Raw genomic sequence first — 72,089 nt, 5'->3', positions numbered from 1 at the left:
AGGTATCCGTCGCGTAGTGCTGTCTTCGGCATTGCAAGGCGGGTTCCTCCTTCTGAACTCCCGAATAGTCTCCAGATGAATTGATCATGTCCGGACCTGTAACACACCCCGCACACAACCACAGAGAGAATATAATAACACATGAGCCCAATCTGCTGACAACCTTAGTAATGTGATGTCACGCCTGCCTGGTCATAATTTTGAACCATTTTCACCCCACATTTTGAGACGCGGTTGTCATTGGCACTTCTTGTCAAAGCAGAGATCGTGTCCCCCTATTACGGGATTTTCATCAATACGACCGTGGGTAACCCAACCGTCCTGCGAGAAAGATTCCTTAGGAATAGGCAGGTTCTTAGGCTTAGGAGGAGACGTTCAATACCGGAGGTGTATATAAAGGAACCAAGGGCCGTCTTTTTATGCCAAACCTCTCTTGATCCTCCCAAACCTCGAGTTCCAGCACCCAAGGTTCGACTCCATTGCTTTCAGCCTTCCCATCATGTCCGGATCCAGCTCCCAAGGCTGATGGGTGGCTTTCCTCCGTTACAGAGGAGGATATCACAAAGCTTCGGGCGGCCTGATATGTGACCACAGAGATCCACCACCGTCTTCCTGCTCAAGGACAAGTTATCCCGACCCCCAGATCCAGCGAGAGGGTGGTATTCGTCTCCCACTTCCTCCGGGGGTTAGGGTTTGCTCTTCACCCCGTTGTCTGAGGGCTAATGTTTTATTACGGACTAGATTTTCACGATCTTGCCCCGGACTCTATCCTCCATGTCTCGGCGTTTATCATTACATGCGAGGCCTTCCTTCAAATCCCCCACACTTCGGCTTATGCCTCAAAACCTTTAGTGTGAAGCCGAAGGTAGTTGACAGGGAACATGCGGAGTGCGGCGGTGCTACAATCAGCCAACTCGCCAACATTCCATGGACAAAAGGTTCTCTTTCCAAGGCTTCCACTTACTGGCAGCGGGAGTGGTTTTATATTATAGAGCCCCGCAGTGCTAAATGGGTAGCTGCCCCCACCTTCCGTCCCGGCCCACCGTTACGGCTCGCATAATGGGTCAACAAGGGGCTAGACTGGGGATTAGTGGATGAAGTGCAGACCTTACAAAGCCGCATCCGAACCCTCCTCGAGAGAGATATCGATCTCGTCAGTGTGATCCAAGTGATGTTAGTTCGCCGAATCCTGCCCTGCCAACGCAGGCCTCGCCGCATGTGGGAGTTTAATCTAGAAGGACCACAAACCCTCCAACACTTCTTCGGCGCCACACGAGAAAGGATGTGGAAGTTATTTTTCGGGAAGCGGAACCATTGGCCGGATACTGCTGAGGACACTAGCATTAACTCTAATCATCCGGATAACCCGGTAAGCACTTGGCTTTCGAATACTTTGTGGTCATGCATATAGTAATATGGTACTGAGCAAGCTATCTTTTTCCAGGGCTGGATAAAGAAGGTGGAACTGATTATGTGTTTGGCCCCTCTGCCCGAGGGTCCAGCGAATCGTGTCCTAACAAGGATGCTGGCACCAGCACCATACCAGATGCCAGAGAAGGCGGACGAGGCAGAGGGCAAGAGGACCAACGATGGCCTCTATTCCCAGGGAACCTCGGACTTTGCGTCCAGAGGAATAAAAATCCCCTCATCCGAAGACAAAAGTGAACGGGGGCCACTATCTCCTTCTCTCCCAGGAAGAAGAGGGCCACCTCCGAAGATCGGGAGAAGCAGGCTCCTATGAGAGGCAAGATGCCTCTGGGGGGCGACCCGGGCCTGGAGGACGTCGAAGCGCAGTCTCATGACGAGGACAAACCTTCGGCCAAATCGTAAGTGAACAAGGCTGTTTTAAACCTATCCCGTTCTTTTTCTTATGATCCCTGGAATTTTTTTGCAGCACCACGCGCAGTCCCCTTCAAAAATCCTCTTCCTCAGGGGACCTTCTCCCGGAGATGATGGAAAGCGAGACACCCCCCAAAGGCTTCTCTGTACAATAAGGCAGACGACCTTGAGGTGTCGTCGCGGAGGGTCTCCCCCGACCAACAAGTGGTGCCAGGGATGACGAAGACGCTACACGAAGGTGATACTTCGGCGGCCCAGAGTCCAGGGAACAACAATGAAGACCCCGAACAATCCGGAATGTAGCCGTATACAAATAAACAGATCCCTTCAAAGGGTGCCCATACTCCTGCGGCTTCCTCGGGAGACCTAGAGGCGCTGAATATCTTGACGAACATGCTGCGGCAGGCGTCCGTTTCAGAGGAACATCGTACCTTGATGGGTACGGTGGTAAAAAAAGGTCATATCCGCAAAGAGCGGATTGAATGAGGCCTTTGCGAGTCTGATGAGTGGCTTCGAGGTTTGTACTGTAATATGTGAAATTGTGTTTTATTCAGAAAATACACATGTGTATAGACAGTAGCCCATGAGACTCAGGTTGGCTTCCCATAGGAAGCGAATGGAAGATCAAAAGAAATAGCCGAGGACTAATCTGATTAACTTTGAACACAGGCTGCTTCCCCCCTTGCTACTTCCTAGACTGTGGATATTGTCGAGCTGTAGCAGAAGCTTGATGTAGCCGGGGATGACATTACGTTAATCAATATGCGTCTTGACGAGTCGCAAGGTATGTATTCGGAGCAATCCCTACACATACATTTTTGTTATATAAGCATGACGCTGGAAGTTGTGCCTGGCTATAGATGGGGCTGCCGCCGTTGAAATTCTTCGGGTGGAGCTAGCCCAGGCCAAGGAGCAGGCCCGGTGTAGTAATGCGGCTGCCGAGAAGGCATCGGCTGAGTTAAAAGCCGAATGAGCTGTTTAGTGTCAAGACGAGGAGAAGATATCCACGATGGCGCTCGAGCTAAAAAGTGCTACTAGCCGGTGTGAACTCCTTGAGAAGGAGAATCAAGCCAAGACGGCTGAAATTGCCAAGGCCCTACGAGAGGCGAGAGAAGCGCGGTCTAAATCCAGAGCAGCCCATGAGGAGATCCGGCAAGCTGGGGAGATTGCAGCTGGTAAGCCATTTTTGCTACAGGCTAAGTTCGGCGATCCAAACTATGCTCAGCTTAATCAATTGTGGAGTTCAAACGACGAGTTAATAGACATGCCGAAGAGTTCTTCCAATGCGGCGCAGTATTATCAGGCGTGGGACAGGTACGCAACGGAGAAGCTTTTCTGGTCACAATTCAGCGCCTCAAAGCGCCCCCTGTTGCTGAATGAGTAGATGTCCCAGTGGGCCGAGCTTCATTGGATATCTGGTGCTGCCATGAAGAACGTCATAATCCGGTTATGGCCAACTGAGCCTGTTCTGAACAGTTACTTCGGCTTGGTGCAGCAGCTTGTTGACGCAGTGCCGTGATACATCTCCAACGTATCTATTATTTTTTATTGTTCCATGCTACTATATTCTTTTTGGACATTATTGGGCTTTATTACACACTTTTGTATTATTTTTGGGACTAACCTATTAAACGGAGGCCCAGCCCAGAATTGTTGTTTTTTGCCTATTTTAGGGTTTCGCAGAAAAAGAATATCAAACAGAGTCCAAACGGAATGAAACCTTCGGGAACGCGTTTTTCGGAACGAACATGATCCAGAGGACCTGGACCCTACGTCAAGACATCAACCAAGAGGCCACGAGGTAGGGGGCGCGCCTACCCCCCTGTGCTCGCCCTCCACCCTCGTGGGCCCCCTATTGCTCCACCGACATACTCCTTCCTCCTATATATACCTACGTACCCCCAAACTACTTGATACGGAGCCAAACCCCTAATTCCACCGTTGTAACTTTCTGTATCCACGTGATCCCATCTTGGGGCCTGTTCCGGAGCTCCGCTGGAGGGGGCATCAATCACGGAGGGCTTCTACATCAACACCATAGCCCTTCTGATGAAGTGTGAGTAGTTTACCTCAGACCTACGGGTCCATAGTTATTAGCTAGATGGCTTCTTCTCTCTTTTCGGATCTCAATACAAAGTTCTCCCCCTTTCTTGTGGAGATATATTCGATGTAATCTTCTTTTGCAGTGTGTTCGTTGAGACCGATGAATTGTGGGTTTATGATCAAGTTTATCTATGAACAATATTTGAATCTTCTCTGAATTCTTTTATGTATGATTGGTTATCTTTGCAAGTCTCTTCGAATTATCAGTTTGGTTTGGCCTACTAGATTGATCTTTCTTGCAATGGGAGAAGTGCTTAGCTTTGGGTTCAATCTAGCGGTGTCCTTTCCTAGTGACAATAGGGGCAGCAAGGCACATATTGTATTGTTGCCATCGAGGATAACAAGATGGAGTTTATTTCATATTGCATGAGTTTATCCCTCTACATCATGTCATCTTGCTTAAAGCGTTACTCTGTTCTCTTGAACTTAATACTCTAGATGCATGCTGGATAGCGGTCGATGTGTAGAGTAATAGTAGTAGATGCAGGCAGGAGTCGGTCTACTTGTCTCGGACGTGATGCCTATATACATGATCATACCTAGATATTCTCATAATTATGCTCAATTCTGTCAATTCCTCAACAGTAATTTGTTTACCCGCCATGAATACTTATGCTCTCGAGAGAAGCCACTAGTGAAACCTATGGCCCCCGGGTCTATCTTCCATCATATTAACCTTCCAATACTTAGTTATTTTTATTGACTTTTATTTTACTTTGCATCTTTATCATAAAAATACCAAAAATATTATCTTATCATATCTATCAGATCTCACTCTCGTAAGTGACCATGTAGGGATTGACAACCCCTTATCGCGTTGGTTGCGAGGATTTATTTGTTTGTGTAGGTATGAGGGACTCGTGTGTGGCCTCCTACTGGATTGATACCTTGGTTCTCAAAAACTGAGGGAAATACTTACGCTACTTTGCCACACCACCCTTTCCTCTTCAAGGGAAAACCAACGCAATTGCTCAAGAGGTAGCAAGAAGGATTTCTGGCGCCGTTGTCGGGGAAGTCTACACAAAAGTCAACATACCAAGTACCCATCACAATCCTTATCTCCCGCATTACATTATTTGCCATTTGCCTCTCGTTTTCCTCTCCCCCACTTCACCCATGCCGTTTTATTCGCCTTCTTTCTCTCTATCCTCCCTCTCTTTCTCTATTTGCCTCTTTTTGCCCGTTCCTCGATTGCTTGTGTGTTGGATTGCTTGCTTGTCCCGATGTCTCAAGATAACACTAAATTGTGTGACTTTACCAATACTCCTGAGGTGGCGCTGGCTCCGCGGGCTGAGGTGCTACTGAAGGCTTGAAAAGTTGTTCCTCGAAGACGCCAGGCACTTGGGGCAGCCGCTTGGATGCTCTTCTGGCGATGTCATCGGCCTCTTGGTTGGTGCCACATGTCACATGCTGTAGCTCCAGGCCGAGGAACTGCTTCTCCATTTTGCGTACCTCCGTGAGATATGCCTCCATGTGCTCGTCCTTTGGATCGTACACCTTGTTGGAGAAGTTGACGTGGAGCTGCGAGTCTCCCTTGACGGTGAGGCGCTTCACTCCCAGGGTTGCTGCCGCCTTGAGGCCAGCGATGAGGCCCTCATACTCTGCGATGTTGTTGGAGACCTTCTCGCCCCACTAGAAGCAGAGCTGCACGGCGTAGTAAAGCTTGTCCTGATTGGGCGAGATGAGTACGGCTCCAGCCCCCACGCCCTGGCACGCGAACGCTCCATCGAACTACATGACCCAGCCATCTGGCGCTTCATTCCTTGGTGAGAGGGATTGGTTTTCGCCTGCTTCGAGCTCCGGTGTATCGGTCCATTCTGCCACAAAATCGGTGAGCGCAGCCCCCTTGATGACCCTGGTTGTGCTGAACTCCAAGTCAAACGCTTGCAGCTCGATGTTCCACTCGGTGACTCTCCCCACGTCATTGGGACTCCTGAGCACTCTCTCAAACGGGTAGGCTGAGACGACCTTCATGGGGTGACCCTGGAAGTAGTGGCACAGCCTACGCGAGGCCACCAGGAGCACGAGCAAGAGCTTCTGAGGCATGGGGTATCGCGCCCTTGCATCTCACAGCATTGTGCTGACGAAGTATACTGGGTTCTCGACATGGGTGGGAGAGCTGATGGAGTTTTTGGCTCCCGAGGACTGAGGTGTTTCCCTTGGATCTCCAGCTCCTGTGGTTGGACAACTAGCCGGTCCAGCCGCCGCCTCAGGAACATCGTCTTAGCGTTGTGCAGCCTTATCCGTCTTGGCAGCTTCGTTTGGCGAGCCCTTGACTTGGGGCTCCTGTCTGAGGGCCACCAGCGCTGCACTAGCGGAATGGGGTGTGGCAGACAGGTAGAGTACCAAGGGCTCGCTAGGATGAGGCGCCACCATCACCGACGGGCTGGTCAAGTATCTCTTGAGGTCTTGAAATGCTAGGTCGGCCTCGGGGGTCCACTCGAATGGACCCTTCTTCTTCATCAGCTTGAAGAACGGCAGGGCGCGCTGCCCCAACTTGGAGATGAAGCGCCCTAGCGAAGTCACGCAGCATGCAAGCTTTTGCATCTCCCTGAGGTTTTGTGGTGGAATCATGCCTTCGATTGCCTTGACCTTCTCCGGGTTGGCCTCGATCCCTCTGTGGGATACGAGGAAGCCCAGCAACTTGCCGGAAGGGACACCAAACACGCACTTCTCCGGATTGAGTCGCAATTCCACCTGGCGCAGGCTCGCTAAGGTCTCCTCTAGGTCCTGAGTCAAAGTTCTTACTTCCCGAGACTTCACCATGATGTCGTCGATGTAGGCCTCAGCGTTCCTCCCGAGCTGCGCCCCAAGGCGATGTGCATCAGCCGCTGGAAGGTTGCTCCTGCGTTGTGCAGTCCGAGAAGCATGCAAGTGTAGCAGTATACCCCGCATGGGGTTAAGAAAGTTGTCTTTTCCACATCTTCCACTGCCATGTTGATTTGGTGGTATCCTGAGAACGCATCCAGGAAGCACAATAGGTCACACTGCACGGTGGAGTCAACAATCTTGTCGATGCGCAACAGCAGAAACGGGTCCTGAGGGCAGGCCTTGTTGAGGTTGGTGAAGTCGACACACATGCGTTCCTTTCCACCTTTCTTCGGCACAACGGCTGGATTTGCCAGCCACTCCGGGTACCGGACCTCGCGAATGACACCTGCTGCCTCCAGCTTACGGGTTTCCTAAACGATGAAAGACTGCTTCTCCGTGGATTGTCGCCTCTCCTTATGGTTCACAGGGCGCACATTGGGGCACACCCTCAGATGATGTTCGATTACTCCTCTTGGGACCCCAACTAGCTGCTTGGGCTCCCAAGCGAATACTTCCTTTTTCGCTCGCAGGAAGTCCACCAACTCCTTCTCTTGAGCTGGGGCAAGGTCGGCGCCTATGATAAAGGTAGCGCTAGAGGCCCGTCCATGTCGACTGGTATTTGCTTCATCTTGGCTTGACCTTGAGGGAACAACTGCTTCTTCTTGGTCGGCGTAGCCCCCTTGGCCTTGGGCATGGCCTTGTCGACCGGGCAAGCTGCCGTCGTGGCCCTGAAGGCTAGCTTGAGGGCCGCAACAGCTTCCTTGGTGTCCCCGGCCACGGTAAGGACACCATTGCTTCCTGGCACCTTCATGAGGTTGTAGGCGGGGTGGCTCGCCGCCATGAACTAGGCCATCACCGGGTACCCGAGGATGGCATTATACGGCAAACCGATGCGGTCGATTAGCTAGGTGCGGTAATTGTCGCACATGCCGAAAGTCACGGGGAGGCGGATCTGCCCCAAAGGGTTTGAGCCGCTGCTGACTCCGGAGAAGGACCGGCTGGGACGAAGCCGCTCGAGCGGTACATGAAGGAGACTAAAGGCCTCCACAGAGAGCACGTTGAGGACGGCGCCACCGCTGATGAGGGTCTTGGTGACGGCTACACTACATATGGTCGGCGTGCAAAGCATCGGAAGCACACCCGAACCGACGGTGTTGACTGGGTGATCTCCTAAGTCGAAGATCAGGTCAGCATTGGGCGCCGCCCACCCTGGTGGAGCCCCCTGCCACGTGGAGGCGGCGCTGATCTGGCAAATAATGGCTTGATGTGACGGTCCGAGGGTGGCGTCCGCGAGCCACCGAGGAGAACCGCGACGACCAGGGGTGCTGGTCCACCGAAGCGCGTGATGAAGAGGTTGCGCAGCTCCTCCCAAGAGGCCACAGACGATTCTGGCAGATGGAGTAGCCAGGCGCGCGGCATGCCAGCGAGGGCCATCAAGAACTAGTTGACCATGATCTTGTCGTCGCCTCCGGCCTCCAGGACAGCCTCTTCGTACGCCAGCAAAAAGGCCGCCGGACCCGCCACACCATCGTAATGGGGCAACATCTCCGGCTTGAATTTGTGCAGCCACTACACCCGTCGCAAGGCGGGGGTGAACGCCGGGAGCCCACCGGCGCTGCGAAGGACACATGTCGACCCAGTCGGGGAAGAGGTGGCGTCCATGAGAGTTGGTCGGAGAGGCGAGGCCGTCGAGGGAAGAAGCTTCGCCGCACCCCTACTTGGTACGCAAAATGTCGGATTTCGGGTGTCCGCGTTCTAGGAACGGGGATGGCCAGACTTGCCTACCTGCAGCCCGTGGCGTGGCCAAGCAGCAGGCCATACAGACCATCTTCACCAACAAGGCACCCAAGACCCTCGTGAGGGGCCAAGGCTCACGAGGCGGATAATGCAAGACCTCCTCTAGAGTGGCCTAGCTAGGCAGGCTCACGAGGAGCGAAGATATCAAGGCAGGGCAAACCTCACGAGGCTCTTGTGACGTAAGCCATGACGATCGACACCAGGCAGGCGCCAGGCGGGCGCCAGCGCGCGCAGCGTCCTTGTTTCCCCTTTGGTGCAAGGGAGGCAAGCGCAGGCGAGGAGTACAAAGGCCCCAGGCAAAGGTTGCCGTTTCGGTGCAGCGATACCAAGACCAGAAGGATGGCAAGACGAAGGTCATCGTGGAGCCAAAGACGATGTCACCACCAGAGCCTTTCACATGCGAAGACCGCTTTTGTCAGGATAGCTTGTACTAGTTGTCCCCCTTCAAATTAGCCCGCCATTGTTGGCTTCCTTCCTGCTCAACATTTGGGAAGAGGACCAGGGCCTCTATAAATAGGACTAGCCACCATAGTAGGGGCATATCATCTTAGCTTGAGGGAATATACACACCACAAGTTCATACGCACAAGAACACCTCAACCTCAGGAGGCTGTTCTTCCCCTTGTACTGTTCATCATCAGCCCGTGAGGCAATCCACCACCACCACACTGGAGTAGGGTATTACACCACAACGGTGGCTCGAACCAGTATAAACCCCGTGTCTTTCTGTTTTGCGAGTTCGTCGAGTTCGTCCGCGAGATCTTAGTGAGCTAGAGCATAGATCGGTAGGAGGGAAAGACTTCGTGTGCACCCCAGTGTTCGAACCTTAAGGGTTAGGCGGAACCCCACATCCGACATTTGGTGCGCCAGGTAGGGGTGCACCGGAGCTCCTCTCCACCAACCTGCGCCCCACGCCGCCACACTTCTCTCCCATGGAAGGTGCCCTGCCACCCACCTCTGCGGCCGACACCCGCAACAGGAAGTCTGGGTACCGAGCCCTGGCCCCCGCCCTGCGGCAAGTGCAGTGGCTTACCAAGTTCAAGCCGGAGATGCCGCCATGTTACGACGGCGCGGAAGACCCAGTGCCGTTCCTGCTGGCGTATGAGGAGGCCGTCCTCGAAGCCGGGGGCGACGACAAGATCATGGCCAACTGGTTCCCCATGGCCCTCACCGGCGAGCCGCGCGCCTGGCTGCTCAACCTCCCGGGATCCACGATGGCATCCTGGGGGGAACTAGGCGACCTCTTCACCGTGCGCTATGCGGTGCCGGTGCACCACGCAGTCGCGGCACTGCTGGTTGGCTCTCAAGCACCACCTTCAAATTGCCACATCAAACCTTTCTTCCATCAGATTAGGGCAGCCACCAGGCGCCCGGGGGCTCTGCTGGGTTGGGCCGCGCCGGAGGCCGGCCTCACCTTCAGCTTGGAAGACCACCCCGACTCCACCGCCGGCTCCGGGGTGCTCCCGATGCTCTGCACAACCACCATCTGCAGCGTGGCCGTTACCAAGACCCTCATCGACGGCAGCGCCGGCCTCAACTTGCTCTCCGTAGAAGCCTTCAGCCTTCTTCATGTGCCGCTTGAGCGGCTCGGCATCAGCAAGCCCTTCGTGGGCATGGGTGGTGGAGCTGCCCACTCTCTGGGGCAGATCCGCCTCCATGTTACCTTTGGCACGCGAGACAACTATCGCACTGAGCTGGTGGACTTTGACATTGCCCGCATCGGTCTCCCGTACCATGCCATCCTCGGGTACGCGACTCTTGCTCAGTTCATGGCGGCGACTCACCCGGCCTACAACCTCATGAAGATGCCAGGGAGCAAGGGCGTCCTCACCATCAAGGCGGACAATAAGGAGGCCGTGACGGCGCTCAGGCTCGCCTTCAAGACCGCGGCAGCGGTGCAGCCAGCCGGAGCTGGTGCGCCCGAGGCCTAGGAGACCGCGCCCACCAAGAAGAAGAAGTTGTTCACCCAAGACAAGGTGGAGACGAAGCAAGTGCCGGTCAATGAGGACGGGTCTTCAGGAGCCACCTTCACCATAGGAACCGGCCTTGACCCGGGACAAGAAGAAGCTTTGGTGAGGTTTTTGCGCGCGAACAAGGAGATATTCGCGTGGGAGCCCAATCAGCTGGTGGGGTCCCGAGAGAGGTAATCCAGCATCATCTAAGGCTGTGTCCCAACGTAAGCCCCGTGAAGCAGCAAGCAAGACGGCAGTCCACTTAGAAGCAGGCCTTCATCATCCAAGAGACACGCAAGCTGGAGGCAGCAGGTACCATCCGAGAAGTTCGATACCCCGAATGGCTGGCGAACCCCGTCATTGTACTGAAGAAAGGTAGGAAGGAATGGATGTGCGTCGACTTCACCAACCTCAACAAAGCCTGCCCCCCAAGATCCGTTCCCCCTTCCGCGCATCGATCAAATCGTTGACTCCACCGCCGAGTGCGATTTGTTATGTTTCCTGGATGCGTTCTCTGGATACCATCAGATCAAGATGGCGGTGGAGGATGTGGAGAAGATGTCGTTCTTGACACCATGTGGGTGTACTGCTACACCTACATGCCTTTTGTCCTTCGCAACGCGGGTGCAACCTTTTAGCGGCTGATGCACATCACCTTGGGGAGGCAGCTCGGCAGGAACACAGAGGCCTACGATGATGATATAGTGGTCAAATATCACGAGGCGAGGATGTTGATCCAAGACTTGGAGGAGACCTTTGAGAGTTTGCGCCGGGTGAACTTGAGGCTTAACCCGGAGAAGTGCGTATTTGGCGTCCCCTCTAGCAAGCTGCTGGGGTTTCTCGTATCCCATAGAGGGATCGAGGCAAACCCAGAGAAGATCAAGGCCATCGAAGACATGAGCCCACCATAGACCCTCAAGGAGATGCAAAAGCTGGCAAGACGGGTGACCGCGTTAGGGCATTTCATCTCTAAGCTAGGCGAGCGCGCCTTACCCTTCTTTAAGCTCATGAAGAAGAAAGGCCCCTTTGAGTGGACCCCGGACGCCGACCGGGCCTTCCAAGACCTCAAGAAATACCTCACCAACCCCCCGGGGATGGTGGCGCCACGACCTCTCAAGCCTCTGGTACTCTACCTCGGCGCCACCCCGTACTCCGCTAGTGCGGAGCCAGTGGCAGTTCAGGAGGAGCGCAAAGACAAGGGTGTGTCATGCCAAGCCAGAGCTGATGCAGCGCAGGGTCAGGAAGGCACACCAGAGCCATCAGTGGCGGAAGATCAAGCTCGGCAGGGCAACGTCGCGGAAACTCCTGAGGACGGCCAAGTCTCAGGAAACCCTCCACCTCAGGATATGCCACAATCTCTGCAAGAACCGAGCCTCAACAGTGTGCCAGCCCTCGCCGAGCACCCGGTGTACTTCGACAGCACCATACTGCGGGACGCAAGGGCATGCTACCCCATGCCGCAAAAGCTCCTGCTCGCACTCTTGGTAGCCTCGCACAAGCTGCGGCACTTCTTCCAGGGGCACCCAATCAAGGTCGTCTCATCTTACCCATTGGAGAGGGTACTCAGGAGCCCAAACTCAGCTGGAAGGTTCGCTGAATGGAACATCGAGCTGCAAGCATTCCAGCTGGAGTTCAGCACCCCCGGGGCACCAACAAGGAAGCCGACGACATCGCCAAGAGAGCATCCAAGCGACAACTGCAAGAGCCCGGCGTCTTCGAAAAGCGGCTCTTCAAGCCGTCAGGTACGCCACCTCATTCAAGCACGACTCAACCTCGGGAGGAGCTCCCGCAGCCCTGGGCCATGGGAGCCCCAGCTTGCGGCCCAACCTCAGGAGCTCGGCTACTCTTGGCACTCGAGCCCCAGGAGGGGTGCTGGACCAAGGAGTTCAAGGAGTACCTGATGCACGGGCACTGCAGGAGAAGGAAGAAGACGCGGAGCGTGGGGCCCGACAGGCCACGACATACTGCATTCGAGAGGACAAGTTGTATAGGAAACGGTCGAACGATGTCACGCTGATTGACATACACGGCGGGGACTGTGGACATCACTCATCAGCACGGACCCTCGTTAGCAAGGCCTTCCGCAGCGGATTCTATTGGCCCACAGCACTCAAAGATCCAACCGAGCTGGTGAAGTCCTGCGAAGCTTGCCAATTCCATGCCAAGCAAATCCGTCAGCCTGCTCAGGGCCTCCAAACCATCCCGCTCACATGGCCGTTCATGGTCTGGGGGGTAGACATCCTAGGGACGTTCCCATGAGTCCCAGGGGCTACCATTATCTCTACGTCGCCATTGACAAATTCACTAAGTGGGCGGAAGTGGAAGCCGTCCGAACAATTCCAGCCGGCTCTGCTTTGAAGTTCATCAAAGGCCTCGTGAGCCGCTTCGGGGTCCCCAACCGCATCATCACAGATAATGGCTCATAGTTTACTAGTAACCTCTTTAAAACCTACTGTGCTAACCTTGGAACGCAGATCTGCTACGCTTCGGTGGCCCACCCCAGGAGCAATGGTTAGGCTGAGCGCGCCAATGCTGAGGTCCTGAGGGGACTCAAGACCAGGACCTTCAAGAAGAAGCTGGAGGCCTGCGGCAGGGGCTGGCAGGACGAGCTCCAGCCCGTGCTGTGGTCCATCTGCACCACCGCTACCAAGCCAATGGGCGAGACTCCGTTCTTCCTCCTCTACGGAGCTGAAGCAGTCCTCCCTCACGAGGTCAAGCATCGCTCCATGCAGGTTCTGGCGTTCGAGGAAATGCAGCAGGACGCCATGCAGGGGATGGATCTCGTGCTGGGGGAGGAACGTCATCGCGAAGCTGCATTAAGGGCGGCAAGGTACCAGCAAGCGCTGCAGTGTTACCACTGCCGCAACATTCGCTCCAAGACGCTCGAGACGGGTGACCTGGTCCTGAGGCGGGTCCTCTCTAGGGAAGGGTTGCACAAGCTTTCACCCATGTGGGAGGGACCGTTCAGGGTTGTCCACATCTCCAGTCCTGGCGCCGTGCGCCTGGAGACGCAAGAAGGGACACCTATCCAAAATGCCTGGAACATCTAGCACCTCTGGAAGTTCTAGCCATGAAGCAAGGCCCAGAGCCTGTGAAGAAAGGCCCGGAGCCTATGAAGCAAGGCCAAGAGCCTGTGAAGCAAGGCCCAAAGCCTGTGAAGAAAGGCCCAGAGCCTGTGAAGCAAGGCCCAGAGCCTGTGAAGAAAGGCCCAGAGCATGTGAAGAAGGCCCGGTGCCTGTGAAGAATCACCGCCCGTGCCACTCTCACGTAATAATGAGTTGGGGCTGTACACGCCCCAGAGTCTCAGGAGTGCCGGCCTCAGGCCATGGGGCTCCCTCCCACGCCTAGTGGACAGCACTTAGCTCCGCGCTGGTTAGAAGACTTGAAGACTAGATTAGGTACCGGACGTGACTTTTCATTTGCTTTCCGAAGTTGTCTCGCTTCTCCTTAATCAAGTTTGCCTTTGGCGTTCCTTGCTGATTTGGTTCATTTGCCTTTTACTACGTTTTTCAGCTCTGGTTTGCTCATGATCTCTCTCTCGCATACCTCGCGAGGGGGCTAGGCAGGTGCCCTCGCGAGCATTTTTCTTCTCTCTGCCTTCTCGCGAGTCACCCTCGTTCGAGCCTGAAAGCTGGCACATCTCTCCTAATCCGTGCCCCTCGGGTACCACGATACAAAGCGCCAAGTCAAGGTTTGGGTGAACGGCAAATCCTCTAGTGCACACCCTAACAAATTTTTTGCAGTTTCTCAGCAAATGTAGACATCTCGTGAAGGAAAGGGTGTCCCAAACGCGCCAGGTTAAGTTATCTTTGCGCAAAATAACAACACGGCATGGGAATAACATGCACGTTGCATTAACCAAGAACCACAGTTCGATAGACGCCCCTCTGGGCCCATGCTGGTTTCATTTTCTGATGCAGGAAAAAAGGAAAAAGCTAAACAATGTGGCGTTTCAGCAATCCACGGAGGCAGGCCCATAGCGACGCCCTGAGCCTAGCCAGACTCCTCCTCACGCTTCACGGAGGCACGGTGACGAGATGACCCGCTGCCTCCTTTGAAGTGGGCATGGCAGCGCGGTGGTTGGTCGTAGCCACCGCTGCTGGAGCTGTCACCGGAGGAAGAGCCGCCGTAGCTGGAAGAGACGCGGTCGCCGCTGAGGGCAGGCTCGCCCTCATCCTCGTCGCGACCGTCACCAGGGACGAGCACCTCCTCACCGTTGTTCATCTCAGGGCAGCACCCGACGCGGCGACTGTCTTCCCCGAACACCCTCACATAGAGGGTCGACCCACCGTCATACTTGAAGTGGAGCGTGCACCGCCTGCCCAGGCCGCGCACGCGGGCGAACGTCTTCCAACCGCGGGCCAGGGCTATGTTGCGCGCGGCGGAAGTCTCGACCGCGACCCAGGAGGCCTTGTTGCAGCAACCATCCGCCTGCAACCAGAGCCCGCCTGGACCAGGGGCCGACAGTTCATCGTCAAGGAAGCGCGGAAGCTGGAGCTAGTTGCCGGCCGGATTCTCCGACCAGACAACAAACTCCGGTGACACCATCGCGTGCCTCCCCTCATCGGCTGGACCGCCATGGTTGGGACGTTCCCCTCCGCGTGCCACGGTGCCGCCTTGACGGTGGGCCACGACAGGGGTCGCAGCGTGCTTGCACGGACGGCCGCGACCACGCTTGGGCGCCGGGGAACCGGGGCGCTCGCGAGGGGCCTTCCCCTTCTCGGCGGCAAAGAACTTCCTTCGTGGCGCCATCAGAGGCACTGCAAGCAATGAAGCAAAGAAGAAGCGAGCAAGCGAGGAAGAGATGGGCAATGGGGGCTCCGCCCCCTCCCCATTTATAGCAAGAGAAGGCCAACCAGCGTCTCCCACAATCACAGGTAATGATGGTTTCCCTTGCATGTCGCAGGGACTTGTCAAGTCGTGCAGTTGCCGAGGCGGCGTGGGGAAGCGGAGATGCCCACGTCCAATCGACCGCCACACGTCGACCGAGGCCGCAGGCTTTTGGGGCCCGCGGTGCTCTGAACTTGACCCTTGGCTTCGCCGCAAAGCCAAGCCCGAGCGCACCTTGGTCCCAGGGGCTACTGTTGGCGTTCTGGGAACGGGGTCCCTAGACTTGCCTGCCTGCGGCCCGTGGCATGGCCAAGCAGCAGGCCGTACAGCCCATCTTCACCAGCAAGGCACCCAAGACCCTCGTGAGGGGCCAAGCCTAGCGAGGCGGACGACGCAAGACCTCCTCTGGAGTGGCCTAGCTAGGCAGCCTAACGAGGAGCGAAGATATCAAGGCAGGGCAAACCTCACGAGGCTCTCGTGACGTAAGCCATGACGATCGACACCAGGCATGCGCCAGGTGAGAGCCAGCGCGCGCAGCATCCTTGTTTCCCCTTTGGTGCAAGGGAAGCAAGCGCAGGCGAGGAGTACTAAGGCCCCACGCAAAGGTTGCCATTTCGGTCCAGCGAGACCAAGACCAAAAGGATGGCAAGACAGAGGTCATCGAGGAGCCCAAGGCGGTGTCACCACCAGAGCCATTCACAGGCGAAGACCGCTTTTGTCAGGATAGCTTGTACTAGTTGCCCCCCTTCAAATTAGCCTGCCATTGTTGGCTCTCGTCCGGCTCAACATTTGGGAAGAGGACCAGGGCCTCTATAAATAGGACTAGCCACCATATTAGGGGCATCTCATCTTAGCTTGAGGGAATCTACACACCACAAGTTCTTACGCACAAGAACACCTCAACCTCAGGAGGTTGTTCTTCCCCTTGTACTGTTCAACATCAGCCCATGAGGCAATCCACCACCACCACACTGGAGTAGGGTATTACACCACAATGGTGGCTCGAACCAGTATAAACCCCGTGTCTTTCTGTGTTGCGAGTTCGTCGAGTTCGTCCGCGAGATCTTAGCAAGCTAGAGCGTAGATCGGTAGGAGGGAAAGACTTCGCGCGCACGACAGTGTTTGAACCTTAAGGGTTAGCCGGAACCCCACATCCGACATTGGGTTCTGGGAAAACCCTTGAGGTTCGAACACTGGGGTGCACACGAAGATCTCCCCCCTCTCTAGCTCACACACTCAACAATCTCACGGCCTAGGATTTCAGACCGAAAGAACACGCGACACAAGATTTATACTAGTTCGGGCCATTGTTGTGGTGTAATACCCTACTCTAGTGTGGTGTGGTGGATTGCTTCTTGGGCTGAGGATGAACAGTTACAAGGGAAGAACAACCTCCCAAGGAGAGGTGTTCTTGTGCTTGGTGAATTTTTGTGTTTGTGGAAGATCTGGATCATCTCTCTTCCAGACCAGTCTCCCCTACTATGGTGGTGGCTAGTCCTATTTATAGAGGCCCTGGTCCTCTTCCCAAATATTGAGCGGGAAGGGATCCCACAATGGCCAAATTCGAAGGGAGACAACTAGTACAAGTTATCCTGACAAAAGTAGTCCTCGCCTAGCAAAGGCTCTGGTGGTGACGCCGTCTTGGGCTCCACGGTGACCTCCATCCTGTCGTCCTGTTGGTCTTGGTCTTGTTTCACCAATACGGAAACCTTTGCCTGATGCCTTGGAACTCCCCCCCTACGCTTGCCTCCTTAGCACCAAAGAGCAAGTGAGGTCACTACGCTTGCTGGCACCCGCCTAGCGCCCGCCTGGTCTTAATCGTCATGGCTTACGTCATTGGAACCTCACGAGGTTTGCCTTGCCTTGACTCTGCACCCCTCGCGAGCCATCCTGGTGAGGCCGCCCTTAAGGAGGTCTTGCGTCGTCCACCTCAAGGAGCCACACCGCGGGGCCGCTCAAGGAGCCACGCCGCGGGCCGCAGGCAGGCAAGTCTGGGGACCCCCGTTCCCAGAACGCCGACAGTTTACTAGCTTAATTAGGTTAATTATCTAGGTAAAGTAGGTTAACTAGCTAGGTTCATTAGGTTAAGAAGCTAGGTTAACTTGGTTGGATAGGTTCGAGCAAAAAATTATTTTACAACATTAGGTCAGAAGGGTTAGAGAAATTGAGTTCCTTTGCAATTTAATGGGGTTATGTCCTAGGCAGAGAAGGGTTAGAGAAAATAATGTGTGTGTGAGAGAGAGTGAGGGGAATAGCTAGAATAGAATTTGGGTTCTATCCTAGGCAGAGAAGTGTTTAGTGAGGTCATTTTGCAAAAGTTTTGATTTTTTAAAAGACCACTATTTTTCAAGGAAAAGAATTTAGGCAAGTTTTATTTTAAAGATGATCCCTTCCTAGACTTTTATTGTTGATTATATCATTTAATTGAAGTGGTCATGTTATATCTTTTCATTGAAGTGGTTCGATTGTGCCCGAGTGGCCTTTTGTTGTTTCTAGGGAATGAAGCCGAGTGGCCTATGTTTTGCCGGAATGTTGATTCATTTCCATTCTGGCAAATTTTAGGTGCTCGATTTGTCCACTTTTTAGCAAAGGTCATGCCAAAATTTTCCATGAACTTCCAAGAAGGAATCACCGTTCCTGCAAAACATAGGCCTTTTTATGTCATTATTCATTTTATTAGGTCTAGAATTAATTGACTAGCTTTAATCATAGGAAACATGGCTAGCAATGATGAAGGACAGGTGGTGATTGCGATGACGTCTACCTGGCGGCAGACGGATTTTTGAACCTTGCTGACGATCAATGGTTGTTGTTGCTGGGCCCACCTATCGCATCGGAGACTGAGACTGACATCGAGACTAGCGCTGAGACTGAGACCAGCACGGAGACTGGCACCTAGACTGGTGGAGTCGGTATAGAACGAAACCAAAGAGGCAACGGTGCCTAAACCAGCTCATCACTACTAGAGTGGTGGTCACGGAGGTGGACAACAGCAATTTTGAGCCAACAGAGCATGAGGAAGCACGATCGTGCTACGGCAATCAAATAGGCTGCATCGTACGAGCAACCGCCACCATCAATGATGAGAAACTAAAGAAGATATAAAATATGAGGCCCTCCGTCCTAAACAAGCTGCACCAGGTATTCTTGTTCCCGGGCCGGGATGAAAAGAAATATACTGATCTAGATAAAGACCCGGCAATGAAGAAGATAAACAAATGCGCCATGAGGAAGTTTAGCGACGCGTTGGCTGCCTAGAAAGTAGAGGTGAAAGCAAGGATCATCGACAAAAAGGAAACCTACTCCGATATTTTAAAGAATAATCTGACAATCACGAAAGAGCAGTTTGAAATATTCAAGGCGGCTTGCGATGCCGAAGCTGCCAAAGAAAAGTCGAAGTACATGAAGGGGCTACAAAAGAGGAACATGGGGTGCCACCACCTTGGAAGTCATGGTTACGCGGCGAAGAGGTCCATATGGGCCAAGGAGGACGCGGAATGTGAAATTCTGGGCATCCTAGACCCCTTGGCTGAGTTCACCGTCCTGTAGGAGCGTGACGTCCTCAGGGCCCGGTACCATTGGGACCCAGTCAAGAAGGTTTTCAAGACGGAACCAGTCATGACGAAGTTCATGAGACTGCAAGTAATTTTAGTTTCTGATCTATTCGACTGCATGTTTAGTCATATTTGTAAACGATCATTGTTCCTTTTGTAGAGAGAGCAGCACAGGAATGCGGCTGAAAGCGACTTGCCATCTAAGGCGTTGGCGAGGCCCAAGTGGGACACCCCATTCAATCGGGCCTTGAACATATTGAAATGACTCACGATGGACATTCGGCCGCCGTATGGACGCGTGCACGGTGTCGAAGACGGCGCCACATGGAAGAACTACTATCATGAGAGCATGGAGGAAAGAAAGGAAAGATGGAGTTTAACTGAAGAAAACTTCGGCAAGAAGGTTGAGATTGTGGTTGACAAGAAATCAGCTGAGACTGTCGCCGCAGCGGTAGGTGCCGCAAAAGAGGCGATTGCAGATTCATGTGGTGTCTTGGTTCCGGCCGTCGTCAATTATAGCAAGCAAAATCCAGATAAAAATGTAGCGGACTTTCCCCTTGCCGACTTCTTCGGGAGCAGCTCGACTACCTGCACTAGCACCTGCTCCTGCACTGGCTCCCGCACCTGCTCATAGCAGCCCGTCCTCCGTCTCGGACTTGCTTGGCAGTGCTTTGTATTTGGATGAGCTCGACGCCCTCATGGTACCTGGCATACCAGCCCTCTTCAATAAATGTATAATCTCCCATTTCCGTTGCCTTTCGGATGTCTCACGTCGCAGACATGTCTTTGCAGTCCGACGTAACCCCATGCACCATATTGTACACCATCAGCGACCAGAAGGTGGACGTGAGGAAGGCGACGATAATGAAGCTGAAGGAAAAATTGTTCCACAGCCGACCAATCCCCCTGAAGTCTTCAAGGTTTTCGTGGCCAGTGTTAAACCGGGGCACACGAATTTGGCTCCTCTGGTACTAGGGGGATGACGACGAGGCCCCGCGGCAGCTTGGCGATTGCAAGGGGTGGGTCCTATTGTGGCCAAAGAGTCTGCTTCGTCTGGAGGTGGCCGAGAGCACACCCACGACCATGCAGCCTTAGCAAGGTATGAACATCAACACCCCACCTACCCAATTAGCGACACCTGTCGTGCTAGGTGATAGAGGAGGGGGTGAGGAAGAGGCTCCATTAGTCACTGATGACGTCTCCATAGATGAGGATGAGGATGACGATGACACTAAACAGTATCTCAATACTAGCGCCTATGATGACGGAGGATTGATGGCTCAGCAGTATGAGTACTTAGGGTTTGAGCGTCATTAGTCGGTGCCTGAATTGCCACTTCTGGAGGTTGAACGTATTATAGACGACCTCCCGGTAGCAAAGGCAACAAAGCTTCTTCTATGATCTCGCCGCCTCAGCAGCCTCGGGTTCAAGACCGTATACCTATCCCCGGTGCGGAAAAATGGCATATCGCCAATGAACAAATCTTACATAAGGCAGGAGTAGAGGCCACACACGGCGATCTAAGGAGACTTCATGATGATGTGCTGCAGAGAGAAAAAAGCATCATCGCCTCGGAAAATCAAGGATACCCACTCTACGTGCTTAACGTGCCGCGGCAAAGGTCGTACGTGCACACATTCCCCGCAGAGAAGTTCTTCCTTCGATTCGATTACATCGTCGACATGTTTCACTTGAAGAAGCTGGATTTTATGTTTGTCTTCCTTTATGCCTTGTACCTGAACTACATCATCGGGATTGAGCAGATACCTTATATTTGTGTCGCTGACCCGTACTTCATGCATGAGGGCTTCTTAGCAGTCTGCGCAAAGCACCATGAATACGCGAGGGACTACATCGGCGATTTCAGGCTCACCAATAAAGACAAGGAGACAATTCTCCTGCCTTATCATCCCATGTAAGTCATCCGCACAGATATCCTTCCTTCAATTTCAATCATTCATTTGCATGGTGGAGGCTAATTAATTTTTGGTGTACTTATTTTGTGCAGCGGCGGTCGCACCGTCCTCATCATCCTTTACCCCCCATAGTCCCATGCTCTTTACTAGGACTCATCGAAGAACATGAACAAAAAGGATTACACCCACATCAAGTCTATTCTCGACAGTGCTATCTTTTTCTACGACGTATGGGGTTGAGAGATCAAGACCAAGAAGGCAAGGAATGGTTAGCCCGCCTTCGGCCATAAGAACGACTTCTGCTGCATCCAACAACTGAGTGGTACTCTTAGTAATGGATTATATGTCCTACACCACATGCTGGAGTACAGACGGGATTAGCAGAACCTTCGCATGTTACCTACATCCGGCGATGCCCATATTCCGCAATGAGCAAAGAAAGTAAGAGATATCCCGGATCATCAACATAGAGTTGAGTTCTATCACATCCAGCGTGAACTTGCGCAAGTCATCATGAAGGAGTTCCTTGAAAAAACAGGGATGGTCTACGAGGAAGTGAAAATGTCGCGGGAAGATGTCCGAACACGCGTAGCCGCTCAGCGTCTCGACCTGAAGCCTTTCACTAAGCTCAGGGACTATCTCCCTGACTTGGATGGATGGCACTACATGTTGGAGTGATTGTCGATATATATGACAATGTGTCCGTTTAGTTCATACTTTATAAATGCCGAAACTTTGAGTTATGCACGACGAAACTTTATTTGTGATGTAATTAAACCGTCCTCCTCAACTAGCGAAGATCACTCTAGTTAGGGCATTTTGGGTACGATGAACTTTGTTATTTATGCTTATGATATGTTGCTTCTATTTTTGCCAAGTCTGTCTCTTTCTGTTGCTCCACTATATATGTTGCATATCATCGACTCATGTGACAATGCAAGTGCATAGATCATCGATGATGAAGAAGTGCTATGCCAGGAGTATAAAATGAGTGGCCGAAGTTTCAGGCCCAGGGGTACCGGTTTCTGGTGTCTGAGCGACAAGTAGTAGTTAGTTTAGGTTCACGCTCGTGCGATCGAGGGATACGAACCGACACCTCAAGAAGTACTACATTATGTATGATGAGACATGTCATGTAACTTGTATAGCTATATCGTGATTATGATGTGACGACATGATTTGTGTTGGATGATATGCCGAGACTATTATGTGTATGATATGATGAGAATATTGCATGTTTATGATACGGTTAGAAGACTGTATAAAACCTATACAAAAACATCGCAAATACGCGGCAAAAAAGATATGGTAAAATATAGTAGTAGCGCTCTTTAGCACTAGACAGGAAAACTCTACTGCTAAAGCACTTAGCAGTAGCGCTGGTATGGGACGCGCTACTACTAAGTAGTTATAGTAGTAGCGTCTGTCAACATGCGCTACTGCTAAATGTTAGCTGTAGTGCCTTATCAGAAGTGCGGGTACCCGCCCTACTTATACACCAATACCGTGCTACTGCTAGAATTTTCCGTAGTAGTGAACCGCGCATGAGCCGATACCGGTCCATGAGCTGAGGCCGCGGCTGGAAGGCCGAGGGCCCGCTCTCCCGGCGCCCCTGCCCCAGAGCAACTTCTGTGGCCCGAAGGATGCACCTAGGGTTCCTCCTTTAGTTCTTGCCGGTGGTTGGGCGACCCATGCGATGACTTCGTCTTCAAGCGGCGGAACAGGGCCACGCCGCACCCCGTCCAAGGTACGGTGAGCAGCCAGAGGGGCCCGGCCACCGGCCCCCTGCCGGAGATGGGTGAGTCATCCCGCACCCCTTCGGTGGACCGGGACACAGAGGAAAGGCCTGGCCGAGTGCTGGAGCTCATGCACAGGCGCAGCGCCATACAACACGGCCTTTTCCAGGAAGCGACGAGTGTGCTAGGCCAGCTCAGGGTAGAGCTTGCCGATGTCGACTCACACCTCGAGGCGGAAGGCCTGCGCCTGGCACGCGAATGGCATCAACTGAACATCGCCATCAACCTTGGGCACTTGCAGCATTAGCATGCCCGCGCGGAAGCCGAGGGATCCCTTACAGCTTCTCGGGAGGCTTGCACTCATGCCCTGGAGGATGCCCAGGCCGCGGACCAGCATGTGCGGCAGCCGAGGAGCGCGAGAGGGAGCTCCAAGCCTTCAATGCCACCCTTGAACGACAAGTCCAGGCACGCAGAGCCGCCCTTGCGGCGCTGCTAGGCGGGACCCCCATAGACGTGGGAGGGATTCGAGCACACGAGGAGGCGCTGGCGCTCTAGGCATTGGAGCTTAGCCTGGAGCGCGAGCGACTAGAGGTGATGGAGCGCCAAGTATCCACGGCCGAGGACGCCCTTGCCTCTCGGGAGGCGAGGATTCGGTAGGAGGTTGACCAGAAGGTGGCAGGGATTCGCCAGGCTCTGGTCGAAGACTACCCTTGTAAGTTGGGGCTCCGGGAGGATCGCTTCAAGCACCGGCAAGCTGAGCTACAGGAAAGGCTGATGCCCCCAAGGTGAAGCTGGCTGCAGCAGAGCGGCGCGGGAAGGCCACCAAGGTTTCCAGGGCCACTGTTAAGGCCAAGCTGTCCCCACTTCAACAACAGGTTGCGGGTGTCACATCCCTCATGGAGAGAGCTTTAGATGATGCGAGCCGCTGCCGAACGTTGCAGCGTCAGTGTTCCTCGATGCTCGAGGACCTCAGGGTCAAGGCGAACCGAGCCTGGACACTATCTACGAGGAGCGCGTTGCCCGCCCATACGAAGCCGACAATGCCAGCTACCTCCACTTCTTCACCCAGGTCATGACCTGCCTCGAAGGCAGGGTCGCGAGGATGCGGCAGCTCATCAAACAGAGGAGCCGAGACCTCCTCGGGCGCGAATTCTTGTGCGTCTTCAACTACCTCCTTAGCCTCAATCTGGACTTCGATTCCGACGCCGTGATAGCCCCCGTGCCTAGGGTGATCTGGCAAGCTAGGTGGACGACCATGTGGAGGACTTGATCAAGGAATTCACCCTTGCTGATGACGTGGATGTACTCATGACCAAAGAGGGTGGAGCTAACGATGACAATGATGATGGCAACGCCGGTGATACCGTATCCTTCTAGGCTTGTAATCCCCTGCTTTTCTTGCCAAGATTTTGGGTATGGCCCCGTGGGGCGTCAAAGCATTTTTGGAGGTGGGCTCCCCTTTAGTGTATGAAACAATGATATCGTATCTAGATTAATTCCAGAATGTTATGTGGTGAGCCGGAGGCTCCCGACTAGAGTAGTTGGAGTGACTTATCTTTTGTACTCGCAGCCTTGGACGGGTTCTTGTATCACAGAGACACACTTCTCCTGAGGTGAGCCCTTCATGGGCTCGCAAGGGCTTAAGGCCTCCTGGCATGCCTGCTGGCTCACTCAAGAGCATCGCGCGAGGAGCCAATTGCTAAGCTTTGGGAAGGTGTGTGCGTGGGTGGGCTTGCGGCAGTTACGTCCTTGGCCCCGAGGGGATCTTGACGCTGCTCGGGCTAGCCCAAGTATGCACACCACGCACGGGCACATTGCTGGTAAAAGGAAAAGGCCTGCCGCGTTCGCGTCGCACCCCCACACGCCCGAGAATCGGGAGTACAACACGGCCCGTCCGGCACAACACATAGCTTAGGGAAGGCATGTTGCCTGGCATTTTCACTTTCATGTGGGACCTCCGTTGAGCAAACCGACACCCCGCCCGCCGCCGGGTTGGAAAACAGAAACAAGGGGAAGATCTAGCTGTAGCACGGAAGCCAAGAAATTTGGTGTCAGACGGTGCTCGTTGATAGAGTAGGAGCATTCTGTACTAGTACTACTCCTACTAGTACCAAGTTTGTACTCCTAATACTATATTACTATTACTACCACTATACAACTAGTAGGTACGTGCACGGCACAGCATCATAGGAACAAAAAACGGGAAGATCTTGTTTTGGGTGATTTATCTTTTTTTCAATCAACGTAGTATGAATAATATGATGTGGGGACACCCATGAAGCTTATGTGGCTTGGTTGCATGGCTACGGAAGGTTAGAGAAAAATAAATAAATAATGTGTTTAGAGTGCACACCACAAAATAGATATACTTTGGATCCATTGCAACGGACCGGCACATCAATATCTATACCCCCTATATAGTGTGTGAAAAACTTTGAAAGTTGGTCGTTGGATGAAGCCAATCTGATGGTACAAAGATGGAAAATCCGAGCACTACTGGCCGTTGGATATCATCCACCAGATTCTGCCACATGTATAATCTAGAAGACTCCATGGTTGAACTTAATTCATGACTAACTTTGCCACAACTAAGCTTAGGCAAAGTTATTAGTTCTTCAAAATGAGAGCCACAAGTTGGCAAGCCTAAGGGAATCTTGCCACATTTTTTGTGTGTATGTCATGTGGGGCCTTAGTGTGGCTTGCCTAAGGTGTGGCTTGAACCAAACACTCACCTAAGTTAATCAAACTTGCCTAACCTTACATTCCACCAGATTTTGCCACATGTTAGAATCCAGAAAGCTCCACATGTAGAAGCATAATGCACAAACCACCAGAATCTCATGCGTGCAATGCACGTGTACCTTACTAGTACTAGTTGGTAGTAGTAAGAAACAAATTCCAGTTTTGGCATGAGCTCGTACTGTGGGAGCACCACAAGGCCTGCTGCAGGAGTTACATTTCCCTCTCGGGGCCCACGGGACCAAACTTCAGTGGCTTAGTGCCCGGCCTATGAGTCAATGACATGCGGACCTTAAATGCGGCTGGCCCATATGTCATTCTCATGGTGGTGGTGTGGTTCACGACTCACTCGTTCAAGATGAACCGACCGGTGGTAGCGTGGCCGTGGCGAGGGTGCCACAGCTGGGCGTCGGGGCGTTACGAGGCATAGATGGACACACCAGCGGGTACTACCTGTACTACATAAGTACTCCAGCTGAGGATTGATGCTCGGGACGAAATGTGTCACGGCCGCTGGATGAAAATTTGATGGTGCGGGAGTACGGATCGGAGCACAGCAGCGGAGCAGGCAAACCGCGTCCAATCGGGTGTGTCTGTGGTAGAAAGTTGATGGTCGCCGCAGTTCAATTGGCCCGCATGTCATGCACACAAAGGCAGAGGAGCGGTGGGGCCGAGAGGGATGAGGGGCACGTCGGCGGGATGAGGATCCCCTGACGCGAACAATCCTACCATTCTGTCACTAACATGTGGGACCCATAAGCGTGGGTCCCACCTGTCAGTGAAGGAAAGTCAGGGCAAGGCAGTGATAGGATTAGATGGCTAGTCTAACTGAAGTAGTAGATGATTATTTAAAGAGGTTTGGATAATTAGGATTAGATGGCTAGTCTAACTGAAGTAGTAGATGATTATTGAAAGAGGTTAAAACAATGTGAACGTAGTGGGGTTTGGATGCAAATGAAGACGAAGGGGAGGTGAAGAAGCCGAGGAGAATCGGTCCCCGATGGACAAGTAAATGGGAGAAGTGGCGTGCATGCAGTTGATTAGATGGCTAGGTAGACTAAACGAAAAGGCTATGCGGGTAGACTGATGAGTCTCACCTGCTCGTGTACGTGCCCATCCTTCCTGATAGGTGGGACCATTGCAAACAGATTAAAAAATGTGTCGTAGTTTTTTTTGAGCGCGTGAGTGGGAGACACAACATTCTCTGGTTAAGGAATACTCCCTTCGTTTAGGTGAGTATAAGTCACCTTATGAAAATCAGGTTTTCCCAAAACCTTTAGGCATGGAGCATTAACTTCCTGCTCGATCCCCTCCCAGCCTCGTTAGCCAGCGTTCTCTTCCTCTGCTGCCGCGTTCTACCTTTCCATTTTTTTCTCTTCTCAAGTGTGGAACGATCTGCATGCCATCCTTGATGCACTAGAACGACCACTGCATGCATCGCGGCAGGGCGTTGATTGGGCATGCACGAGGATTTGGTTCTGCTTGCAATATGGATGATACCTGAACGATGAAGTGAACAGGCATGCTAGCACGGGAGACCTATTTTCACTATACAATACTGGAGTACTCATGTTCCTACTAGTAGTAGTACAACTGTGGTACACTTGATGGTCAAAATACTATTCATCCGGTCCTCACAGTGAAGTGACAACACCCTGCGCCTGACACTGTCCTGACGGCTTGTTCGGGTTACCGAAGTCAGCCTCACCCTATGCACCGTGCAGTCTGTCACCGCCGCTGTACAGCACATTGGCGCCTCGCCTTGTCTCCCTCTCCGCTCCCATAGCACCACTCCATCTCCATCTCCTTCTCCGTCTCTGTCTCCGTCTCCATCTCATTGTGCCCCCGTGTACCGTCGCCTCACTCACCTCCCCCAGTACCACTATTCCCTCGCTATCCACTCCAGCACCGACATCCTTCTCCCCCGTAAATCAAGTCCCCTTCCAAACTCCACCATGGCCGAACGCAAACCGCGCAACATCCATATGAGCCGCGATTGGAGCAATCTCCCCAGTGACATCCTCGACCTCTGTTGTTCGTGTATGGATATGTTGAGCGCCCTGCTGCTGGTTGCATGCTCGAGGGACATGCACACGGCCATCGTCGAAGCGAGTCCTAATCTTTTCAAGACATCCTGCTTGCTGCTATCTAGTCTTGCGAGATTGGCTCACCATGATACGGAGGCGTGCATGATGCCCCTCGACTTCAATCCGATCTCCATTAGCTGAAACTTCTTTGCAGGTATGTAGTGGGTCGCCGTACATCATTTCCCTTGACATCGATCCGGTCACCATCTCCTGAAACATCTTGGCAGGTATGTACTGGGTCGGCATGAACTCCCACTGGATGGCTGCCTTCAGAGAAGACGGTAAAAAGTTGGTGCTCGTGAAATTCCAGACCTCCCATGAGATTCTCCTTCCTCTGTTGGATTATATAGAGTATTACCATCGCGGTCCAAGTCATCTAGATTACTACGTCAGTTGGACGGACCTTGTTTTGCAGAAGATTGTAGAAACATGCACCACACTATTGGTTTCATCTAACCATACATTAGGGAAGTAAATGTGCATATGGAGAACTCTATATTTGGAAGTAGTGAAATCCTGCAATGCTTACCATGTGTACGTACCTATATTCGCCCTTCAGCAATCAATGGCTAGAATAATATCCTCACAAAAATTTTGCCCACAGAACACGAGTATATAACAATGCATGATCTGTTAGTTACCTTGAAGAATTTGTTTGTGAGGAGAGAACATGATTACATAACATGCATGACATGGTAGTTTCCTGTGAAGAATCGATTGCGAGATAACATGAGTATAACCATGCATGGCACTTATATATTTTCGAACCCAGTATACATTTCCCTGTATTTTCCTCCCAGTTCCAACAAGGACATATCAATGATATTTCTTGCATTATCCTACTCATACTCTGAACAATGTTGATCTTACATTAACAATGCCTGTCCTTTTTGATATGATGCAGTGTCCCTACAATTAATGCCCTTTGTAATCACACCACCTTCGCCAAAAACAGCAAAGCACAACTGGTTCCTCGCTCGATCAGACGACGGAAAAAGACTGATGATCATTTGGACACATGAGCCAGAAAAGTTATATTGCAAAAACTCCACTATATACAAGCACCGTGTAATACGTGAGTATCCGGACAGTGGTTGTTACGTCTATGAGCAGGATACCAGCTTGTTGGGGCCTTTAGGATTTTTTAGTTGGAGGCGGGTAAACAGCCTTTGTTCACACTCTCTGTTTCTCGGACTCAATTATCCGATTAACCAGGAGATCATCGTTGGCAAGGACCTTGATGGAAGAGAGGCTCTGTTTGCTATGGAAAACAGTGTCTACACGGCAAGCCCTAGGAGTTCCGGAGCAAACTCCCCTGATTGTCAATGATACAGCCTGTAGCCAAAAGAAGGTGAGAATGAAAAAGGCATCCAGATTAACTTTGATCCTTGGATGTCTCAATTACGACAGGCAGTGATGTGGTTCAAGCCTTCAGGTTGATAGGTAATTGAGCTATTGCATCGAAAGGGTGGAGTACTGGTGTCTCTGGATCACTGGTCGCTGAAGCGGGGCTGCAAATTATGATGGTGTTGGATCATCTCTTCGAATGACTTTGTTGTCTTTGCTGCTGGTTCTGGATGGGTAGTTCTTTCTTTTGTTATGCATATTCCTTTTCATTTGGTCATCCTTGTCTATCTCACTCTTACTATGTAATAGTTGCTTCTGTTTAGAATGTCATTCTCGTCTGGATCACGAGAGTCTGAGCGCTGCAGATGGGTGGGTTTTGGTGGTGTGGCAAGACTTCTTATGAACTATCATGTCTTGCTGTTTATGTCAGTAGTAGTCACTAGTCAGTGTTTGAATGTTGTATATATCGTTGTTTCGAATTGTTTATTGTCTCGAACTACTGGTGGGCTAAATGAGGGCATCACCATTCTCCAGTGTTCAGAGTATATCTCCTTTTTTCAAGTTATATAATTTGAGCACAATGTCTTTTCGATGATGTACACTTGTTTGGGCCAGTGAGGTGTCGTTGAATATGGGCCGAGTAGTAACGCAATACCAAACAGGTCAATTATGACTCTCAGGCCGGGCTCTCAAAAGATCCTGAAAAAAAGGTCGGGCTCTCCAAAAAAGAAAGAATAAGGACTCTTAGGCCGACATGTGCGCGCCACCGGTGTTTTCGTGCGCTTGCGCGCCAAGAGCATATTGGCGCGTGCTCGAAATTCATGCTACCTTTTCATCCCTAGTCTCCCGCCCCTCCCCCACCTCTAGAATCTCGATTCCTACTCCAGTTCCCCCAAATCCCCCTCCTGTACTCCCTGTACTCAAGCGCACTATCATGTCGCCGGTCAATGCGGATCTCCGAGCCGGAGATCCTTAGGTCCGTCCTGCCTTCGGTCACTGTGTGCTATTGCTCAACGGTGGCATGGCGGCGCTTGATGACCAGTTTGCCAGCAAAGTGCTGATGGTAACCATCAACGGCGACCGGCCTCCCGTCTCGCCGGACGACCTTGTCAAAGCTCTTGGCATTGCGGAGGGCATCCAAATAAGTGACTTGCTCGTCGAAGTCTGTCCGCCACCGGTTGATTTCTTCGTCAGGTTTCGGACAACTTTCGACTGCAGTCGTGTGTTTGAATCTTCCCGGCGTTTGTTCTGCGATGGCGCGCTGGTGAGCTTTCATCGGTGGCACCCAGGATGGGGCTCAGTGCCCTCTGAGCTTGAGTTTTTAACGTGCTTGGAACAACGAGTCCATGAACGAGCTTATCAACGACCTTGGAGGTGAGCTCGTAAGTATGTTTGTTCCTCCAGACAGCTAGGCTCTGACGGTTATGGCATGTATGAAGAAGCCGTCCACCATACCGAAGGTGATTGGTGTTGAGATACCGGTGCAGGAACCAGGTTGTACTATTTGTCGCCACCAAGGCCGCCGCGGACCACGTTAGGGATGTACCTGTATCGAGTGTTCGTGCATGTCGAAGAAGTGGTCAATCCATCAATCGAAGTCCTGCCGCCGCCGCTGGTGCCAGGGTCCGTTGATGACGTCCATTATAGGAGTCAACTTCAGACTTTCCCCATGTTGCTCGGAATGATGGATGGCACAGGGCCTACTCCACCGCGCGGCGGAGGCCACTTCTTGTTTGGGAGAAGAGGCAGGGTTGGCTGCCTGGATGTGCTCTAATATGAGGTAACAACTGAATCTTGTCAGATACTAGTTAAATCCGAGCTATGGGTGTGAAGCACTGATATGCCAGTACATTTGATTGTGACATGTTCTAATTTTGTACCTGAACTTTTTTTAGAAAGGGTTGTACATCAAATTAATGTGCTAGCAGAACTTATTGTGTTGTCTATTTGTTTTCTTTGCACAACATTCAAGATATTTCCCCATAATTGATAAAGACGATGAACCGTTATGTACGACTTCGTTGGTTTCAACATAGCCCTTCCCGTAGCGATCCACTGCTTCCATCCTGATTGTGCCGCCTGCGTGAAATTTTTGTATGCAAGTTCAGTGTGCTATGATGTTCTATATGATTGTGTCAACTATATAAGTTTTTACTGAGCATCAGCAATGCATATGGCTGAAAGATGTATTTACGAGCATCGACCGATGGGTCTCTCTTTCTATCTCTCTCTCTCTCACACACACACACACACACACACACACACACACACACATGCACAAGTGGGACCCATTGAATTATTTATTTGCTTGTGACAGCTTTTAATTAGGTTCCACTGTAATCTAACTTTTTCTTTAGTTATTAATTGAGCTCAGTGACTTCAAAAAGTTGTACAGAAGCCTTGTTTGGGCCTTTCCGGCGTCGCTGAATGTGGGCTGAGTAACCATGTTAGGTTGTACTGTACTACACAGGCCTTTTTTTTCAACATCAGCAATGCAACTGGGCCAACAGTTGTACACAATATCCGGGTTAACTTGTTATTCTCCACCCCGCTGGGCTGCAAACTTTCCTAGGAGGTATGCATTAGGCTTAACAAGAAAATGGACTTTAAGAAATAATAAATGGGATGTAATTATAATAACTATATAGTTACTATGCACCAAACACGTAATTAGTTTGAAAATATATTATTTTTCGAATTTGAAAATTTTAATTTCATTACTTGTTGTGCGCACAATATTTCGTTGGATTTTAATGTAATACAACTTTATTTTGAAATTATATTTAACCTGACTAGAAATTTCGGATAAAAATATTTCAGATCCCATCAAAATGTGGGAATTTTTTTTTTGAATTCTGTTTTGAGCGGTTGTTTGAAATTATTAATCGTTGTCCTAGCAAGTAGTTGGGATGTACTTTTAACAAACTGTAAATGTTCTGTAGTAAATTCCATTAGAATCTAAAAAATGGACTGTATATTCTTACAAATCGCATATGGGCTATATGTTCTCTGCCAAATCTGAGCTGTGGGCCTACTAAGTTGACGCGTACCAAGGGCTTTGTCAACTTAGTCAATATAAATGATTGTAGCTGCAGTGATCGTACGATGTCCATCCAACGGCCATAGTGCTTCTTCAACCTCTCGTCTTCTTGCTCCAGCCGCCCAAAGCAGCGCCGGTCGTGTCACGTGCTCCTGCCTCCCGTGGCCGGCTATGATGCCGTGGAGGCCTCACCGCCCCGTACTACTCCCACCGCTGGCCAGGCCATCCCTCTACTCACCCACACACCCTGTTATTCTGCGGCGACGACAGCCTCACACCGCAGCCGAACTAGTGAACCCTCGTACTCCTCTCGCGCGGGCTTCCACTGCTGCGTCTTCCCGGGCTCCGCGTCGTCCCCTTCCTAGGCCTCGCCGTCGTCCAGACCACCGCCCTGGTGCTCTCGGCGCGGCGTGGTCAACGACCAACTTCCATCGGAAGAGTACTGTACGTGGAGAGGCTGACAGCTGGGTCCAGGCGGCTGCAAGGAAGTGCCTCCTTATTACACGCAAAATAATTATTCCTCCACCTGACAGCAGGGACCCACCGGACGGGCCACCTTATTTCGCAAAAAAACGTTTACCCCCTTGTCACATCCCTAGCTTCTGGCATTGCTCTAGCCTAGCTTCATGTGTGCATCATGTCTATATTTTTGAAACTTGAATTGAGGAATATTGGAAGCCTCAAAACCCTAAATAAAAGAGGGGCAAAAACCCTAGAAATCTTATTCATTGCTCCAAATGGCTCTTCTTAAATGTTTGATAATTTTTGGTAAGGGTTCTGGTCCCAACCAAAATATTGAACATTTTTAAGGATTTATTTTTGGGACTTTGAATTTAAATCATAGCTATTTGAATTGGACTTATATCTACTGTTAAATAAATATAGGTCCAATAATTCTGAAATATTTTTGTGGAGCATTGTTTTAATTCTTTTAGCTCCTAAAAATATTGTCAGAAGCAAAATAAATTGAATTGGTTTCAAAACCAAATTCAAAACAAACCTGCAAAATAGAAAAACTGAAATAGTTAGAAAAGGGAGAGAGAGTCTTACCTGGCCCCTTACCTGGCTGGCCCAGTGGACAGCCCAGCCCACTGGCCTGGTGCCAGTCGTCCTCTACCTCTGCCAGTAGGCAGAGGAGGGAGACAGCGCACGCGCGCGCCGTGGCGCCACGCCACCTCCCTGCCTGCCTGCGTCCCTCGCCACCGCGACGCCTCGGGCCTTCTCTTCGGCGCCGCCTCGAACCCCCTCGGACCCCTCTCACTCTTCCTCGAGGCCCCGCTCCTCTGCTCTTTCTCTCTCGCCCGAACCCGAACACAGCCGTCGTCGCCGACGAGAACCACCACGGCCACAGCCACCCCTTCGCCCCTCGGTTGTGCCCACGAGCTCCGCGACGTCGTCCTCGACCCCCTCACCGAACCACGCCCCGCCGGAAGCCCTGCAGCGTCGACTTCGAGCTCTTCTTCAACCTTCGGCCGCCGGTGACCTCGTCTTCGATTCGCCGCCTCCGCCGCCTCCCCGAGACCACTGAGCTGCGCTTCGACCTCCCAGTGAGCTCCTCCGTCGTTTCCCCCTAACCCCATGGCCTAGCGCTCGTTGTAGCACCACTTCCCATGATGGCCGAAGCACACCGCCGCACGAACTCGTCGCCGACGAGGCTCCGGTGGCCAATCGGCCCCGTGCATATGCCCGTTGGCTTTGTGGGAGCCTGCAGAACGCGTTGTTGCTACCCGTTGATCCTCCCGTGCACGGTGGCGCCGTTTTCATCGGCGCCCGAACTCCGGCGACCGCCAAAGTCGTCGCCGGCGACGTCTCCGGCCACCCCGAGCTCAACCATCACCACCAAGAGCTGCGGCTCGTTCCCAGGAGCTCGTAGATGCTCTCCGCCTCCCGTTTGGTGGCCGTAACGTGCAAATGCACTTCCTCCGCCGCGCTCGGCCTCGCCGGCGGCTAGACGCCGGCGAGTTGACCGGGTTTGACCCCCCAGGGTCGCTGACCAGTGGGCCCGACCCCCCTAACCTTTTAATTAAATTAAATTAACCCCTGTTAACCCCCCTGTCACTGACGTGTGGGTCCCACACGTCAGATTTGACCGGACTGTGCCACGTTGACCTGCTGACGTCATCATGACATCAGGCTGACGCAATTAAATCATTTCTGGATTTAATTTAATTCTGAAATTCCAGAAAATAACTAAAACTTCAATAAATCATAGAAAATTAACCGTAACTCCAAATTTAATAAATTATATATGAAAAATTATCAGAAAAATTCAAGGAATCCATCTGTACCATTTTCATGCATGTTAGAACAACTTATAGGTGCTGTTTAGCACAAATCATATAAAGGGCATTTAAATAATCACATATGGAGTTTGAATTTGAATTTTGTATTCAAACCAACTTCACTTAATCTGTTGCTAGTTGCATTAGCTCAAAACACATTCATTTTGCCATGTCATGATCATGCATCATATTGTGCATTGCATTGATTGTGTTCCTTTCTGTGTTGCCGGTATTTGTCCCCTCTCGATAGACGTGATACCGATGACGTGATCGTTGACACTGATGAAGACTCAATGTTATCTTCAGAAGTGCCAGGCAAGCAAAACCCCCTTGTTCATTCCGATACAATCCTACCCTCTCGCTCCTGCTCTCTTTTACTGCATTAGGACAACATCGATTCATCTGATACTTGCTACGGTAGCTGAACCCCTTTATCCTTTGCATGACCTGTCATTGCCACAGTAAATAGATGAAACCCACTAGCATGAGTAGGAGTTGTTTGAGCCCTGATGTGCCTACTCATTCATGCTTGTTTGTCATGCCTGCTACTGCTTAGAGTTGAGTCAGGTCTGATTCATCGGGGATGAATCAGAGGCGTGTGAACATGTCCCCATGTGTGTGAGCTAAGTGTGTGAACACGTTTTGGTAAAGGTAGCGGTGAGAGGCCATGTAGGAGTACATGGTGGGTTGTCTCATTGCAGCCGTCCTCAGGAACTGAGTTCTGTGTTTGTGATCCATGACCAGCTACTACCACACATTGGAATGCTTAAGTGCCCCTCTCGACTTATTAATCAACATGATCTCTGTCCAGGAGTTGCAACTAGTTTCTGGTGTTTGTAGGTAGTGTTAGTAGTCTACCAAGTGGCACCCGGTACAGGTGGGCTTGGGACAGACTAGGCACAGTGGCCCGGTGTACCAAGTGGCACCCGGTTGGTGGGCTTGGGAACCCTGCACACATCGTTTGGGGCCGTAAGCGACACCCCGGCCGGATCTCCTTGCGGATGGAACCCGAATAGGCGATAAACCTGGACTAGAGACTTGTTCGGTTAGTCAGGTCGTGGCCGACTCCCTCGCCCGGCTTCCGCTTGAAGGTTGCCGAGGTACATGACGTGTACAGGGCGATAAGTGGCGAAAGCGTGTGTGAAGAAGTACACCCCTGCAGGGTTATCATCATCTATTCGAATAGCCGGATTCCTCGGATATGGAAACTTGGACCCCTTGTACAGTTCATAGACAAGTGAAAGTGGATACTCTAAAATACGCAAGATAAGCGTGAGTGCTATGGATGGCGTTCTCGTAGGGAGACGGGAGCGGATCCATAGTGGTGTATTGGTTGGTGAATATGTGGACTCGTGTGCGCCACTTCAAAAGAGTTACTTGCAGTCGTAGTTCAGGATAGCCACCGAGTCAAAGCTGGCTTGCTGCAGTCAAACTCCACCATCCCCTTGTTGATAATGATGCATATGTAGATAGTTCTGATGTAAGTCTTGCTGGGTACATTTGTACTCACGTTTGCCTATTTTATGTTTTTGCAGAGAGACTTCAGTCTCACTAGTAGTTCCTCGTGGACTTCGACGTTTAGCTTGATACCTCAGCTACGATCTTGTGCCCTCGGCAGGATCTGATAGATAGTCAGGCTTCTCAGCCTTTTTCATTTATAGATGTCTGTACTCAGACATGATAGCTTCCGCTTGTGCTTTGACTTGTATGCTCTGATTGTTGGGTCGTGAGACCCATGTTTGTAATGTCTCGCTCCTCGGAGCCTAATGAATAATTACTTGAGTCGTAGAGACATGTTGTGATGCCATGTTGTATTTGCACATATCGAGCATATTGTGTGTATGTTATTGAAATGCTTGGTATGTGTGGGATCTGACCATCTAGTTGTTTATCTTTAGTAGCCTCTCTTACCGGGAAATGTCTCCTAGTGTTTCCACTGAGCCATGGTAGCTTGCTACTGCTCCGGAACACTTAGGCTGGCCGGCATGTGTCCTTCTTCGTTCCTGTGTCTGTCCCTTCGGGGAAATGTCACGCTTTGAGTACCGGAGTCCTGTTAGCCCGCTACAGCCCGGTTTACCGGAGTCCTGCTAGCCCAGTGCTACAGCCCGGACCCACTTGCTGATGACCGACACGTTCGAAGCTGGGTCATGGATGCCTGTCCCTGTAAGTCTGTGCCACTTTGGGTTTACGACTAGTCATGTCAGCCCGGGCTCCTTATCATATGGATGCTAGCGACACTATCATATACGTGAGCCAAAAGGCGCAAACGGTCCCGGGCAAAGGTAAGGCGACACCCGTGGGGATACCGTGCGTGAGGCCGCAAAGTGATATGAGGTGTTACCAGCTAGATCGATGTGACATCGAGTCGGGGTCCTGACAGCGTTGGTATCAGAGCTTGACTGCCTGTAGGATTACCAAGCCAAACTGGTCGAAGTTGAGTCTAGAAATGCTTTAGTTATATGTAAGGGAATTGATTGTGGGATGGAACGTAAGGCTCTTTTTACTCCTTATACCTCATGGCCTTCTGATCTGAGTCATCATCCTCTCTTCTACGGGGATTAAGAACTAGGCTATCTCTTCTTTCTATCAGGATCACGTGTTACTAATCCGTAGACTTATAAGATTGTTGATTCAAGCCTCAGTTCAGCTCCTACTACTTCCGTATGTTAACTGTTGATCTCGAAACCTTGATATTGTGCTTCTGAGTGGTTATGCCACCCTTTTGTGAATGTCTCAAATCTTTTTGAGCATTTACAGCCGTTATGCTGTCCGAGTTATTCCAGGTTTCTAAATAGTCTGATGCATTTGCAAAATCCTTTCCCTCTGGTTTCGATGTTCCTTTATGCCAGCTCAATCACACTAATTGTTGAGTTGAGGTATTCTATTGCCTTGACATTATGTTGGAGTTACTACTATGACCCTAGGTGTCTTAGGGGATCATCTAGTAATTTAGCCATGATTTGTGTTCCCAGTGTGATGATTCTGGCCATCATTCTCGAAAGCATCCCGTGATGCTACTTAGTAGTAGGTATTCTACTCCTGGGTTCTGAACCCGAGATTCACTCTACCTACTTCACGTTGATAGTAATTGCTAGTGCCTATAGGATATTAGTAACCTTTGCGATAGTCCTCGATGTTTGTGGTATTCCTTTCTTCCAAATACTATGAACCGCTTATGGCAGATGTTCCTCGCTGATCGAAAGATCACAATCAGAGTGCTCTCGATGGGTTCTCGATTCTACATTGTAACTCTACCAGTTCTACTTTTCTGCATGGGTTATCCGGAAGAAACATGTGGAATTCGTTCGACATGCTAAACCATGCATCCACAACTCAGAAAATCATAAGTTCCTTTGAGTTGTCTCTCTTTAGTTGCATTCTGACCCTCGTCTATCAATTGATAGTCAAGAGTATGTGTGCGTTCGTTTATCGATGCCTATTACTCTTGTGGTCCGTCAAGCCATTCTATCGCAGAACGACTAGGAGAAACAAACTCCAGTACCTCTCCCATATCCAGGATTGGGTCAAAGAAGTTGTGCTCCGTAGATCAAATTGCTAATCCAGCTTTTGTTCTGTTCTACCTTGGAGTATTACCATCTTTAAATCGGGATTGTTATAGGAATTGCACACCATCGTATGAACTCCTGGTACAGTGATACTTCTTGTCGTCATTAGTCATTCCTCGGTCTTCGTGTTGATGCAACCGGAATACCGACAAATGAATTGTGATGTGTGAAATCAATACGCCTAGCAACCTCGTTGCTGGGTAGTTAAAAGACAATAATTTTATTCTTAGTGTGTTGGTTTTTGAATCACCATTCTAAGATTGATCGTGCTACCTAGTCCTTATTTCCTGGTGCACTCTTTGATTGATGAGTTAGGATTTTGTCAAGTCCTCGCTCATTTGATCATATCATCTTGCCCTGAAAAGCAAGATTGTTCTCGAGCTTAGTAACATATCGGTGGTTCGTGATTTCCGAAGATCTTCTCGGAAGTATTACCAGGTTGTCACCTGACCGCTATGTTGAGCTCGTGATCAAGTTGGTTTCTTGTGAACCACCTTCTCTCCAAGAATCGGTGTTAGATATCCCTGAGCTAGTTGGTTAAGCTAAACGACAACTTGGAGGGTTGGAAGATAAAAGCTTGCCTGACTTAGTTCGTTCCAAAGGGATATTCTTGTGTAGTGTGTGTTGAAGAAAGATGATATCTTCATCGATTGGTCCTTGTGATCAGTTGCTGGACCTATTGTCTTATCAATCCTTTGATTTGAGTGTGGGCTATCGTCAAATCAAGTCAGAACCAACGATATTCGTAATGTTGTCTTACTCGTGGTTGATCCCTCGAGCATACACCATTATATCTTTTTGGTCTGACCAATGCTATCACCTTGTTCACTTAACTATGGAATTCCTTTTAAAAGGAAACCCGGATGAATTGTTGCTGAGCCCATTGACAACATCCTTATCTCCTCCATGATGTTGTTGAACATTAAGTTAGTGTTGGAAACTTTGAAAGCATTTTCTTCATGCTAGCTCATGAAGTACTTGTTTGATGAAAGGAGTGACTTCCTTTGATTCACGTGCATTTTGATGTAAGTTGCCGTCGTGAATTCGAGAAAGTTTGTTTTTGCTCCTTTGGAATCATCCCAAGTCGGTCATGCACGTGCGAAGAATTCTGTGGTCTGTTAGACTGATCATCTTCATTCCATATGTATATCCTAGCACACCAAGCCACTGATTGACTTGTTCAAGGAAAAGAAGTCTATGCTTGGGATCTAATCCATGGACTTGCGTAAAGACTTCGATATCCTCGATGATGGCTCCCAACCAGAACTCGGTAGTGTTTTATTGTAAGACTACCATGTGGGCATGCTTGTCTGGAACAACGTGTTCACATGTTTGTAGCAGAACCAGCTCATGTTTTGGAGCTTGCTATCGTAGTTCATTTCCTGAGAATCTCGCAACGTCATCTCGTCGATTTGTGTTGCAAACTTTCATTTTTCTTCCGGGACTCGATGAGTCTGGAATAACCTGACACCAACCAGATTTGAATCTCAGGCAGATATGATGGTTGGAACATTTCCCAAGAACTATAATATTGGTCCCTCGATAACCGGTAAAGTGGATGTCGTGGCCAACACACCCAGCCGGAAGGCCTATTATTGTAGTATCTTGTTTGAGGAAGTTGGCCACCTCCCCATAAGGATTTCGTACGATTTACCTCCGTAACTGTTTCTTATGGATTCTATTGCTCCCGAAGTCCGACCTTTACTTGATGTTCTAGATATCAAACCATATCTATGGGTGTATTACACTAGCACATCAAGGAGAACATTAGAAGCGGAGTGCTAAATGTCTCTCGGTCGATCATCCAGATTTTGTTTCCTTGGCCTCGCTAAGGTGAAATCTGAGAAGGTGTTATCTTCCTTTGCATCTGCATCCTCCATCACCATTCATCATGGTAGTAAGTTGTGTTACCGGACCCTTGACACGGATGTTGGTAAAACCTTGATGAATATGGAAATGCTCAAGTTCTTGAGAGCACGCACAAGCGCTACGTGTTATCATTGGCACAAACTGGGATTCCTCTCAGTTTCCTCGGCAATGCTATGACCTATTCAAACAGTGAATTCACTCCCTATTGTTGGGTTCTCCCCCAGTTACTAGAATCATTCCCAGCATTTGCATTTTGTTCCCAGCTTGCACCGCCATTGTGCCATTCTACCATGGGTCTCTTCCATCTCCGGTGATAAGCAAATGCATCCATTACGTTGTCTTCAACAAGGTAATCCACATCATCCAAGTTTGAGTATGCCATTCTACCAACCCCCTCCAAACGATCGCTCGAGAATTGTCTTAGGCTGGTTTAAAGAGTTTCAATGATCTTTGAATCAAAGGTAATTCTTTTTGCCACTTAAGATAATACCCTACGATCACCCTCCTCCAGGATGTTTCGTCGTGGTATCATGGCAATTCAACTCCTCGCTACGTTAACAATCGATTACCACCTTCTTAAGTGTGGAATTATTGTCTACCTAGTGAACCTTCGTCATCCATTTCTTTCCACCCCTCTTGATGTGTATCTCGTGTCTCAACCCGAGAGATGGTTCTAAGTCTCATTTCGTGAGTTAGTCCTGAGTTGTTCGACCTTCGAGAAGACCGATCCTTTTAGAGTTTTCCTTTCCTCTTCTTGTCATGATTAGCTGAAGATCTCAGAGCAAGACGACAAGACAAAGATGGTGTTCAAATCAACGTTCATTTGAAGTGCAACCTGGATCGTGAAGATTGTGCTAGTTTGCGTTCCCCTCTCACCTTACCCTACGCTTGAATCTCGAGACGAGATTCTTGTTTAGTGGGGGTGAGTTGTCACATCCCTAGCTTCTGGCATTGCTCTAGCCTAGCTTCATGTGTGCATCATGTCTATATTTTTGAAACTTGAATTGAGGAATATTGGAAGCCTCAAAACCCTAAATAAAAGAGGGGCAAAAACCCTAGAAATCTTATTCATTGCTCCAAATGGCTCTTCTTAAATGTTTGATAATTTTTGGTAAGGGTTCTGGTCCCAACCAAAATATTGAACATTTTTAAGGATTTATTTTTGGGACTTTGAATTTAAATCATAGCTATTTGAATTGGACTTATATCTACTGTTAAATAAATATAGGTCCAATAATTCTGAAATATTTTTGTGGAGCATTGTTTTAATTCTTTTAGCTCCTAAAAATATTGTCAGAAGCAAAATAAATTGAATTGGTTTCAAAACCAAATTCAAAACAAACCTGCAAAATAGAAAAACTGAAATAGTTAGAAAAGGGAGAGAGAGTCTTACCTGGCCCCTTACCTGGCTGGCCCAGTGGACAGCCCAGCCCACTGGCCTGGTGCCAGTCGTCCTCTACCTCTGCCAGTAGGCAGAGGAGGGAGACAGCGCACGCGCGCGCCGTGGCGCCACGCCACCTCCCTGCCTGCCTGCGTCCCTCGCCACCGCGACGCCTCGGGCCTTCTCTTCGGCGCCGCCTCGAACCCCCTCGGACCCCTCTCACTCTTCCTCGAGGCCCCGCTCCTCTGCTCTTTCTCTCTCGCCCGAACCCGAACACAGCCGTCGCCGCCGACGAGAACCACCACGGCCACAGCCACCCCCTCGCCCCTCGGTTGTGCCCACGAGCTCCGCGACGTCGTCCTCGACCCCCTCACCGAACCACGCCCCGCCGGAAGCCCTGCAGCGTCGACTTCGAGCTCTTCTTCAACCTTCGGCCGCCGGTGACCTCGTCTTCGATTCGCCGCCTCCGCCGCCTCCCCGAGACCACTGAGCTGCGCTTCGACCTCCCAGTGAGCTCCTCCGTCGTTTCCCCCTAACCCCACGGCCTAGCGCTCGTTGTAGCACCACTTCCCATGATGGCCGAAGCACACCGCCGCACGAACTCGTCGCCGACGAGGCTCCGGTGGCCAATCGGCCCCGTGCATATGCCCGTTGGCTTTGTGGGAGCCTGCAGAACGCGTTGTTGCTACCCGTTGATCCTCCCGTGCACGGTGGCGCCGTTTTCATCGGCGCCCGAACTCCGGCGACCGCCAAAGTCGTCGCCGGCGACGTCTCCGGCCACCCCGAGCTCAACCATCACCACCAAGAGCTGCGGCTCGTTCCCAGGAGCTCGTAGATGCTCTCCGCCTCCCGTTTGGTGGCCGTAACGTGCAAATGCACTTCCTCCGCCGCGCTCGGCCTCGCCGGCGGCTAGACGCCGGCGAGTTGACCGGGTTTGACCCCCCAGGGTCGCTGACCAGTGGGCCCGACCCCCCTAACCTTTTAATTAAATTAAATTAACCCCTGTTAACCCCCCTGTCACTGACGTGTGGGTCCCACACGTCAGATTTGACCGGACTGTGCCACGTTGACCTGCTGACGTCATCATGACATCAGGCTGACGCAATTAAATCATTTCTGGATTTAATTTAATTCTGAAATTCCAGAAAATAACTAAAACTTCAATAAATCATAGAAAATTAACCGTAACTCCAAATTTAATAAATTATATATGAAAAATTATCAGAAAAATTCAAGGAATCCATCTGTACCATTTTCATGCATGTTAGAACAACTTATAGGTGCTGTTTAGCACAAATCATATAAAGGGCATTTAAATAATCACATATGGAGTTTGAATTTGAATTTTGTATTCAAACCAACTTCACTTAATCTGTTGCTAGTTGCATTAGCTCAAAACACATTCATTTTGCCATGTCATGATCATGCATCATATTGTGCATTGCATTGATTGTGTTCCTTTCTGTGTTGCCGGTATTTGTCCCCTCTCGATAGACGTGATACCGATGACGTGATCGTTGACACTGATGAAGACTCAATGTTATCTTCAGAAGTGCCAGGCAAGCAAACCCCCTTGTTCATTCCGATACAATCCTACCCTCTCGCCCCTGCTCTCTTTTACTGCATTAGGACAACATCGATTCATCTGATACTTGCTACGGTAGCTGAACCCCTTTATCCTTTGCATGACCTGTCATTGCCACAGTAAATAGATGAAACCCACTAGCATGAGTAGGAGTTGTTTGAGCCCTGATGTGCCTACTCATTCATGCTTGTTTGTCATGCCTGCTACTGCTTAGAGTTGAGTCAGGTCTGATTCATCGGGGATGAATCAGAGGCGTGTGAACATGTCCCCATGTGTGTGAGCTAAGTGTGTGAACACGTTTTGGTAAAGGTAGCGGTGAGAGGCCATGTAGGAGTACATGGTGGGTTGTCTCATTGCAGCCGTCCTCAGGAACTGAGTTCTGTGTTTGTGATCCATGACCAGCTACTACCACACATTGGAATGCTTAAGTGCCCCTCTCGACTTATTAATCAACATGATCTCTGTCCAGGAGTTGCAACTAGTTTCTGGTGTTTGTAGGTAGTGTTAGTAGTCTACCAAGTGGCACCCGGTACAGGTGGGCTTGGGACAGACTAGGCACAGTGGCCCGGTGTACCAAGTGGCACCCGGTTGGTGGGCTTGGGAACCCTGCACACATCGTTTGGGGCCGTAAGCGACACCCCGGCCGGATCTCCTTGCGGATGGAACCCGAATAGGCGATAAACCTGGACTAGAGACTTGTTCGGTTAGTCAGGTCGTGGCCGACTCCCTCGCCCGGCTTCCGCTTGAAGGTTGCCGAGGTACATGACGTGTACAGGGCGATAAGTGGCGAAAGCGTGTGTGAAGAGGTACACCCCTGCAGGGTTATCATCATCTATTCGAATAGCCGGATTCCTCGGATATGGAAACTTGGACCCCTTGTACAGTTCATAGACAAGTGAAAGTGGATACTCTAAAATACGCAAGATAAGCGTGAGTGCTATGGATGGCGTTCTCGTAGGGAGACGGGAGCGGATCCATAGTGGTGTATTGGTTGGTGAATATGTGGACTCGTGTGCGCCACTTCAAAAGAGTTACTTGCAGTCGTAGTTCAGGATAGCCACCGAGTCAAAGCTGGCTTGCTGCAGTCAAACTCCACCATCCCCTTTGTTGATAATGATGCATATGTAGATAGTTCTGATGTAAGTCTTGCTGGGTACATTTGTACTCACGTTTGCCTATTTTATGTTTTTGCAGAGAGACTTCAGTCTCACTAGTAGTTCCTCGTGGACTTCGACGTTTAGCTTGATACCTCAGCTACGATCTTGTGCCCTCGGCAGGATCTGATAGATAGTCAGGCTTCTCAGCCTTTTTCATTTATAGAGGTCTGTACTCAGACATGATAGCTTCCGCTTGTGCTTTGACTTGTATGCTCTGATTGTTGGGTCGTGAGACCCATGTTTGTAATGTCTCGCTCCTCGGAGCCTAATGAATAATTACTTGAGTCGTAGAGACATGTTGTGATGCCATGTTGTATTTGCACATATCGAGCATATTGTGTGTATGTTATTGAAATGCTTGGTATGTGTGGGATCTGACCATCTAGTTGTTTATCTTTAGTAGCCTCTCTTACCGGGAAATGTCTCCTAGTGTTTCCACTGAGCCATGGTAGCTTGCTACTGCTCCGGAACACTTAGGCTGGCCGGCATGTGTCCTTCTTCGTTCCTGTGTCTGTCCCTTCGGGGAAATGTCACGCTTTGAGTACCGGAGTCCTGTTAGCCCGCTACAGCCCGGTTTACCAGAGTCCTGCTAGCCCAGTGCTACAGCCCGGACCCACTTGCTGATGACCGACACGTTCGAAGCTGGGTCATGGATGCCTGTCCCTGTAAGTCTGTGCCACTTTGGGTTTACGACTAGTCATGTCAGCCTGGGCTCCTTATCATATGGATGCTAGCGACACTATCATATACGTGAGCCAAAAGGCGCAAACGGTCCCGGGCAAAGGTAATGCGACACCCGTGGGGATACCGTGCGTGAGGCCGCAAAGTGATATGAGGTGTTACCGGCTAGATCGATGTGACATCGAGTCGGGGTCCTGACACCCCTGACTGCTGGGACCCACCGGACGGGCCAGCGTATTTCGCAGAAAAAACGTTCCCCCGCTGTTAGCTTGAACCCACCGGACGTGCCTCCTTATTACGCACAAAAAAATGAATACTCCCCCTGCTAGCTGGGACCCACCATGGTGGGAGGCTGACTTGTGGGCCTACTAAGTTGACTGGGTCGGCGGCCTTTGTCAACTTTAGTCAATATGAACGATTCTAGCTCCAATGACCGTACGATGTCCATCCAACGGCCGTAGTGCTTCTTCAACATCTGGTCTTCTTGCTCCAGCCGCCCAAAGCACCGCTGGTCGTGTCGCATGCTCCTGCCTCCCGTGGTCGGCTGTGCTGCCGTGGAGGCCTCATCGCCCCCTACTATTCCCACCGTTGGCCAGGCCCTGCGGCGATGGCAGCCTCACACCGCAGTCGAACCAGTCAACCCTCGTACTCCTCTCCGCGCGGGCTTCCACTGCCGCGTCTTCCCCGGCTCCCCGTCGTCCCCTTCCTACACCTCGCCATCGTCCACCGCCCTGGTGCTCTCGGCGCAGTGTGGTCAACGTGGTCAAGGAACGACTTTCGTCGGACATGGACTGTACGTGGAGAGGCTAACAGCTGGGTCCACGGCCGCAGCAAGGAAGTGCCTCCTTATTACGCGGAAAATAATGATTCCTCCACCTGACAGCTGGGACCCATCGGATGGGCCACTGTATTTCGCAAAAAAACGCTTCCCCCTGACTGCTGGGACCCACGAGCTACATCTTCGCACGCAAGGATGTGCATCCGGGGAAAAAACAATTTGCCCCCCTGACTGCTGGGACCCACCAGCTACATCTTCGCAGACAAGGAAGTGCCTGACAATCGGGACCCGCCTGGTCGAAGCGTACGTAGCATTGTCATTCTGGACACGAATGTGTACGTACATCTATATACTGGTGGATGTAGAGGCGCGCACGTGTCGTAGTAGAGGCGCATACGTGTCGTAGTAGAGGCGCACACGTAGCGTGTACACGTACGTAGAACGGCCAAGGTGCAAGAAAGAAAATACGGCCATGTATGTGTACATATGGGCAGGGTCTCGAACGCCTACTCGCGCATACGTACGGCCAGGGCTCATGCACATGGCTGGGTTAGAACAGAGAAATAGCATCGTCGTCGTGTTCATGGGGAGGCAACGGAATGCGTCGTGTTCATGGGGAGGCAATGGAATGCGTCGTGTTCATCGGGAGGCAACGGAACACGTGGGAGCCAACTGGCTGGGTCAGAACAGAATGCGTCGTCGTGTTCATCGGGAGGGCTTGGATGGAACAGGCGATGGAAACGAGGCCTGGCGTACCGCACAACGGAGGAAACGGACCTCCTACATTCGGAACGGGGTCCTGTTGATTGGGAGGGGTCTGGCGTACCGCAAAACGGAGGAAACGGACCTCCTATGGTCGAAACGGGGGGTCCTGTTGATCGGGAGGGGTGTGGCGTACTGCAAAACGGACGAAACAGACCTCCTACGGTCGAAACGGGGGTCCTGTTGATCGAGAGGGGTGTGGCGTACCGCAAAACGGACGAAACGGACTTGTGTTGGACCGCTACGGTCGAAACGGGGGTCCTGTTCATCGGGAGGGGTGTGGCGTACCGCAAAACGGGACTCCACGGGATACTGTTCATCTCCACCGTCGACCTCCTCCAGCCTCCACGGGCTACCGTCGACCTCCTCCAGCCTCCACGGGCTCCTGTTCATCCTGCCTCCACCGCGCGCTACTCCAACGGCTACTGTTCAACGACCCCTCCACGGGCACCCCTCCACCATCTACTGTTCATCCAGCCCTCCACACCACGGGGTATTGTTCAACCACCCCTCCACGGGCACCCCGGCCCTCCACCGTCTCCTGTTCATCCAGCCCTCCACCACACCACGGGGTCCTGTTCATCCAGAGGCAACGCCACCGCTCACTGTTCATCCAACCCCCACCTCGCAACACTCACTGTTCATCCCAGAGGCAGCATCGATCGGCTTCAGTTAGCAGCAGCAGCAAAGGAATCGCTCGATCGGGTTCAGTTAACAGCCATCGATCGATCGCTCGGGTTTAGTAATGCGTAGCCTGAAGTGCAATCGCTCAGGTTCAGTTAGAGCCCAATGCCTCACTCGGGTTCAGTTAGAGCCAACGCCTCGCACACACGCGCGTACGTGTACGAGATAAATGCGCATCGCTCGGCCCCGACCTCCCACCGTAACCGGGAACTCCCCGAAATTTTCCTCGCCCTCGCTTCTACCATGGTTTTTTCCGTCATGGACGGCCCAAAGAATGTCATGCAGCTGCGTCTCCGGCCCGCCCAGGACGAAAAGCCCATTTTCTATCATGATTTTTTGTCATAGAAGTAGGATCCCACCACATCTACGATGATACCAGGTTTTGTCACAATTATCGTCATAGAAGTGTCATATGTATGACAGAAAAAAAAATTCATTCGGCCCAAAATGTCACGGATGTGTCTTTTTTTAGTGTAGATAGGTAGTTTTCTTATGCTTCACCTCTTGCCATGTTAAATAACATTTAATATTGATGGGTACCTAAACGAGAGAGAACTAAATAAGTCACGTGGTGTTTCGTCAATATGCAACGGAGTTGCATATTGAGCTCCACTTAACTTGTACTGTTGTTTGTGCATATTGCCATGCCATGCCTCTTTAAACCGGACATGCATCATACTTGGTTGCGCATCATGCCATGTTCATGTGATGGTTGTTTACTATGTTGTTTGCTTCTTTCCGAGTTGCTTTTCTCGTTAGCTTCGATTTTGTTCCGGAGTTGTGAGGATCCGTTCGACTACGTCCGTTTGTCTTCTTCATGGACTCGTTCTTCTTCCTTGCGGGATCTCAGGAAAGATGACCATACCCTCGAAATCACTTCTATCTTTGCTATGCCGCGATACCTATCACTTGATATATCATGCCTCCCATTTTGCCATGTCAAGCCTCTAACCCACCTTTCCTAGCAAACCGTTGTTTGGCTATGATACCGCTTTGCTCAACCCCTCTTATAGCGTTGCTAGTTGAAGTGAAGATGGAGTTTGTTACTTGTTGGAACGCGGATATTGTTGGGATATCATTATTATATCTTGTTTACTTTAATGCACCTATATACTTGGTAAAGGGTGGAAGGCTCGGCCTTATGCCTGGTGTTTTGTTCCACTCTTGCCGCCCTAGTTTCCGTCATACCAGTGTTATGTTCCTTGATTTTGCGTTCCTTATGCGGTTGGGTTATAATGGGAACCCCTTGACAGTTCGCCTTGAATAAAACTCCTCCAGCAAGGCCCAACCTTGGTTTTACCATTTGCCACCTAAGCCTTTTTCCCTTGAGTTCTGCAGACTCAAGGGTCATCTTTATTTTAAACCCCCGAGCTAGTTCTCCTCTGAGTGTTGGTCCAAACTAGAGCCCCTTGCAGCGCCACCTCGGGGAAACTTGAGGTTTGGTTTTAGTTGTACAGATTGCTTATCCGATGTGCCCTGAGAATGAGATATGTGCAGCTCCTATCGGGATTTGTCGGCACATTCAGGTGGCTTTGCTGGTCTTGTTTTACCAGTGTCGAGATGTCTTATAACCGGGATTCCGAGTCTGATCGGGTCTTCCTGGGAGAAGGAATATCCTTCGTTGACCGTGAGAGCTTGTGATGGGCTAAGTTGGGACACCCATGCAGGATTTGAACTTTCGAAAGCCGTGCCCGTGATTATGGGTAGATGGGAATTTGTTAATATCCGGTTGTAGAAAACCTGACACTTAACTTAATTTAAATGTATCAACCACGTGTGTAGCCGTGATGGTCTCTTCTCGGCGGAGTCCGGGAAGTGAACATGGTTTTGGAATTATGTTTGTACGTAAGTAGTTTCAGGATCACTTCTTGATCATTTCTAGCTTCTCGACCACTGCGTTGCTTCTCTTCTCGCTCTTATCTGCGTATGTTAGCCACCATATATGTTAGTGCTTGCTGCAGCTCTACCTCACTACCCTTTCCTACCCATAAGCTTAAATAGTCTTGATCTCGTGGGTGTGAGATTGCTGAGTCCTCGTGGCTCACAGATACTTCCAAACAGTTTCAGGTGCCGATGATACCAGTGCAGGTGAAGCAACCCAGCTCAAGTGGGAGCTCGATGAAGATCGTGTTCGTTGTGTTTTTTTGTTTTCTAGTTGATCAGTAGTGGAGCCTAGTCGGGGCGATCGGGGATCTAGCATTAGGGGTTGTCTTCTTTATTTGGTTCCATAGTCGGACCTTGATTGTATGCTGGATGATGTAATGCTATATTTATGTATTGTGTGAAGTGGCGATTGTAAGCCAACTCTTTATCCCTTTCTTATTCAGTACATGGGAGGTGTAAAGATTACCCCTCTTGCGACATGCCTACTATGCCGGTATGCCTCTAAGTCGTGCTCCGACACGTGGGAGATATAGCTGCATCGTGGGTGTTAGAAGTCTTCTGGAATACGGCACTGCTTAGTATAGAACAAACCAGCTCTCTATTATAACACAAATAGGAATACAAGGGTTCCGATATTACAATGAATAACATTGGCACGGTGACACTACGCCAACCACGCTTGCTCTATACAAAGCAGCATAACAACTCGAGGTAGCGGAACAACTACTGGCAGTGGAACAACGAACAGCGATGATGGACTCCAATCCGCGGGGACTCTGGCTGGAACGTTTATCCTAGCTCGCGAACACAGGAACAACGCCAAACAAGCAAGCAATCTAGGCACGACCTACAAAATGGCATGACATGCCAGGTCAGTACATTGAATGTACTTGCAAGCTCACAATAACCAGAAGCATTCAAGACAAACAACAGCATGGCAACTACAGGTTAAACAGGAATTATCAAGAGATCATCAGGATAACATGGCATGAACAACATGAACATAATATCGCTAGAACTATAGGAGCATGGCATGAACATATAAATCTGAAGACACTAGCATGCAACATGATGACACTATATGCACCATTTATTCTGTTCGGGTTACCTCGTAACCATCACATGCATCACTTACCCACCTCGGACATTACATGATCATCTTAGGATCAAATCAAGCTTGGTATAAACAATACCGTAGTAATCATTAAATGACCACAAGGAGATTGATCTTTACCCACAATTCTCGCACAACATCACAAATACTTATCAAGTTGGTATCCTCTATACCACGGTGATCATCTCACGATCACAAGCGGAAACACTCTAGGCTCAACGGGTTACCTCGTAACCAAACGGTGATCATTGACGGATCACAAATGGAACCACTCTTGGCTCAACGGGTTACCTCGTATCCAAACGGTGATCATTCATGGATCACAAACGGAACCGCTCTTGGCTCAATGGGTTACCTCGTAACCAAATGGTGATCATTCCCGGATCACATAACCGACTTATCTCATCATCGAACCAGGGTTGTTATTAAGCAAGTTATTATTACTTTTGACCCATAGTGTGATCGACACGAACAGGTCCCTTATCCGCGGGCACGACTATCGATAGATTTAATATACACTCTGCAGAGGTTAGGACACTGTACCCACACCACGGAACCCATGGCCTCACACTCCTATTCGGGTGGACCAATGGCGTTCCGACAAAACCGTCCTACTGCCATGACACTCTCCTGGCCACTCCGACCAACTCCCCTCTAGGCCAGGTCATGGGTGGGCCCGTACCTACCAAAGGCACCTACGGCCACCGTCGTGGCAAAAGGCCACCATGGTGGCAAAACAGCCACCATCGTGGCAAAACGGGGACAATCCGAATATAACAACAATGGGCACACAAAGTTATGTCTGCTTACCGGGCCAGGGTACCGCACACCCATAACCCTCCCTCATTGGAGGCACTGGCGAGAGGCATGACAATAGACCCAGTTAGGACCTTCACATAAAGGCAAGCATGGTTGCACTGGTCAGCTCGATATGGTGGCACCATGACTCAGCCAATAGTTGTTCAAGTTTAATTTAATCCGGTTAAACTTGAATGCAATGTGCTGAGCAATGATAAAATAACATGATGCAATTACAATGCATGAGCATGATATCAACATAATCATGAGGGTACAACATAACTATCCACCATATCCACAATGAATCATATCCAACTAAGCATGGCATACTAACTAGTATGAACATCACTAGTATATACTTCTCAGAAACATAGCATGACCACTAGCATCAACAATAAATATCATGCAAGAACATATCAACAATGTCCTCATAACATGCATAACAACGGTACTCGGGATAGATGCCAGTCATGCACCAAAAACGATAACATCAACATGTACTACTAGCAAGCATAAGCACATGAAAGCAATACTAGCAAATAGCAGGGCATGATAACCGGGTGCATAACAACACAGCAAGAAAGTAAGCACTAACAAAGAATCATTACCGAACAACGATAACCATATTTTAAACAAGCAAACAATTAATAAATAATCAAGTTGAAAACCATGGCTACTACATGACTATCATGTTAGTGGGTATTGTGGCTTGCCTGGGGGTGAGGAGACTCCAGGAAGAAGTGCGGTGAAGCCACAGAACGAAACGTCGGGCGGTTCTTTCTCGGAGGGGGCTGATTAGAGGCAAGGGCATAATGGTGATTTTAACTGTGAGACCACCTAGTGAAAATGCTACCAAAAGATAGAGCGAGACAAGAAGAAGAAGTGAGTGCTGGTTTCACCTCAAACGAAGTTACGGTTGCGGAGTTATGGGGTGTAGAAGATCAGGGACCAATATGTGAAAGCTTTCATCACCAATGGGTCCCTGAGTGGATAGGACAGAAACACATATTAGGAACTACGCTTTCTGAAACTAAAAACGTATTCCTGGCAGCTGAGGAAAGAAACGCGCTTTTGGAAGAAGAAAATGTATTTCCATGGAATATGTTTTCGGGATAGGGAAAACGTACTCACCGGATTACGTCGTCACTTAACCATGTGGACCCGTGGCCTTAGCCACTTATAGAGGGGGCCCACGTGGGAGGTCCAGGGCGCTCGCACCGTCTTCCTCCTTGCGCCTCTATTCCCTCATGGAACAAAGCGGAGGCAGGGAAGAGGCGCGACCGAGGGGCCAGCTGGCTCCGGTGATCCCCAGTGGAGCCAAGGGCACCGGCGGGTGCAGGGTGATGTGGCGGCCTCATTCAGAGACAGCAGGGGCGTCGGGGCGGCCTGGGGAGCTGGCAAACGGAGGCTCCCGGAGGAGACAGAAGGAGGGCGGGAGGTCGTGGTTGCCAGCGATGCGGGCAGCTCCGGCGAGGGCTGAGGGGGTGGGGGCGAACCGCCGGAGTGAGGAGGAGATGTAGGTGGTGACGTGACGGAGAGAGGAGCGCCGGAGGGCTCGGTCGGGGTGGTGGCCGAGAGGTGGAGGCGGCGGCCAAGCTCCGGGAGGCGCGACCAGAGGCACTCCGGCGTCGAACGAGTGGGGTGGGGAGGACCGCGGGAAGGAGAGGAACGCGTTGGAGGTGGATAGAGGAGAAGAGGTGGACTATGCTCGCCGGAAATGAGAAGAGCGGCGATGGCCGAGGCGAACTCTGGTGAAAAGAGGAGGGGGCCGAGGACTCCGGTGGACTAGAGAGGCGAGGGAGCAGTGAATGAGCTGCGGGATGGGTCGAGGGTCCTATATATAGGCCCGGGGAAGGCTCTAGAGCTCACAAGCGAGCTTGAGCAGTGCTCTAATGGAGGGCAGTGGTTGGGCATCGCACGAGCATGGAGGTAGCGGCTCATTTATGGAGAACCACGACGAGGAACCGATGCAGGGCGACGCAGTTGAGCACGGGCGAGCTCCTGGACAACGTTTAAGGTCAAGCCGAGGAGGGAGGAGACGAGAATAGTGGCCGGACCGAGCCAGAGCTTGCACTATGTGTGAAGCCAGCGTGATCACCACGGGCACTGGTGCAAACGGCGTGTTCTGGCCGGGCCGACCATGTCCAGTAGATAGACCGTCGTACCCTTAGTAAAAATGAGGAAATAAATTGGTCCTGGGGCAAAGAAGAGATTTGCACTTAGCTCCAAAGTAAATCAACAGGAAGGTGTTTGTAACTTGTTGTGGTTAAACCAGCTTGGTAACGTGGTAAATAGTTTGTCTGGCGATGATCACACACTAAGGTGATGTTGATCACCAAAAATCAGACTAAGAGGAGGACTTTAGATGAGGGTTGCTATACAATTTCAAAACTGGCCAGAATTAGGGATTTGGATGATACACTCACATAATTGATTGTCATGAGCTGAAATTTGGCATAGAGAGGTTATATGATGATATTAAGCTTCTGTAAAAATTTCATGCTGTTTGGAAATACCAAAGTGGCACTTGCTTCACAAAGCTTCATTCTGGACAGAAACTTGGAAAAATTACACATGGCAATTGGTTTAACTAATTGAGCTAAAACTTGGTGTACGGAGTTGATATAGGTAGAATCATGTCTTGGTAAAGTTTCCACTCAATTGAAGCAATATAAAATATAGTTGCTTCACAAACTAAAAATCTGACCATAAACTAAGATTTGGGGCTGGGCTCACATAGATGATTTACATGAGCCCATATTTGGTGGAGGGTCATGATTTGATCATATGAAGGATCTAGCTAAATTTAAACTCATTTGGATATGCCTAGCTTGTACTTCCTTTACAATCACTTTCCTTAGACATGAACTTTGAAAATTTGCTCATAAATATTTACTAGGCAAATTTAGTTGAACATTGGCATGAGGTAATTATTTGGACAGGAAAAGATGTCCAAGAAGTTTAGGTTGAATTGGGCAAAGATAAATGGCACTTGCTTCACAAACTGTCATTCAGGACAGAACACAGAAGGAATTAATTGAGCACGATGGGAAACATGGCCAATGATATATTTTTCCATATTTGAGGAAGATATGACACAAACAATTTATGAGAATTATTTGGGAATTTTAGGAGTGACAGAAATATAGGTTGCTTCACAACCTAGGGTTTTAAAGGGTTATTCCTTTATCAGAAAAGGAATATTCCCAATAAAACGAATATTGGGTTAGGTCAAGGATGGAAATTACATGATCTTGGGATGATGATGAGGGTGACAAGCCACTATAAAACCTAGGAAGACATGATCTTCCCAAGTTTCAGAACCACATAGCCACAGAAAAGCAAAACAAAACAAGAAATCAAAGAAAATCAAAGGACAAAAGAAAAGGGCTAAAATCCAGGCTATTACAGATACTAAAGCTTCTGGTGGGAGGTATAATTTATCCTATTGCTGATAGTAGATGGCTAAGTCCTGTTCATTGTGTCCCTAAGAAGGGAGATATTACTGTTGTTCCAAACGATAAGAATGAATTGATTCCACAAAGAATTGTTACAGGTTATAGAATTGTAATTGATTTCCGCAAATTAAACAAAGCTACTAGAAAAGATCATTACCATCTACCTTTCATTGATCAAAAGCTACAAAGATTGTCCAAGCATACACATTTTTGCTCTCTAGATGGTTATTCTGGTTTTTCTCAAATACTTGTGTCAAAAGAGGATTAAGAAAAGACTGCTTTTACTTGCCCTTTCAGTATTTTTGCTTATAGACATATACCTTTTGGTTTATGCAATGCACCTTCTACCTTTCAAAGATGTATGACTACTATATTCTCTGATTTTTGTGAAAAGATTGTTGAGGTTTTCATGGACGATTTCTCCGTCTATGGATCTTCTTTTGATGATTGCTTGAGCAACCTTGATCGAGTTTTGCAGAGATGTGAAGAAACTAATCTTGTTTTGAATTGGTTGAAGTGTCACTTTATGGTTAATGAAGGTATTGTCTTAGGGCATAAAATTTCTGAAAGAGGCATTGAAGTTGATAAAGATAAAGTAGATGCTATTGAAAAGATGCCGTGTCTTAAAGATATCAAAGATATAAGAAGTTCCCTTGGTCATGCTGCTTCCTATAGGAGGTTTATTGAAGACTTCTCTAAAATTTCTAGGCCTCTCACTAATCTCTTGCAAAAATATGTTCCTTTTATTTATGATGATGATTGTGTAGAAGAATTTGAAATACTTAAGAAAGCCTTGATATCTGCACCTATTGTTCAGCCACCTGATTGGAATTTACCCTTTGAAATTATGTGCGATGCTATTGATTATGTTGTTGGTGCTGTTGTAGGGCAAAGAGTTGATAAGAAATTGATTTTTATTCATTATCACTACTGCAAGATGCTGCTAACGTGACACTACAATCAGAAACCATTCGACGAAACTGTGTGCGATGCCATAATCGCATACGGTGGTGTAAAAAACACCAAAAAAGGTGCAAAATGTTTGCGATGGAGGATGCATCAAACACGGTTCAGATTTTAGTTGCGTGTGCGATGCAGGGCATACAGTTCAGTTCAATTAACTGTTTGCGATGAGGAGGAACAAAAGAAATGGGCAGCCAAATGAAGGTGTGTGTGATATATAGCATACGGTTCACTCGGATGAACTGTTTGTGATTAGGCAACACAAAAGAAACATTCACATAGATCAAGGTGTTTGCGATATACGACATGCGGTTCACTCGGATGAACTGTTTGTGTTGAGACAAGAGAACAGAAACAGTTCAATATAACAAGATGTGTGTGATACGCGGCAAACAGGTACGTAATCAGAAATGTGTGCGAAGACCGATAATAACACAGACGGTTGCTGCTAATAAGACGTTTGTGTTGTGCAATGGGATTGCATACAGAACAACAACATTATATACACACTTATAAGGACATGGTTGCATAATCAAATTAAACATCCACTTACATAGGTGGCTACTACAACCATGACATTTGCACACACCAAAGTAAACTATTACATGCATAATTACATAGGTGGCTACTACACACATGACATTTCCACACACCAATAAAGTAAACTATATATTACATGCATGATTAATTAGCATAAACAGTCATCTGACCATCTTCTACTTCTTGTGACGCTTGCTCTGCTTGTGGCTTGATCCGGGCTTGTCGATTTGGGTAACGAGGCACTTCCTCAACGATCCGCTTGTGCATCCTGTAGCATGTGTACACGCTCTTGGCCGCGAACCTGAGGTGAGGTTCATCTTGTTGCTGCATCCAGGCCCTCTGCTAGGATAGGGACTTGTTCTCTGGGCATCCTGCTTCATCTTTTCTTAGTAGGGGTCAAAGATGGTCGATTCCTTCTTCATGCTGACCCAGACCCTGTAGTGGTCAAGGGTTTAGACAAGGTTCTTGAAGGCCAAGCACATAACACTGACGCTTTTACATCGTCGGTGGTTTCCACCGTGGAGAACTTGTAGTTGGTGCTGTTAACAAACCTGTTGAATCGGTCGCAAGGATTTGTGGCCTTGCAGTAGTGGTAGGTGAGGACATGATGGACTACGCACAACAAGGCGGCTGCAACCTTCTAATCTATGTCGGGACGACTGGTGGTGTATTGGAGGTTGATGCCAACCACCTTGTACTTGTCTCGAGCAAGCAACTGCTCAATGTTGTTGATGTAGTCGTCCACCACGGCCGGGTCGATGGTGTGCACCACCGAGAGATATGTCTCCCCCGCGTGGGTCTCCACTCTATGCTCGCCGAACTCCATTGGAGCACCGATATACATCCTAAAAGCACAAGTGCTCCCTGGGTGATTTTGGTAATTAATGTCAACATATCTCTTGTTGGACTAATGCTTCTACCTAGTATGTTTCAGATAAGTTCAACAATGGAGTGGCATGGACTAGAGGATGTGGAACCCCTTCAAGATTCTGAGGACAAAGGATTGGCTCAAGCTCAAAGCACAAGACTTTACATTTTCTCATTTTAGTGATCCAAGATCACATTGAGTCCATAGGAAAAGCCAATACTATCAAGAGGGGTGAGGTGTTGCTTAATGGCTTGCTTGCTCAAAGTGCTTAGTGATATGCTCCACAACCCTCAACTACTTTCTCACATCCAAATATGTCCTGAACCAAAAGTCAAACTCAGCCCCACCGATTTGTTCTACCCGGCGCCACCGAGTTCACTTGACACAAGCCACTGTCAGAAACCCTAATCAATTCGATCTCACCGATAGGATCTCGGTCTCACCGAGATGGGCTTGCAAACTCTCTGTTGCCTGTTACATTAATTTCGGTCTCACGAAAATATGAAATCGGCCCCACTGAGTTTGTCTGGCCAACTCTCTGTTTGGCTTATTACCAAAATTGGTTCCACCGAGTTTGTGTAATCGGTCCAACCGAGATGAGGCTTTACCCTAACCCTAGCACATGGGTCCCACCGAGTTGATCAAGTCAGTTCCACCAAAATCCTAACGGTCACATTATGAACTAAATCGGTCTGACCAAGTTTCACGATTCGGTCCCACCGAGTTTGGTAAATTATGTGTAACGGTTAGATTTTGTGTGGAGGCTATATATACCCCTCCACCCACTCTTCATTCATGGAGAGAGCCATCAGAACATGCCTACACATCCAACATACATTTTCTGAGAGAGAACCACCTACACTTGTGTTGAGGTCAAGATATTCCTTTCCAACCACATAAATCTTGATTTCTAGCCTTCCCCAAGTTGCTTTCCACTCAAATCATCTTTCCACCAAATCCTATCCTATGAGGGAGAGTTGAGTGTTGGGGAGACTATCATTTGAAGCACAAGATCAAGGAGTTCATCATCAACACACCATTTGTTACCTCTTGGAGAGTGGTGTCTCCTAGATTGGTTAGGTGTCACTTGGGAGCCTCCATCAAGATTGTGGAGTTGAACCAAGGAGTTTTTAAGGGCAAGGAGATAGCCTACTTCATGAAGATCTACCCTAGTGAGGCAAGTCCTTCGTGGGCGACAGCCATGGTGGGATAGACAAGGTTGCTTCTTCGTGGACCCTTCGTGGGTGGATCCCTCCGTGGAATCACGCTACCGTTACCCTTCATGGGTTGAAGTCTCCATCAACATGGATGTACGATAGCACCACCTATCGGAACCACGCCAAAAATCTCCATGTCTACATTGCGTTTGCACACTGCAATCCCATCCCTTTACATTCTTGCAACTTGCATCCTTTACTTTCCGCTTCTCATATACTCTTGTCATGCTTTCTTGATATGTATTATAAATGTGTGAACTTGTGCAAAAACTCCACTTCAACCTAAAGAAATTAAAAACTGCAACTTTTATTGCTAAGAGTCTATTCACCCCCTCTAGACACTTCTTCTCGATGCTTTCAATTGGTATCAGACAATTGGTCTCCATTGCTTTGGTTTAACCTCCTTTGGAGGAAGATGGATGAGTCTATGTTGGGGAGTCTTAGACATAGAATGCCTATTCTTAATGGAGAGTTCTTCCATGAGTGGAAAAATGAGATGCTTGAGATTTTCAATGAATATCATTTGAACAAGTACATTACTAGCCCTTGTGCACCTCATATTGACCCTTTGCATCCCACACCCGATGAGGATCTTGACATGATTCGCAATCTTAGAACTATCAATCTTATCATTAGAGGATTGCCTAAAATTTAATTGCTAGCTTACCTACTCTTAAGTGTGCCTACACTATATGGAGATTTCTTGAGTAACGATTCCCAAATTATTCCTTAAAAAATCTAGACGAAATTCTCCATAAGTCTATTGCCTTGAGTAAGAAGAGAACTAGTGATCCCAAGTTTGATGATTGTCTATTTGAGCTTCGTGATCTCATGCGTGCCGAAGGAGATCTTGGAATTATTAGCAATATCATTTCCGAAGTCGTTGGAACTCATAGAGATGAACATTGTTACGATCATACTTCTAACGAATCACTCTCTCTAGGAATTGATCCACCACATGACGATGTCGAACATGGATACTATGATGAGGATGATGATAGTGAATATGATCTTGATGATGCAATGAGACACTTTGGTCTTATGGCAAATCTTCACGCCTACATGGCCGGAGGAAAGGAATGGGTCCTTGATAATGGATGTACTGATCATATGACCGGAGACAAAGATATGTTTCGTGAGCTTGCTGAAAATGATGGCCCTCGAAAGTATGTCACTTTCGGTGATAACTCAAAGGGTAAGGTGGTTGGCCTTGGTAAGGTGGGCATCTCACATGATAGCTCCATACAAAATGTTATGCTCGTTGAGTCGCTTGGCTACAATTTACTTTCCGTATCTAGACTTGCTGACTTTGGTTTCAACGTCCTAATTACTGAAGTAGATTGCCACATGACCTAATAGTATACGTAGAGGTGATATTTACATTGTTGGTTTCACTAGAAAAGCTCAACCTAGAACTTGCTTAATTGCTAAATCTTCTAAAGGCTGGTTGTGGCATAGAAGGCTAGGTCATGTGGGCATGCGAAATCTTGATAAGCTTATTAAAGGTGATCATATCCTTGGAGTAAAGGATGTTATATTTGACAAGGATAGACTTTGTAGCGCTTGTCAAGCAGAAAAACAAGTTGGAAGAAGTCACCCCGCAAAGAACATCATGGCCACGAGAAGACCGCTCGAGCTACTTCACATGGATCTCTTTGGTCCCAATGCCTACAAGAGTCTTGGTGGTAACTCATTTGGTCTAGTCATTGTCGATGATATTTCAAGATTTACGTGGGTGTTCTTTCTTGATGATAAACCGCAGGTCCGAAAGATCTTCAAAAACTTCGCTAGGAAGGCCCAAAATCAATTTGAAGTGAATATCAACAAGGTTTGGAGCAACAACGGAACGGAGTTCAAGAACGCAAATGTGGATACCTTCCTTGACGAAGAAGGGATTACACATGAGTTCTCGGCTACGTACACACCTCAAAAAAATGGAGTTGTTGAGAGGAAGAACCGGACTCTTATTGAGATGGAAAGAATGATGCTTGATGAATACAAGACTCCAAAACACTTTTGGGCGGAAGCGGTTGAGACAGCTTGTCATGCAACAAATCGCTTGTATATTCACAAGCTACTCGGCAAGACGGCATACGAGTTCCTCACCGGTAACAAACCCCAAGTTGGATACTTTCGAGTATTTGGCTCAAAGTGCTACATTATTGATAAGCATAATCGTTCTAAATTTGCTCCTAAATCTCATGAAGGTTTCCTACTTGGTTATGGATCAAACTCTCACACTTATCGTGTCTACAACAATTTCACCCGAAAGGTTGAAGAGACGGTAGATGTGAAGGTTGATGAATCTAACGGCTCGCAAGTAGAGCAATTACCAATTGATGTAGGAGACAAAGACCCTTCGGAAGGAACCCAAGACTTGTCTATCGGCAAGATTCATCCAACGAAGGTAAAGGAGAGTACCTCGTCTGTCCAAGTCGAGGCTTCCACCTCACAACAAGGTGAACCAAGAGTCGACATGGAAGCATCCACATGTGGGACGCACCAAGATGAAGAGAATGAGGAAGTACATCAAGATGAACCTCATCAACCCCCTTCTCCACCAAGACAAGAAAACTACAACGCCAATAATGAAGAAGGACAAGATGATGAAGAAGATTTCCACCCCGACCCAAGCAAAAGCTCTCACGAGTTCGAGCAAGAGTCTCAAGAGATCATCCCGTCGAACAAATCTTCAACAATATTCAAACCGGGAGAATCACTCGCTCTAAAACTCATTTGGCTAACTTTTGTGAACATTATTCATTCATCTCTAGCATTTAACCTATGAAGGTTGAAGAAGCATTGGAAGATCCTGATTGGATAAATGCCATGTGTGAAGAACTACATAACTTTGAGAGAAATCAAGTGTGGACATTGGTCGAGAAGCCCGACAACAACCATAACATCATCGGTACCAAATGGGTGTTTCGCAACAAGCAATATGAAGACGGTCAAGTCATCCGCAACAAAGCTCGTCTAGTCACCCAAGGCTACACTCAAGTCGAAGGTATGGACTATGGTGAGACATATGCCCCCGTTGCTAGACTTGAGTCCATTCACATTTTGCTTGCTTATAATAATCACCATGATATGACCTTGTACCAAATGGACATTAAAAGTGCTTTTCTAAATGGTGAAATTGAGGAGGAAGTTTATGTTAAGCAACCTCCCTGCTTTGTCAATCCTAAGAAACCTAATCATGTTTACAAACTTCACAAAGCTCTTTATGGTCTTAAAAAAGCCCCTAGAGCGTGGTATAAATGCTTGACCAAGTTCCTTATTGAAAAAGGCTTTGAAATTGGAAAAATAGATTCTACTCTTTTCACTAAAAGGGTTAATGGAGAACTATTTGTGTGCCAAATTTATGTTGATGATATTATATTTGGTTCGACTAACCCTCATTTTAGTGAGAAGTTTGGAAAGCTTATGTTGGAGAAGTTTGAGATGTCTATGATGAGTGAACTCAAATTCTTTCTTGGCTTGCAAATCAAGCAGACTAAGGAAGGTACCTTTGTTTCTCAAACAAAGTACACCAAGGACTTATTCAAGAAGTTCAATATGCAAGAATGCAAAGGTATGAATACACCCATGCCTACTAGTGGACATCTTGACTTGACTAAGGACGGTGAACCGGTTGATCAAAAGGTTTACCGTTCTATGATCGGTTCATTATTATATCTATGTGCCTCTCGTCCAGATATTATGCTAAGTGTGTGCATGTGTGCATGATATCAAGCGCCTCCCAAAGAATGTCATCTTAAGGTTGTGAAAAGGATAGTGAGATACTTAATACATATACCAAATTTTGGCATTTGGTATCCTAAGAGGTCCTCTTTTGATCTTGTTGGCTATTCCGACTCGGACTATGCCGGAGACAAGGTTGATAGAAAGTCCCCTTTGGTTACTTGTCAATTTCTTGGTAGATCTCTTGTGTCTTGGTTTTCCAAGAAACAAAACTCGGTATCCTTATCCACCGCTGAAGCAGAATACATTGCCGCCGGTTCATGTTGCGCTCAATTACTTTGGATGACCCAAACTCTTAAAGATTATGGGATCAATGTGAAACATGTTCCATTGCTTTGTGACAATGGAAGTGCTATTAAGATTGCTCACAATCATGTGCAACATTCCCGAACTAAGCATATTGAAGTTCGTCATCATTTCATTCAAGATCATGTTGCTAAAGGAGACACTAATCTTAAGCATGTTAGTACCGATAAGCAATTGGCGGGTATATTCACCAAACTGCTTGATGAGAAAGTCTTTTGTCGTTTGAGAGGTGAGTTGAACATCATTGATGCTTCAAACTTCGAGTAGGAACTCCATTTGGATACATGCAACGCATGAATCTATGAATAATCCTTGATATTTCTTTCGTAGTGCTATTCATATGTCTTGGATATATTTGCACCCTTGCATGTTATCTAACCCTTGTAGGTACTTGGATGAATCTAGATCTATGAGACTGCAACTCTCTCACATCTTGAGCAATCTCTACATCACCAAGTCTATACAATACCGTGGTCGATGACAAGGAAGCACGAAACCCTTCAACATATCCTTCGACAAATTATATGTATAGAATTTCATAATTGTCATTTTGGATACTGTAATGCCCCGGATACAACATTCCATATTTGTAACTCTGACTCTTGACTTTTGCGGAGATGTGATATGTTGTTCCCTTCATGGTTGGGTTTTGTCTTCGTTTTGCATTTTGTCCATGTCATGCATTTTCATATCATGTCATCATGTGCATCTCATTGGCATACGTGTTCGTCTCATGCATCCGAGCATTTTCCCCGTTGTCCATTTTGCAATCCGACACTCCTATGTCCTCCAGCGCCCCCTTTTGTCTATTTTCGTGAGTGGGTGTTAAATGTTCTCAGAATAGACCAATATTTGCCAAGTGGCCTTGGTCCACCACCAGTAGACCGCCTATCAAGTTTCATGCCATTTGGAGTCCGTTTGATGGTCCAATGGTTAACCAGGGAACCATAAAGGCATTTTGGGTGTTGCAGCCCAACACCCCTCGAAAACGGCCCAATAACCCTTCCAAACCACTCTCATGTCCTCCGTCGTCGGATCACAATCGCGTGGTCGAAAACTACAACTCATTTGGACACTCCTACCTCCTCCTACCTATAAAAAGGTGCTCCCCTCCGAAATTTCGGGTCCAAAACCCTAGATCTCACATCCACCGCGCCACCGGACATACCCGCACCGCGCTGGACATGTCCACCGCCGCCGCCACATCGCTTCGGCCAGAGGCTGCCACATCAGCGCCGCCGCCTCCCTCCTTCAATCCTGCTTCGCCACATGGCCTCCACCACCGCGCACCGTCGGCGGCCCGCCAGGCCCGCGTGGGGCCCTCCCAGCCCATGCACCCGAGCCGCCGCTTGCCGCCTGCGCCTCCGCGCCCGCGCCGCCTCGTCCCCACCGGCGCCGCTCCAGCCTCTCCTCTGACCGGATCCGGCCTCCTCGGCCCCGGATCCGGCGAGGCGCAACTCCGGCTACCACCGCCTCCCTCTTCTCCGGCCACCGCGACCTCCTACTCCAGCGAGCTCCCCGGTCATCCTCAAAGGACGTGCAAACCCTAGATCTCAGATCCGGAGGTCCAAATATTCTCTAAGTCCCTTTTCTGCAATATTTGCAGGCCCTGTTCATCATGCCATAACTTGTTGCGTACTTCTCCGTTTTGTGCGTGCTATATATCAAAATGTTCATCATGATGTCCTCTTCATTTTGTTCCATTGTGACCTGCTTGTATGAGTCCATCTTGATGCCCAAATCGTTGATGCAAGAGTGCTATAAATTGTTAGGTGTTGATTCTTAGTAGAGTATGAGTATTTGTTATATTTGCTACAATTGTTGTGTGTTGCATATGGACTTGAGCTCTACATGTGTTTTCGTCTATGCCATGCCATCTTTACATTGGTGTATGCCTTGTATTTTTGTGATATTTGTGGTGACTATCACAAGAATGCAAAGTAGCTCTCGTGATATTGCTGATTTCAGAGACTTAGAATTTCACAGTCATTGCTCTGCTGTTATTTTTATGCCATGTATTCATGATGCTACAGTGAGATCCATGCTTCTTTTAAGTATCTTCAATAAGGATGATTTGGACATATGGTTGTGCTCTATCCATCCATGTCCCTGTTTGCTTTTATGGAGTGCCCTAGCATGACTTAATGTTGCTCTACTTTTGCTATAAAATGTTCTTGGCAGATTGTCTACTTGTTAATCAATTTTGCCAAGGTTGTTGTAGTTAATCCATGCTTGCTTTGAACTTGTTCTTCCATGGTTAGCTTCATGTACATGTCTTCTTGCTGGTAGTATGATTATCTTGTCATGCAATCCCTTTTGATGAGTGAATCGAGCTCGCAAAGATGCCTCCATAATTCTGCTTATGCCATGCTCAGTTTTCTGCCAAGTCTGAATTTGTTAACGAAACTTGCTATGTTTACATGGGTTCCATCTTATCTGCTGATCCTTTTTGACTCATAGTTAGTAAGGGAATTTTGTTCTATGCTTTGAGTAGATTCATCCCATGCCTTGTTTTGCTATGATATGTTCCTGTAGCATGTTGTTAGCTTGCTCTAAACATGTCCTCCTGATGTTAATTCCTGGCATGTTGTTATTTTCACTAAGTTTGTGAAGCTAATATCTTTTGCACTTTTTCCATGCTTGTTTGAACCTGTTCTAGTGTGTTTTAGCCGTAGCTCAGTGTTCATGTTTTGTCAAGCATCTTGAGTAGATCACTGCCATGTGCTTTTTTGCTATGTTGGAGTGCAGTAGCGTAGCTTCTTGTTGCATTCTAGGTGGCATCATGTTGTTAATCGCAGAATGGTGCCAGTCTTGTTTTGCTTGCCATTTGCAAACCGTGCATCCGATTCCAGTGACCTTTATATCGATTTCGACCGAAATCAACTCATCTTTCCAGTGGCACACTTGGTTTGCCAAGTTTAGGCATGTTTCAATCTTTCCCTTCCGAAGCACGCATATGCATTGCATATCACATCCCGCATGTCATGTCATGTTTTGCATCATGTTGCTTGGGCATTGCACCGTGGTTTATTGTGGTTTCCTTTGCTTGTGTTCTTGCCTTGGGTAGAGCCGAGAGACGAGTTCGTGATCGAGGAACCCATTTAGTACGCTTACGAGGATCAAGTTTTCGTCAACTCGGAGAACTTTGCAGGCAAGATGACCATACCCTCGAAATCACTTCTATCTTTGCTTGCTCGTTGTTTGCTCTATTGCTATGCCGTGATGCCTATCACTTGCTATATCATGCCTCCCATATTTCCATGACAAGCCTCTAACCCATCCTTTCCAAGAAAACTGTTGTTGGCTATGTTACCGCTTTTTCTCAGCCCCTCTTATAGCGTTGCTAGTTGCAGGTGAAGATTGAGTTTGTTCCTTGTTGGAACATGGTTATTATTGGTATATCGTTATTATATCTTGTTTACTTTAATGCACCTATATACTTGGTAAAGGGTGGAAGGCTCGGCCTTATGCCTGGTGTTTTGTTCCACTCTTGCCACCCTAGTTTCCTTCATACGAGTGTTATGTTCCTTGATTTTGCGTTCCTTACGAGGTTGATTGTTATGGGAACCCCTTGACAGTTCGCTTTGAATAAAACTCCTCCAGCAAGGCCCAATCTTGGTTTTACCATTTTCCTACCTACCACCATATACCTTTCCCTGGGTTCTGCAGACTCAAGGGTCATCTTATTTTAACCCCCCTCCCCCCGGCCAGTGCTCCTCTGAGTGTTGGTCCGAACCGAGCCGCCTGCGGGGCCACCTCAGGGAAACTCGAGGTTTGGTTTTACTTGTAGCTTGTCTCATCCGGTGTTGCCCTAAGAACGAGATACGTGCGACTCCTATTGGGATTTGTCGGCACATCGGGTGGCTTTGCTGGTCTTTTTTACCATTGTCGATATGTCTTGTAACCGGGATTCCGAGACTGATCGGGTCCTCCCACTAGAAGGAATATCCTTCGTAGACCGTGAGAGCTTGTGATGAGCTAAGTTGGGACACCCCTGCAGGGTTTTGAACTTTCAAAAGCCGTGCACGCTGTTATGGGCAAATGGGAATTTGTTAATGTCCGGTTGTAGAGAACTTGAAACTTAACTTAATCTAAAATGAATCAACCGCGTGTGTAGCTGTGATGATCTCTTTTCGGCGGAGTCCGAGAAGAGATCACGGTCTCGTGTTATGCTTGTACGTAAGTAGCTTTAGGATCACTTCTTGATCACTTTAGTTTCTCGACCGATATTTGCTTCTCTTCTCTCTCTCATTTGCGTAAGTTAGCCACCATATATGCTAGTGCTTGCTGCAGCTCCACCTCACTACCTCTTTTCCTACCCATAAGCTTAAATAGTCTTGATCGCGAGGGTGTGAGATTGATGAGTCCCTGTGACTCACAGATTACTTCCAAAAACAGATGCAGGTGCAGATGATGCCAGTGCAGGGGACGCGACCAAACTCAAGTGGGAGTTCGACGAGGATTCGTGACGTTACTATGTGTCTTTTTCGGACGATCAGTAGAGGAGCCCAGTTGGGGAGATCGAGGATCTAGCATTTGGGGTTGTCTTTTATTTATGTTGGTTCCGTAGTCGGACCTTGATTGTATTCTGGATGATGTATTCTATATTTATGTATTGTGTGAAGTGGTGATTGTAAGCCAACTCTTTATCCCATTCTTATTCAGTACACGGGATGTGTAAAGATTACCCCTCTTGCGACATGCCTACTATGCGGTTATGCCTCTAAGTCGTGCTCCGACACATGGAAGTTATAGCCGCATCATGGGTGTTACAAGTTGGTAATTAGAGCCTTCCCCGACTTATTAGCCCCCTGCTTGATCAAATCACTGACGTTGTTGAGTCTAGAAAAATGTTTTGAGTCTTATAGGAATATATATATATATATATATATATATATATATATATATATATATATCATAGAGTAGGATTTTTTTACTCCTCGGTCCCTTCATTGCTCTGGTGAGGCCTCCTGACGTAGAGTATCTTGGAATCGTTCTGTTGGTTTTGTGACGAGAACATTGTTCTTGGTGCCTCCTGACATTTAGGGGTTGTGGCAGTGTCCCGAGGAGTTGAGCTCCGAGGTGTTGTCGTCATAATTTTATCGTTGCAGTTCTGGAATACCTCAGTTCGCCGACATTGAAAATCTCTTTTATGCAGTTGTTGGTGAGATAACCTCAATGCCACCCAGTACTGGGGCGGGAGTTCGGGAGTATTGCCATAACTCGTATAACGGATGCTTTTTGAAGGTTGAGGTAAATGATTTTCGAAGGTTTCTTGGTTATGTGTTGAAGGATGGATACAGCTGGATGTAGGATTTGCTAGTTTTGGGTGAGATATTATGCTTCCCCTGTATCCCCAACACCTGATTGCATAACCAGAAAGTTTCGGGAGTTTATAGGTGGGAATTCAAGTAGCTCCTAGAATAATCTTCCCAACAGACACATGATAAGATATGGGGTCTATCATATGTTTGTTTCCGGCTTATTCTGCAAGCCAATCCTTTGTTTTGTTTTGAGTTGTGGTATTCGAGTTGCTTCAATGTCAAGTGTTGATTCCATACCTTTCGTCAGTGGTGTTCTCATATTTCTATGTGAATACTAATCCTTCATGATAATCAAGATTGTCATGTCAATCCTTTTGAACTGGCATGTTTCTCTTCAAGTGGATCCGAGCATTTTCGACATCCGCAAGATCACTTCTCAGTTTCCCCAACGTTGTTCTCTTCATCTGTCCCCAAGTTGCCTTTGTTTTCCCTCCCACCCACCCCTTTTTCTTCAAGGACTCGGATGTCCTATTCAAGTATCCATCTTATTGATGTGAAGTCTCTTCATTATTTTGCTTCAATATTCTTATTCAGTGATTCTCAGGAAGATGCTAAGGAAGCTACAAGTTTATCATTCTTCATTCTTTTCTTCTCCGGTGGATTCAAGTCAAGCTTTCTTGATCATTTACCTTCCTCGTTTCAAATGTTTTCTCATGTCGGTGCACCTCTTAATCATCCACCTCTTGCTATTCATGTTATCTGGAGTGCTGAAGATATCTCAGAAGATTCGTGTACCCACTCTGCATTCGTTCAAGCTTTTGCGAGGATGTTATCTCATTCAAGCCATTTATTCAACCGGCGCAATCTATCTTTTAAGTCATTCAATGGTGTTTCTTTGAGTGGGCCCTAACCCACAGGTCTTTTTCCAGGATCTTACCTGACTCTTCTAATTTTCCCGGAGTTATTCTCAAATTCATTTCAAAGTTTGACATAAGAATGAGTTATCATCAGTCAAATGCCTTTTCTCCAAGATCACTCAAATTCTTTTCATCGTTTGCCCAACCTCTTCTCTTTTGATTCTCCCGGAGTGTCTAAACAATTCTTGATGGTGTTTCTCGTCGTCATTCTCAGATTTGAAGACCGAAGAAGAGTTTCTCTTCAATCATATCTATTACCTTAAAGATTCGTGGTTCTAGCTTCATGCCATCTTCTCTTAACTGTTTTCGATTGTGAGAAATTCTTTTCACCCATCCGGATCAATTCAGGAGTCTTTTCAGTTTGATTCTCCGAAGGCCATCATTTCGGGTTTATTCATTCCAGCTTTCAGCTCTTGTTCTCCAAATCATACCGGTGCACCATTCAAGTATTCTCTTATTAGCTAGTGATCTATTCGTTCTCATGTATCTAAATTCCCTCAAGTATCAACATCGTTTTCTAATTATTCCCGGTGTTTCTTTATCTTTTCTTCATTCATTTTCAATTCTTACGGCGGTTCATTCAAGATTTCTTTTCCTTCGTGATCATATCAATGTATTCGTTGTTTCAATCCTACCGGTGGTTCATTGAAGATCTTTCTCAAGTTTGCGCTATATCTATCTTAATCCTTCCTACGAGAATAAGTAGTATGCCAAATTCGTTGCTTGTCATCAATTTAAATTGGTGAAGGATACGCATAACATAATTCTTATTCTTGTTTCATCCAAATGATTGATTCATTCTTCCGGAGTGAATTCATGATGAGTAAATTCTTGGTTCAAGTGCTTCATACTTTTCCCGGAGTTCCAAGATCTCTCACCTATATCACCACGAACATTCATCTATTCATTGCAAGGCGTCAATCTTATTCTTTTCATCCTTCACTTCTTTGTGATCATTCTTTTTTTACCAGAGTTCTTCATGGAGGTTCTAGACGATGGTTCTACAAGGATTTAATTCCTTCTCAAAGTGCTCATAAAGATTCTTTTTAGAGGAGTTCAATCATTCTTCATCTTACATTCCAAAGTGCAATTCTTTCTACCTTATCTTTTGAGTTGGTGTTATATCATTTTTGACAATTTCTGTGTGTTTCATGATTCACAAGTTCAGGAATGAGAAATTTAAACCCATCATTTTTCTTCCTTGGAGTTATCTTGGTATAGAATTCACCTAAAGCCTTCCATTGGGAATGTTGCTCCTTGTGGTGATTACCTATGATCCAAGTTTTCTTATCACCTAGATGGAAGAAGCTTTTATCTTTTATAGCTCCCAATCAAATCTTTTCGGTGAGTGGCAGGTTGTCACCTCATAATTTTGAGATGTCTTCTATAAGCCCACATCAAGCTTATCCTTTCGTTGTTGATAATCCAACAACTCCGTTCTAGCATTTGTCGTAAGCGTGCTCTCTCAAGATCTTCTTTCCCTCCGTTCTTTTCATTCCATTCTCTCTTCCTCCGGAGGCATTGTGTTGTTGCTCTCTCCTCTCATCATCTCGAGTTGTGAGGATCGTGTTCTTTTCATGCTTATCCATTTAACCGGAGTGTTGTGTCCTCTGCTCAAGTTCTTTTCAACTTATCAAGTCTTGTATCACTTTTCAACTGGAGTGTTGTCCCAATTTGTTCTTCCTTGTTTCCTCTTTTCTAATGGAGTGTTTTCAGCTTTGTTCATCCTTGTTGTATTCTTTCTTTCAAGTTGTTCAATCTCTCAAGGTTATTTGGTTTCACTCGTTTGTCAAAGAAGCAACTTAGTTTTACATCTTATCTTCCTCTTGCTTTTCCCTCTGGTGCCATCCTAGATCTCGGGACGTGATCCTCTCGTAGTGGTGGAGTGTTGTAACGCCTTGGATACAACATTCCATTTTTGTAACTCCGACTCTTGCCTTTTCCAGAGATGCGATATGTGTTTCCCTTCGTGGTTGGGTTTTGTCTTTGTTTTGCATTTTGTCCATGTCATGCATTTTCATATAATGTCATCATGTGCATCTCATTTGCATATGTGTTCATCTCATGCATCCGAGCATTTTCCCCGTTGTCCGTTTTGCAATCCGACACTCCTACGTCCTCCGGCGCCCCCTTTTGTCTCTTTTCGTGATCGGGTGTTAAACGTTATCGAAATGGACCGAGATTTGCCAAGTGGCCTTGGTACACCACCCATAGACCGCCTGTCATGTTTTGTGCCATTTGGAGTCTGTTTGATGCTCCAATAGTTAACCGGGGAACCATAAAGGCCTTGTGGGTGTTGCAGCCCAACACCCCTCCAGAACGGCCCAACAACACTTCCAAAGCACTCTCATGTCCTCCGTCGTCGGATCACGATCGCGTGGTCGAAAACTACACCTCATTTGGACACTCCTACCTATAAAAAGGTGCTCCCCTCCGAAATTTCGGGTCGAAAACCCTAGATCTCACCTCCACCGTGCCAATGGACATGCCTGCACCGTGCCGGACATGTCCACCGCCGCTGCCACATAGCCCCGACCAATCCAAGGCTGCCACGTCAGCGCCGCCGCCTCCCTCCTCCAATCCTGCATCGCCACGTGGCCTCCGTCACCACGCATCGCCGGCGGCCCGCCAGGCCCGCGCTGGGCCCTCCCGGCCCGCACGCCTGAGCCACCGCTCGCCGCCCGCGCCGCCTCGTCCCCACCGGCGCCGCTCCGGCCTCTCCTCGGGTCGGATCCGGCCTCCCCTGCCCCGGATCTGGCGAGGCGCAACTCCGGCGACCACCGCCTCCCTCTTCTCCAAGTACCGCGACCTCCTACTCCGGCGAGCTCCCCGGTCGTCCTCGAAGGACATGCAAACCCTAGATCTCGGATCAGGAGGTCCAAATATTCTCTAAGTCCCTTTTCTGCAATATTTTCAGGCCCTGTTCATCATGCCATAACTTGTTGCATACTGCTCCGTTTTGTGCATGCTATATATCAAAATGTTCATCATGATGTGCTCTTCATTTTGTTCCATTGTAACCTGCTTGTTTGAGTCCATCTTGATGCCCAAATCGTTGATGCAAGAGTGCTATAAATTGTTAGGTGCTGATTCTTAGCAGAGTATGAGGATTTGTCATATTTGCTACAATTGTTGTGTGCTGTATATGGACTTGAGATCTACATGTGTTTTGATCTATGCCATGCTATCTTTACAGGGGTGTATGCCATGTATTTTCGTGATCTTTGTGGTGACTAGCACAAGCATGCAAATTAGCTCTCGTGATATTGCTGATTTCAGAGACTTAGAATTTCACAAAGTCATTGCTCTGCTGTTATTTTTATGCCGTGTATTCATGATGCTATAGTGAGATCCATGCTTCTTTTGAGTATCTTCACTAAGGATGATTTGGACATATGGTTGTGCTCTATCCATCCATGTCCCTTTTTGAATTTATAGTGCCCTAGCATGACTTAATCTTGCTCTACTTTTCCTATTAAATGTTCCTGGCAGATTGTTTACTTGTTAATCAATTTTGCCAAGGTTGTTGTAGTTGATCCATACTTGCTTTGAACTTGTTCTTTCCATGGTTAGCTTCATGTACATGTCTTCTTGCTGTTAGTATGCTTATCCTTTCATGCAATGCCTAGTGATGAGTGAATTGAGCTCGCAAAGATGCCTTCATAATTCTGCTTATGCCATGCTCAGTTTTCTGCTAAGTCTAGATTTGTTAACGAAACTTGCTATGTTTACATGGGTGCCATCATATCTTCTGATCCTTAATGACTCATGGTCAGTAAGGGACTTTTGTTCTCTGTTTTGAGTAGATTCATGCCATGCCTTGTTTTGCTATGATATGTTCCTATAGCATGTTGTTAGCTTGCTCTAAACATGTCCTCCTCGTGTTAATTCCTGGCATGTTGTTATTTTCACTAAGTCTGTGAAGCTGATATCTTTTGAACTTTTGCCATGCTTGTTTGAACCTATTCTAGTGTGTTTTTGCCGTAGCTCAGTGTTCATCTTTTGTCAAGCATCTTGAGTAGATCAATGCCATGTGCTTTTTTGCTATGTTGGATTGCAGTAGCTTAGTTTCTTGTTGCATTCTAGGTGGCATCGTGTTGTTTATCGCAGAATGGTGTCATTCTTGTTTTGCTTGCCATTTGCAAACCGTGCATCCGATTCCGGTGATCTTTATATTGATTTCGACCAAAATCAACTCATCTTTCCAGTGGCACACTTGGTTTGCCAAGTTTAGGCACGTTTCAATCTTTCCCTTCCGAAGCACGCATATGCATTGCATATCACATCCCGCATGTCATGTCATATTTTGCATCATGTTGCTTGCGCATTGCACCGTGGTTGATTGTGGTTTCCTTTGCTTGTGTTCTTGCCTTGGGTAGAGCCGGGAGACGAGTTCGTGATCGAGGAACCCGTTGAGTACGCTTACAAGGATCAAGTTTTCGTCAACTCGGAGAACTTTGCAGGAAAGATGACCATACCCTCGAAATCACTTCTATCTTTGCTTGCTAGTTGTTTGCTCT

The sequence above is a fragment of the Triticum aestivum genome, chromosome 6A, assembly GCF_018294505.1.
Source record: "Triticum aestivum cultivar Chinese Spring chromosome 6A, IWGSC CS RefSeq v2.1, whole genome shotgun sequence".
Classification (NCBI taxonomy): domain Eukaryota; kingdom Viridiplantae; phylum Streptophyta; class Magnoliopsida; order Poales; family Poaceae; genus Triticum; species Triticum aestivum.
This window is presented reverse-complemented; position numbering follows the sequence as displayed.